This window comes from Anomaloglossus baeobatrachus, chromosome 4 (assembly GCF_048569485.1).
Source record: "Anomaloglossus baeobatrachus isolate aAnoBae1 chromosome 4, aAnoBae1.hap1, whole genome shotgun sequence".
NCBI lineage: Eukaryota > Metazoa > Chordata > Amphibia > Anura > Aromobatidae > Anomaloglossus > Anomaloglossus baeobatrachus.
In genome coordinates this window covers 322,473,277-322,545,365 of record NC_134356.1, presented here as the reverse complement: position 1 = coordinate 322,545,365, position 72,089 = coordinate 322,473,277, and positions in this window count along the sequence as shown.

The window sequence follows — 72,089 nt, the reverse complement described above, 5'->3', positions numbered from 1 at the left end:
TAGGTATGGAGCGACAGGCGGGGCACAGGCATAAAGAGGGGTGAATGGTGTGACTAACACCGCTCACATGTGTGCCTGCACCCCAGCCATACTAAATACCTATTTCTGGAAGAGAGAGCTTTGCGGCCTAAGACATTCAGGTTTTTTAAAGTGTGCCCCACTCGGGTGCCAACCCTGCCTACCCCTCGTCCCGGCCCTGACTCGACCTCTCATACTCAGCTGGAATTTCAAGCTTTTGTGAGGCTTGCGAGTCCTGACGCTATAGTCTTGTACGCACTTACGCATAACTCTCCCGGGCCTCATGAAATCCAGAAGTGACAGCTGCACTGGGATCAGAAGAGGCAGTGAGGGCAGGATGTGTGGTGGTGAGTAGTAGAGGTGTCACAGTGGTGATCAGGGAATAAGGTGAATATAAGATTTTTTTTATTACATATTATGTTTATTATGCCCTGGGGTCTGCATTTTTTTAACAAAAAATCTGTGTCCAAGCTAACCATTTGATCATGAATCAGGGTGTTCGGCTACGCCCAGTGCTCGAGGCTGTGTGAGCCACTTGTAGACTCTGAATGGCTCTCACTTGGGGTACAAATATTATTTGATGCTGCATGTAAAACAGTCCGTGTTCCAGTCCAAGCCCCGAACACCCAGTGTCTGGAACGAACCTCAAACTTTACAGTTCATGTTCGCTAATCCCTGATTATAAGTGCTACAGCACTTATAAATATAAATTGTTAAGTAAAAAAATTAACAAAAAATTATCAAGATCAATAAAGTTAGTTGTCTGCTTGTTTGATCCTTCTGCACAATTGAGAAACATGTGTACAAAAAAATAATGAGCAACGTGGCAAAAATCCACTATTATTTCTACAATAAGTAGATTCATATGATAGGGCAGTACTGATGATATATACTGTATATATTGCATTTGATGTGAGGACATATTATTTATTACTTTGAGAGCATTTTGACTCTTTTTTCATTTTGCATCACTGCATTCTGAAATCTACAACATTTTTATTTTTGTGGTTGACATAACCATACAAAATCTTGCTTTTTAATGGCATCATTAAAAGGTACATATAATGAAGTGAAAAATTGCTATTCATTTTTTTGGGAGGCTCACTTTTAGTTTAATCACTTTGTGCCATTAATTACATATTAATTTTCCATTACTTAACAACCACATCTTAATCAATTCAGGACATCATAGAAAATTAAAACAGTGTATACTGCAGTGGCACCATTCCAGTGATGTTGTTGCTGATGTTCCTCTGCAGTGTGATCTGGAGAGGAGATTGCCAGTCATGACATGTCTCACACTGGTAATGCTCCTTTCATTTCAAATAAGATCTTGAGGCAGACTCTCAGTGAGGTCTGTGTCCGGACCATAGATCTTAAAAGAACTCCTTTACCTATTAGGCCTCGTGCACATGTGTAGCCCCGTGCCCCGTTACCTTTAGGTCGCCTCAGGGTCTTCAGGGACTCCAAGTACTGGATAAATCTTCTGGTCACAGGTAGGTTAACTTCATTGGGGGATTCGTGATGCCACTCTCGGTAGTTGTGGTCAGAGCGACCGCCACTGCAGTTCCGGGGACGCCTGGGGCTGATGTTGAGTGCAGTTAGATGTGGTGGCCTCCCGAGAGTGAGGCTGGCCCCAGGGCCCAGTGTAGGTGTGTAGTACCACAGGTCGCAGAAGAACTCACACGTGAAGCAGTAATGTCTTTCAGGGTTTTTACTCACTTCAGATGGCAGAGGTGAGTTAACCCGGGCGATGCTGTGATGCTCCAAGAGGGGAACTAGGCTCCTTCAGACTGACTTAGGGGTGGCTACTGACTCGCCCTCCTAGCCCTCTTGTTTTTGTGGTTACCCAGACTTGAAGTCCTACGGGGTCACCCAGGGAAGTTGCTTCCACCTGTTCTACCCTTTTCGGCCCGTTTGCTTGCAGCCTGGACCAAGTAACTTCGGCTGCTTGCCTCTTGTCACTATGGGCCCTCTCGTTGCTGCTGTAGCTGCGGACTTGGTGTAGGTTGGTGAGGCGCATAAAGTGCCCTCACCAGCAGGTTTGGCAGGCGAACTGAATGGGCCCCTGCTCTGGGGACCTGTAACCCCGTGCAGGCCTGGTCCACCGGCAGTCCTTTTACTCAGCCACCTCTCTGAACTCCGGCCTTAGGTGGTTTTCAGGCAGCACTACACGGTAGCCGTTCTCCTCCGCCAGCAGCCCCTACAAGTGCAGTGTCGGTCTAGCTTCTCTGCACTCCACTTCCTTGCTCTCTCAGCTCCACTATCCGACTGGCTCACCACTACCTCCCCTCTGTGTCTGCCTCTGCACACTCCTCATCTCCAGTCTCACCACCCACCACTAGCTGGGAGGCGAGGGCCACGCCCCTTCCCTGAGTCTACTCAGGGGTCTCCTCTATCTGTGTGTGTGCTCCTGGTTACTGGTGTCTGTGTGTGTTCACACCCTAGTCAGCCTATGGGATTACCTGAGTTGTACTGACCCAGCATGGGTGCAGTACTCAGTGGTGCCTGACCAGGTCAGGGGCGCCACACACACGTTGAGTATTTGGTGAGTTTTTTTACCTCAGTATTTGTAGGCAAAACCAGCAGTGGGTGAAATTTGCAGCAGTGGTGCCCGTGTTTCTATTATACTGCTCTTCTGATTGTTTTACACCTGGTTTTGGCTACTAATACTGATGTAAATCTCATTAAATACTCAACGTGTGCTTATGGCTTTAATAAAAATGTGGATTTCCCAGGAATAACATAAGGATTGCAGATATCAAGGTATAATTTTATTTAACTTTCTATAACCTGCCTGCCCATATAGACATAGCTTAGGAGAGTTGATCCTACTGACAGATTCCCTTTAGTAGTGTCATTCAGCTGCTAGTCCAAATGGTGCTCTGCACAGTACCCTCAAATATAGCATTGGAGAAATATTTATGCTACTATATATTGATAGTCCTTTTGAAAATACTAGTTCCTCACAAACAGTAATTTGTACCTCATATAGTGTGTCAGACAAATTGGGTGTTAACCAAATCACTGGCAATAAAAGTGATACAGACATAACTTCCCTCAAATATATTTATGGAAAGCTCTGCTTTCCAAAAAGTGATTATGCCCACCCTACAGTGCAACCCCCACAAATCATGCTACCAGTATGTCCCATGGGGGAACCTTGTCATAATTGTAATGTCACCACTAGGGGGAGTCAACACACAGTGTGTGTAATAAGAATAGAGGGAGCCAGAGTACAAGGCATCCCAAGTAACTAAGTGGTTTCTAGGAGGAATCATGCTAGCCGGGTCAGAGCCGAGAGGGAGCGCAGTATAAGGGAAGAGGCAGAGTCAGAGTCAGGAACAAGACAGAAGTCGGTAACTGGGAGAGCAAGCCGAAGGAGGGGTCTCAGGGATGGGACAACAAACAGGGAGAAGGAGGGAACAATGGTAAAACAAGATGGAGGGGATTGGAGACAGAGAGGCCGGGCAGAACAGAAGTGAGTGAAGTCAGGCGGAACAGAAGTCAGGGAGATCAGGAAAGGTCAGGGGAGGTAGAAGACAGAATCTAGGGCACTTACAGGGACCTCAAGAGCATGCTGCAGAGCAGGACTATAACTAGCACTGTGATAAAGATAATAAGCTGCACACTAACTACTATAAAAATATTAACATGAAAAATGGTAAAGCATTACTGCTAAAGGAATACTATGAACAATGAAAAATACATTTAGCTATCTGGAAAAAATGAAATACATGAAAAATGGTATTGCAAAACTGCTATGAATATTTGAAAGTAGTAGAGATGCTTAGCAAATGTATTGATCAATGCAAATGAGCCCGAAAACCAACCACAAGGTAATTTCTAATTTTTTGGGAACCTAACCTTAATGCCTCTCTATGTGCTATTAAAAATCTGCAAGTAGGGGCAGACAGGCTCCTGGCTATATAGGATCATGAATAGAGTCTGGTAATAGGATGGGGTTCTGGGTTCTCAGTGAGAAGAAACTGATCCTATATAGCCAGGAGCTTATCTGCCCATACTCGCAGATTTTTAATGGCACATAGAGAGGTATTAAGGTTAGGTTCCCGAAAAATTACATTGTCATTGGTTTTCGGGATCATTTGCATTGATCAATACATCTCTACTACTTTCAAATATTCTTAGCAGTTTTGCAATACCATTTTTCATGTATTTCATTTTTACCAGATAGCTAACTGTATTTTTCATTGTTTATAGTATCCCTATAGCAGTAATGCTTTACCATTTTTCATGTGTATATTTTTATAGTGGTTAGTGTGCAGCTTATTATCCTTATTATAGTCGTGTATTTTTAAGCAAGCACCTAATTCACACATATAGGTGTTCCAGTCAGTCTTTTTTTCTGTATAACTAGCGCTGTGATGATGGAGGGAACTTCCTGATAACGTGGCATACTCCCGGGAACAAGGCATAGAAGAATAGGCTCCTCCCTCTGGGAAACTGTGGAATCAGGTGATCGATACAACTCTACGCAAATAGTCTTGTGACAATAATATTCCTTGGCTAGAATGCTATCATAGCAATAGTGCCCATAAGATTAGCTGTATCAGAGCTCCTCCAATAGTATTAGTGATTCCAATTGTGCTTCCAACTTTACCTCCAAAATACAAGGTACAGCAAAAACAAACCAATAAATCCTATACTAACCTTCCTGCCTTTAAATGTTGCTTCCAGTTGTCTGGTGCAAATCACAAATCACATGCAGTCTGACGTTTGAGCTGTCTGAGGCATAATTATATAATAATAATAATAATAAAAGAGTAGGCACAAATAAATCAATTCACTGCTCTGCATTATTGATCATTACAGATCCAATGTCTCATAGGCTACTAGTCACAATGTTACTTCTGACACAAGCATAATGTAACGCCAGGTGACCCATGCGAGCGGTGCAACACAGAGAAAACTAAGGAAACAATACAAGGTAAAGCCCTGGTGTTAGTGAGAGGGGGGTAGCGACGTCTCCTCCTAGAAATCACTTGAGGCTGATCCCTACACTCCCAAATGTCCCTAGACAGGTCCTTCACCCTGTGTGCTGTCTCAAGCCTAGGGCCTTTCTGACCCAGAACTCATTCTGACTAGCAAGACACTAATCTCGCCACTTCAATAACACAACACGAGGAAAGTAAGACAAAGAGGTGGAGTAACACACAACAAATTGTACTCCATGGATTCTCCAGAAGGAAACTTCACAACTGCAACTGAAACACCTCACCTTCTCCCGAGACAAACTCCTGCAAAGTGGACAGAATAGAATGAACTATAGCCGGCATAGGGAGGAGTAGATATTTATAGTAGAAAGGAGTAACTGCAGCTGAGATTATAACTACCTGTTAAATCACTACAGGATAGAAAGGAAACCTTAACCCCTTCAGCACCGAATTTACATAAATAAGCTAAAAACGCAGGGTAAATGATGAGCATGCACTAAAGAGGATCTGCAATCAACTATAAGCTGTGACCATCTGATCCGAGTTCCTCTAGATCACATCAGGCCGTGACACGCTCGTGACGCATAAAAATATCACTTGAGTCCACCAAGCAAATGTTCATGCTGATTCAATTTTTTTACAACAATAACACAGATACCTAGTGTAATTGTAAAAACTCATGACCCTGATACTGTAGTTCTAAAGCTAGTGAGCAAAACTTGCTGGACTATCTGTTATGTCTTTATCCTTGCAAATGTGATTTCGCTAGGGAGTTTATATTTCGAGTGCTTTGTAGCTTGCCATTGCTACTGGAATGAGACAAACAGCCTTCCCGCTGGTTTGCTCTTTTGATAAACTCATCATAAATATTGCATTTTTGTTATCCACTTTGAAAATTAGTATTAGGTTGAAACAAACCATGGGGTCCTCAGTAGATGCCCTGAAACCTGCTGATGTGTATTCCTCACAGCTTTTATCGGATTCATTAACGTGTACCTGGCATTTTCTTAGAACATTAAATAAAAGCTTGTGCTTCAAACTTTCATGCTATCGACTGTTTAAATGGTGATGCTGAGCCCATTGGACTGCTTACTGATATTCACTTGGCTTTTGAGGCCATTTACACGGTCTGGAAAGTCTTCCTTGGATTCTATACAAAATTATGCAATAATACAGGCAGAAAAAGGAGGTTCTGATGCAAAATAACTTAAAGAGTAACTAAACTTATAGTTTTTTTTATCATTTTTTCTGACATGGAAAGGTTTGAAACTTATTTGAGGATTTGTCTTCATTCCTGTTAAAAATACATTTCATGTAAGTGGAATTAAAACCTCTACTTGTCCCCAGTTTCTTTCACTGCCCTCATTTGAATTGATATCACAATGTATTCCAAGGAAGGAAGACCGTATTGATATGATGTGATATCACAATGTACCCATATGGAGTACACATAATGGTTACGAAAGGGTCGGTGCCGGTCACCTCCTCTGAGTGTCGTGCTAAGGTTGAAGCCACACTTGCGTGTGACTTGCAAGAGGATCACATTGTATTGCCTGTAACGTCCGACAGCTCTCCTGACAGGAGCATGTAAGCTGCAATGAAATACATGAAGATAACATGCGCCAGCTAGTCCGGGAGATACGATCCTGGTGCGAGTCACACACAATTGTGACTCCAGCCAAATTAGACCAATCTCTTACAGCAGAATTACTTGTCCTCAGAGTTAGTAAGATGCCGTCATTTGGACTCCAAATAATTATGTTTTGATACCAAAGCGCCCAAAGGCAGGCAAATAGGGGAAAAGCAAGAGTTTGACAGACACATACATGCATTCTTTTTTTTTTTTTTTTTTTTTTTTTTTTTACAGAAATGAAGACAAATTTGCTAATAAGTGATTATGAAAATTCCATAACTTTCCAAGCTGGACAAAATTATTAAGATAAAAATAAAAGTTTAGGTCCTGTTTAAACTTTGCATCTCATGGATAGTAAATGCTTAGAGGTTACGAGTTGTGGCACAGATGCTTGGTACTTGCAGTCTATGGTACGGATGCTTTGTGGTTACCATCCGCAACATCTCTAACCTGTTATGTAATAATGACATAAAGGAAGGCGGGATCTGTCTATTCAGTGACAAATACTAGGAGGCCCAAGTACTTTCTAGTGAACACTACTGCCAAAAATAGTGTTACTATGATACTCTGTGCTCTCTACTGTAGAAACTAATCTATGGGCTTGTTGGTAGGAACAGACACTGCTCACAGACAAATGGCAGAAGATGTAAACTGCCCAGGCCGAACAAAACTAACGCACTACCAGGATACAGCAAGACCTCCAATAAATGGAGACATCACAGGTGAAAAGGAGCTTTATGGTAAAATTGCACACTTGTTGCTTGCATAGGGCATTGTTCACACATGCAGGTTCACAGTATCTGGTAAGCAGCCTATTAGTTACGCCCATCTTAATAGGTGCAAGTGGGCTGCGCCAGTACTATATATGTGCTCCATGCAGGGACAGTGACTATAGTATGCAAGGCCTAACAAGAAGAGGCCTGGCTGCATCCTGTATTAAATATTCTGTGCAAAAGAATATATACTGTAAATATATGAGGCATTGGTAGGTAAAAAGGCCATAGTACGGAAGCCCACAATCCACAACACGGATCCTCATTTTTGTGGGTCTCTACACTAATATATAATATATGTATATGTATATATATATATATATATATATATATATATATACAACAAAAAAGAGGATTTAAATCCTCCGAAAGCTAAGCAAGTACACACAGACTAATGCACTACCAGGATATAGCAAGAACTCCAATAAATAATTTATTGGAGGTCTTGCTGCTTCCTGGTAGTGCATTAGTTTTTTTTGGCCTCGGCAGTTTACATCTTCTGCAATTTGTCTGTGAGTATTTGCTTCGCTTTTGGAGGATTTAAATCCTCTTTTTTGTTGTTGTTTTTATATATATATATATATATATATATATATATATATATAAATAAATAAATATATATATATATGTATTATATATTAGTGTAGGGACCCACAAAAATGAGGATCTGTGACATGGATTGTGGGCTTCACTACTATGGCCATATTACTTACCAATGCCTCATATATTTATATATTCTTTTGCATAAAATATTTTATACAGTATGCAGCGAGGCCTCTTTTTGTTAGGCCTTGTATCCTATAGTCACTGTCCCTCCTGCATCCTGGTAATGCATTAGTTTTTTTTTGCCTGGGCAGTTTACATCTTCTGCCATTTGTCTGTGAGCATTTGCAGGAGCAGACACTGACGGCTTGGGGCCCCTGTACAAGCTACATATTATACAGTATATACCATGTTTCACTGTTGGGATTGTATTGGGCAGGTGATGAGCAGTGCCTGGTTTTCTCGACACATATCGCTTAGAATTATCACCAAAAAGTTCAATCTTCATCTCATCAGATGAGAGAATCTTATTTCTCATAGTCTTGGAGTCCATCATGTGTTTTTTTGCAAACTCTATGCGGGCTTTCATATGTCTTGCACTGAGGAGAGGCTTCTGTCAGGCCACTCTGCCATAAAGAAACGACTGTTGAAGAGCTGCAGTGATAGTTGACTTTGTGGAACTTTCTCCCATCTCCCTACTGCATCTCTGGAGCTCAGCCACAGTGATCTTGGGGTTCTTCTTTACCTCTCACCAAGGCTCTTCTCCCACAATTGCTCAGTTTGGCTGGATGGCCAAGTCTAGGAAGAGTTCTGGTGGTCCCAAACTTCTTCCATTTAAGGATTATGTTATATTATCAAGTCCTATTAGTTTAATTAAAAACAGCTGGACTCCAATGAAGGAGTAGAACCATCTCAAGGAGGATCACAAAGAAATGGACACTATGTGGCTTAAATATGAGTGTCTGAGCAAAGGGGCTGAATATTTATGACCATGTTATATTTCAGCTTTTCTTGTTTAAAAAATTTGAAAAAATTTCTACATTTCTGTTTTTTTTCTGTCAAGATGGGGTGCAGAGTGTACATTAATGAGAAAAAAATTAACTTTTTAACTTTTTTGAATTTACCAAATGGCTGCAATGAAACAAACAGTGAAAAATTGAAAGGGGTCTGAATACTTTCCATACCCACTGTATGCACAGAACATGTCCGCACACTGTGGGCTTCAGGCAGAGAATGACTTAGCCACAGCGATGGGCCGTGAAATCACTCAAGTTACTTGCAGTCACAGCTGGAGGCTCCTACGGTCTTCCACCTGTAATCACAACTAACCTGAGTTACGTAACTGCGGCTAAGTCATTCTCTGCCAGAAGCTCAGAGAGCGTGTGGATATTTTCTGTGTCCGAACACTGTGCCATCAGCATGTATTTAGCAGACCTGGAATCATCATTGTACCTTGTGTGAATTATGGCAGAGCTGCAGAGGTCTTTTCAGGTTTAATAAAGGGGTGAAAGAGGTTGGGTTTTTTTGTATTTTACTTCAAATAAAGGATTTTTTGGGTGTACATGTTTATTTCTTGTCTCTTACAGATTAGTAATTGGGGGTCTCACAGATGCCTCCAATAACTAATCTAGGGCTTAATGGCAGCTGTGAGCTGTCATTAACCCCTTATGACCCCAATTGCCTTTGCACCAGGGCAATCGGGAAGAGCTGGGTAAAGTTCTGGAATTGTTGCATCTGATGCATGCAACAATCCTAGGTGGCTGCAGCCTGCTACTTTTAGTCTGGGGGCCAAAAACCATGGGCCTCCCCAGCCTGGGAATACCAGACCTCAGCTGTCAGCTTTATCATGACTGGGTATCAAAACTGGGGGGGACCATATGCCATTTTTTTAAATTATTTATTTAAATAATTTTTAAAAAGCCGCATGGGGTCCTGCTTATTTTAATGCACAGCGCAGATAAGCATACAGTTACATGAAAATGTTTGGGCACCCCTATTAATGTTAACCTTTTTTCTTTATAACAATTTGGGTTTTTGCAACAGCTATTTCAGTTTCATATATATAATAATTGATGGACTCAGTAATATTTCTGGATTGAAATGAGGTTTATTGTACTTACAGAAAATGTGCAATCCGCATTTAAACAAAATTTGACCAGTGCAAAAGTATGGGCACCTCAACATAAAAGGGACATTAATATTTTGTAGATCCTCCTTTTGCAAAAATAACAGCCTCTAGTCGCTTCCTGTAGCTTTTAATGAGTTCCTGGATCCTGGATGAAGGTATATTTGACCATTCCTGTTTACAAAACAATTCCAATTCAGTTAAGTTTGATGGTCGCCGTGCATGGACAGCATGCTTCAAATCATCCCACAGATGTTCAATGATATTCAGGTCTGGGGACTGGGATGGACATTCCAGAACATTGTAATTGTTCCTCTGCATGAATGACTGAGTAGATTTGGAGCGGTGTTTTGAATCATTGTCTTGCTGAAATATCCATCCCCTGCGTAACTTCAACTTCATCACTGATTCTTGCACATTATTGTCAAGAATCTGCTGATACTGAGTTCAATCCATGCGACCCTCAACTTTAACAAGATTCCCGGTGCCAGCATTGGCCACACAGCCCCAAAGCATGATGGAACCTCCAGCAAATTTTACTGTGGGTAGCAAGTGCTTTTCTTGGAATGCCGTGTTTTTTTGCCTCCATGCATAACGCCTTTTTGCATGACCAAACAACTCAATCTTTGTTTCATCAGTCCACAGGACCTTCTTCCAAAATGTAACTGGCTTGTCCAAATGTGCTTTTGCATACCTCAGGCGACTCTGTTTGTGGCATGCTTGCAGAAACGGCTTCTTTCGCATCTCACTCCCATACAGCTTCTCCTTGTGCAAAGTGCGCTGTATTGTTGACCGATGCACATTGACACCATCTGCAGCAAGATGATGCTGCAGGTCTTTGAAGGTGGTCTGTGGATTGTCCTTGACTGTTCTCACCATTCTTCTTCTCTGCCTTTCTGATATTTTTCTTGGCCTGCCACTTCTGGGCTTAACAAGAACTGTACCTGTGTTCTTCCATTTCCTTACTATGTTCCTCACAGTGGAAACTGACAGTTTAAATCTCTGAGACAACTTTTTGTATCCTTCCTCTGAACAACTATGTTGAATAATCTTTGTTTTCAGATCATTTGAGAGTTGTTTTGAGGAGCACATGATGCCACTCTTCATAGAAGATTCAAATAGGAGAACAATTTGCAAGTGGCCACCTTAAATACCTTTTCTCATGATTGGATACACCTGCCTATGAAGTTCAAAGCTCAATGAGGTTACAAAACCAATTTAGTGCTTTAGTAAGTCAGTAAAAAGTAGTTAGGAGTGTTCAAATCAAGAAATTGATAAGGGTGCCCATACTTTTGCACCAGTCAAATTTTGTTTAAATGCGGATTGCACATTTTCTGTTAGTACAATAAACCTCATTTCAATCCAGAAATATTACTGAGTCCATCAGTTATTAGATATATGAAACTGAAATAGCTGTTGCAAAAACCCAAATTGTTATAAAAAAAAAAGATTAACATTAATAGGGGTGCCCACACTTTTTCATATGACTGTATATCTGTGGACTTCAGTCTATAGCCATATGCTTTATCTGTGCTGGGTATCATCATATGTGGGGATCCTACACCTACAGATGCTGGTGGGTGAGCAAAGCAGTGCAAGAGCAGCTCCGTAAGTAGTGTGAGCGGCCCGGAAACAGTGTTACAGCTGTGCAGCAGACTCGGTAAGTATAACACGCCTGCTCTAATCCACCTACCCCTTTCTACCACCATTTTAAAGTGCATGATGATTCGGTTCCCCATTAACTTATATAGGAACCGACGTTTGGGCCGATATCCAGGATTAATTTTGGGCCCAAAGAAGTTGTTTTTTAAATCCGATTGCACCCTCTTATCCCAGGTATCTGTGGGTCCGCCTCTCACTAGGAATAACCTATCTCTGCCTTCTCTATGGGGAGTGTGGCTGCTGCTGACAGCAGCTCACTGCTCCAGCTGCAAGATTTCTGAATCTACACTGATATTCTAAAACATCATTGTAGAATAATATGTGGACCTGCCCCATGTTTTAAGTAATTGGGTGGTATGCAAGTAATTAATAATAATAATAATAATAATAATAATAATTATTATTATTATTAAACACCAAGTGATTAAACTAAAAGGTCTAAAATGACAAAAGATAAATTAGAGCAACATTTAAATTACAATTACACTACCAATTTATGAAAAACAAAGAAAGTTAAAAAACAATATTTTATATTATTGCAATTTATTTCAAAAGTAAGTTAGTTTATAATTGTTTTTCTAACAAATATATATTATTATTGTTTTTGTCTTGCAAATTTGCACACAAAGCTTCAGGAAGGCCAACAAGGTCCCACCTCTGGTGAACCAAGCATCCGAGCAGTGGGTCCAGCCTCAGTTTTGCACAGGCATTTTATGTGATGAACAACATCAATTTCAAAAAAGTTGTGATGTTTTGTAAAATATATTAAAAACAAGAAAACAATGATATGAAAATCACTTAAAGCCATATTTTATTCATAGAACACATAATAGAAGTAGAAAGTTAGACATGTTTTCCATTTCATTTGAAAAAACAAACTCATTCAGAAATTGATGGAAGCAACATATCTCACAAAGTTAGGATGGAGTTAATATAAGGCTGGGAAAATAAGGTATACTAATATTAAAAACAGCTGAAGGATCTGTACCGCCCCCGTGTCAGCGGCCGAGCCGCTCGGATCCGGAACCGCGGTGGCTCGAGGGGTCTCCGGACCCGGGAGAGGGTTGCCTGGACACTCGAAATTAAATGGGGGAATATGTACAGGGGATTTAGAAGTTCGTGACGCCACCCACGGTATGTGGTAAAATGGAGTTCCACCGCTTGGTGGAAGTGGTATGACAGCAAGGTGTTTAACCCCTCCGTGGCTAGGGGGTTGTGCCCCGCGGCCCGGTAATGGTAGCGAATCGAATCAAAATCCCTGAGCTACAGGACACCAGAGGTTTATTTTTGCTTTCACTGCTGAATGAAAAAGGAACATTTGAGACCAGGGATAGGTAGGGCCCCCAAGCCTGAGGGCTAGTCTAGGAAATCCTGTCCCCTGCATTCTCCGTAATCACCCTGACAATTGCTGTGTATATAAAGAGCATGTTAGAGAGGCAGAGTCTCTCAAAAGCAAAACTGCTCAGAGATTTACCAATCTGTGAATAACTGTCTCTAAAAAGTGTGGAACAATTTCGAAAAAAATGTTCCTTAATGTAAAATTGCAAAGACTTTAAGTAACCTACCATCTAAAGTATATAATATCATCAAAAGATTCAGAGATTTTGGAGAGATCCATGTACACAAGGACGTCAGTTATTATTGAATGCTCATGGCTCGCATGCAGCATTTCATTAAAAACAGGCATGACTCGATATTACAAATCACTGGTTGGGTTCAGAAATACTTCTAAATCAACCCTCAAAAAACTTGTCCGCTACCTGTCAATGGAGATATCACTGACTGTAACAGCGTGTCCCTTCCCCGCCTGTGCTCATGGTGTAATAGTCTGTCCCTCCTTTGTACAGATTCTGCTGGGAGATTGTTTGTTCTTCTCAGCATGGGACTTCTTGGTAAACCACAACTTGGTAAACAAGACAGAGCCAGGACATCTAAAGTCTATTCATGTATCAAATGTCCAGGGGAAGGTGGGCCCACCTTAGGGGCTGATCCCAGGAGAGAAGAACAATGAGACCCATGTTAGTTCAGTTAGTTGGATCTCGGCTGGAGAAGGACTAGAATTTATAGCTGAGGCTGGATCCTAGAGCCTGTGTATGGACTGTCACAGATTGGAGATCAGTGGCCACGTGGGATTGTGTTTTGTTGTTTACCCTGTTGGACTCAAGGAACTCATATAAGGACTATTGCCATATTTTCCCTGGCGTCGGAATACCGGGAGGTCCCCCTGGATCTTTTGTTTTGTCCCTTACTGCTCTGTCGCATACCCCGTCACACTGACGTTACACGCACCATAGGTTTCAAGTGTTGCCCCCATTCCACGACGGCTGTACTTCAAACACTGCCCCTGACCTCCCTTAACAATTGTAGTATAATATAAATAAATTTATAAAGGTATTTTTTATGTATACATATTTAAGGTAGATTTTGTGTAAAAATTGGATTTACTGCCTTGTATTTAACAATCCTGATTTTTTTTGAGTTCAGGAATACTTAAAGAAGACATTGTCTGTGAACACAGTTTACAATCTTATGCAAAGATGCAAATTAAAGCTCTTTCATGCAAAAAATTCTGATATGAAGACATGAGCTGCATTCACTGCAAACTGTAAATAATAATAATTACAGTCGAAATAGTCAGTATACATTTCTTCAGCTTCAAAAAATCATGGATGTCTTCCATTTTTTTATGGATAGGACAAAAATTTCCTATTTTTATCAACAGTCATGGAATGTCTAGACATTTGGCAACCCTGCATCTAGACAATTTCTATTTCAGAGAAAGCCTTCTATATTTCAGCATGTCAATGCTAAACCACACACTGTGTCCATCACAACATCCCTTTGAAGAAGAGTTCTGGTGATGAACTGGCCTGTCTGCAGTGCAGACCTTTCACCAGTAAAAAAAACCATTTAATGCATTATGAAAGGAAAAATTTGGCAAAGAAGATCCAGGACTGTTGAGCAGCTAGAATCCTACACCAGACAAGAATGGGATAACATTCATCTCTCAAAACTCCAGCAATTGGTCTCATCACTAACCATATGTTTACAGACTGTTTTAAAAAGCAAAAGAGGTGCCTCACAATGGAAGACATTGCCCTTTCCAACTTTTAGGCGGGCTTTACACGCTGCGACATCGCTAGCAATTGCTAGCGATGTCGAGCGCGATAGCACCCGCCCCCGTCGTACATGCGATATCTGGTGCTTGCTGCCGTAGCGAACATTATCGGTACGGCAGCGTCACACGCACATACCTGGTCGGCGACGTCGCTGTGACTGCCGAACAATCCCTCCTTCAAGGGGGAGGTGCGTTTAGCGTCACAGCGGCGTCACAGCGACGTCAATAAGCGGCCGGCCAATAGAAGCAGAGGGGCGGAGATGAGCGGGACATAACATCCCGCCCACCTCCTTCCTTCCGCATTGGCGGTGGATGCAGGTAAGGAGATGTTTGTCGTTCCTGCAGTTTCACACACAGCGATGTGTGGTGCTGCAGGAACGACAAACAACATTGTATCTGCAGCAGTAACGACATTAAGGAAATGAACGACGTGAGGTGCTGAACTGAAGTAAAGTGCTGAATTTAAGATAAGTGCATAGTTTCAACACAATTACATAGTGGTGATAACTGTAATTGTTGAATTTCATTAGGAAATTGTGTGTCTGTTTGTGATTCTGTGAAAAGGGAAAAAAAAAAAAAAAAAGTTAGTCTTGTGATTTAATTAGTAGGATTAGTCACACCTGTTTCTAGAAGCTTCTAGCAGCTTCTGATAGTCAATTGTACATCTATATAAACCACCCAGCACAAGTGAGGTGCTGAGCAAGTGAGGTGCTGAACTGAAGTAAAGTGCTGAATTTAAGATAAGTGCATAGTTTCAACACAATTACATAGTGGTGATAACTGTAATTGTTGAATTTCATTAGGGAATTGTGTGTCTGTTTGTGATTCTGTGAAAAGGGAAAAAAAAAAAAAAAAGGTTAGTCTTGTGATTTAATTAGTAGGATTAGTCACACCTGTTTCTAGAAGCTTCTAGCAGCTTCTGATAGTCAATTGTACATCTATATAAACCACCCAGCACAAGCGAGGTGCTGAGCGAGTGAGGTGCTGAACTGAAGTAAAGTGCTGAATTTAAGATAAGTGCATAGTTTCAACACAATTACATAGTTGTGATAACTGTAATTGTTGAATTTCATTAGGGAATTGTGTGTCTGTTTGTGATTCTGTGAAAAGGGAAAAAAAAAAAAAGTTAGTCTTGTGATTTAATTAGTAGGATTAGTCACACCTGTTTCTAGAAGCTTCTAGCAGCTTCTGATAGTCAATTGTACATCTATATAAACCACCCAGCACAAGTGAGGTGCTGAGCAAGTGAGGTGCTGAACTGAAGTAAAGTGCTGAATTTAAGATAAGTGCATAGTTTCAACACAATTACATAGTGGTGATAACTGTAATTGTTGAATTTCATTAGGGAATTGTGTGTCTGTTTGTGATTCTGTGAAAAGGGAAAAAAAAAAAAAAAAGGTTAGTCTTGTGATTTAATTAGTAGGATTAGTCACACCTGTTTCTAGAAGCTTCTAGCAGCTTCTGATAGTCAATTGTACATCTATATAAACCACCCAGCACAAGCGAGGTGCTGAGCGAGTGAGGTGCTGAACTGAAGTAAAGTGCTGAATTTAAGATAAGTGCATAGTTTCAACACAATTACATAGTTGTGATAACTGTAATTGTTGAATTTCATTAGGGAATTGTGTGTCTGTTTGTGATTCTGTGAAAAGGGAAAAAAAAAAAAAGTTAGTCTTGTGATTTAATTAGTAGGATTAGTCACACCTGTTTCTAGAAGCTTCTAGCAGCTTCTGATAGTCAATTGTACATCTATATAAACCACCCAGCACAAGCGAGGTGCTGAGCGAGTGAGGTGCTGAACTGAAGTAAAGTGCTGAATTTAAGATAAGTGCATAGTTTCAACACAATTACATAGTTTGACACAAGAACATAGTTTGAATTTATCCTTATACGTTTCCCATTGGGTTTTTTTCGTTTTTTTTCTCTTTGTTTTTCTACTTTACTGTTTATCCCCATTTGATAGGTGCTCCATGGACAATGCTACCAGGTGTGTATCTTGTCAGATGTATGCATGCCTTGAGCAGCCGTTCGAGGGTGACTATGTCTGCACTCGATGCAAGCATGTTGCGTATTTGGAAGCCAAGGTAACTGATCTAAATAAGCAGCTTGCAACACTAAGGGGCATTGCAAACCTGGAGAGGAGTTTAGAGCTCACTGAGCTTTCTCTGGCTGGGGCCAGTGATATGGAGGAGGGTGGAAGTGGGGAAGATCAGGACCCAGAGGTAGGTAGCTGGGTAACAGTTAGAAGAAGAGGTAGGGGGAAAAGTGTCAGGGAGCCTAGTCCTGACCTGGCACAACCTAGTAAATATGCCTGTTTGGCTGATATTAGGAATGAAGGGCCTGGACTAGGGTCACTACAGCAGGATGTTGCTCCTAGCAACCAGGAAAACAACTGCTGTAGGAAGGAGGGAAATAGGAGTGCAGCAAAGCCCAGACAGATGTTGGTGGTAGGGGACTCTATAATTAGGCGGACAGACAGGGTCATCTGTCGCCGAGACCGTGAATGCCGAACAGTGTGTTGTCTGCCGGGTGCTCGGGTTCGGCATATTGTGGATCGGATAGACAGATTGCTGGGTGGGGCTGGGGAAAACCCAGCGGTCATGGTGCACATTGGTACTAATGACAAAGTTAGAGGCAGGTGGAAGGTCCTTAAAAATGATTACAGGGAACTAGGAGAGAAGCTGAAGTCCAGGACCTCCAAGGTGGTGTTTTCAGAAATACTACCGGTGCCACGAGCGTCACTAGAAAAACAGCGGGAGCTTAGGGAGATAAATATGTGGCGTAGAAATTGGTGCAGGAAGGAAGGGTTCGGGTTCATGGAGAACTGGGCCGACTTCTCAGTCGGCTACAGGCTCTACGGTAGGGACGGGCTGCACCTCAATGGGGAAGGTGCAGCTGTGCTGGGGGAGAAAATGGTCAGACGGATGGAGGAGCTTTTAAACTAGGATCGGGGGGAGGGAGGGTAGTGGAGCAAATAAGGGGATAGATAGAGCAGATAGAGACAGGGAGACGGTAGGGGTCAATGAAGGATTAGGGGGGGATGGGACATACAAGGAACATAGGGAGGCTAGGAGTAATTAAGGTGTTAATAGGATTAAATGTCTACTGGCAAATGCAAGAAGTCTTGCAAACAAAATGAATGAATTGGAGACTCTTATGTCAACCATGGATTATGATGTGGTGGGCATTACGGAAACCTGGCTGGATGAAAGCCATGACTGGGTGACAAACATACAGGGTTATAGTACATTTAGGAAGGACAGGAAAGGCCAAAAAGGTGGTGGGGTGTGTATATTTATTAAATCTAACCTAAAACCTGTGTTGTATGATGACATTGAGGGGAACAGCAACAATGTAGAGTCAGTATGGGTAAATGTACATGGGGAGGGGAATAATGGAAAAATGCTAATTGGAGTTTGCTATAAGCCTCCTAACATACCTGAACAAATAGAGGGTGAAATGCTGGAACAAATTGAAAAGGCAGCTAATAATAATAATCGGGTTCTTATTATGGGGGATTTCAACTATCCAGACATTCAGTGGGACATAGAATCTTCTGGTTCTGCTAAAAGCTGTAAGTTCTTATCTACCATTCAAGACCATTTCCTCTCTCAGATGGTAGGTGAACCGACCAGGGGAGATAATTTGCTAGATCTGGTCCTGTCAAATAGACCGGATACAATTTCAGATCTACAGGTTCGGGAGCACTTGGGCACCAGCGATCATAATATGGTAAGCTTCAACATAATATTCAATAGAACATTTCAAAGGGGGAATGCTAAAACCTGGAATTTTAGGAAAGCTGATTTCAACAAATTAAGGGAAGAGCTTAAATGTGTAGATTGGGACAAAGTCATGGTAACTGGGGATACCGAACATAAATGGGGTAAGTTTAAGGATATACTACTAGAGTCCTGTAAAAAACGTATACCCTCTGGTAATAAAATGTCCAGGAATAAAAAGAAACCACTATGGATAAATAAGACTGTACAAAGTATAATAAAACAAAAACAAAGGGCATTTAAAATCTTAAAGGCTGAGAATACAGAAATAGCATTGCAGGAGTATAAAGATATCAATAGGAAATGTAAAAAAGAAATCAAACAAGCAAAATTAGCTGCTGAAACAAAAATCGCCAATGACATTAAAATAAATCCCAAAATCTTTTATAAATACATTAATGCCAAAAGGAAAACAAAGGATAGTATCGGCCCCTTAAAATATAATAACAAGTTAGTTATAGAGGACAAACAAAAGACTGAGATATTAAATAGGCATTTCTCATCTGTATTCACCAAGGAACTGACTGTACCAGGGATCATTCAACAAGTGAAAAATCAAAGTCCACCACCCAATATAATTAATTTAACACAAGATGAAGTACGCCTACGTCTGAGTAAATTAAACATTGACAAATCCCCAGGGCCAGATGGCATTCATCCACGAATATTGAGGGAATTGAGCTCCGTAATTGACAGACCGCTGTATCTCATCTTTTTAGACTCACTTGTAACAGGGTTGGTGCCTCAGGATTGGAGGATTGCTGATGTGGTACCCATATTTAAGAAAGGTAAGAGGGTAGATCCAGGCAACTACCGTCCAGTAAGCCTGACATCAGTAGTATGCAAAGTTTTTGAGGGCATTTTAAGGGATGACATGCAAAAATATATTGCAGAAAATAATATGATAACTGACAAACAGCATGGATTCATGAAAGATAAGTCGTGTCTAACCAACCTGTTGGGGTTCTATGAGGGGGTAAGTTCAAACCTGGATATTGGTAATGCAGCTGATGTGATTTATTTGGACTTTGCAAAGGCATTTGATACTGTACCACATAATAGCCTTATACTAAAGCTCCAGAAGCAAGGACTAGGGGAAACTATATGCAACTGGGTAAGGAATTGGCTAAAAGATAGGAAACAAAGAGTAGTCATAAATGGTACATTCTCTAAATGGGCTATAGTCAGCAGTGGGGTGCCGCAGGGATCTGTGCTTGGACCGATTCTTTTTACTCTCTTTATTAATGACCTTGTGGATGGGATTGATAGTACAGTGTCAGTCTTTGCCGATGACACCAAACTATGTAGGATATTAAAAACTGACCTGGATAGTACAATATTACAAAAAGATCTGGATAAAATGTCAGAATGGGCAGATACTTGGCAAATGAGATTTAATGTTGATAAATGTAAAGTAATGCACCTAGGACGGAGCAATCCTATAGCTGAGTATACATTAAATGGAAGTAAACTCGGGACTACAGAACAGGAGAAGGACTTGGGTATTCTAATTACAAATAAGCTGAGCAGCAGCACTCAATGTCAAGCAGCAGCTGCTAAAGCAAACAAGATTTTAGGGTGTATAAAAAGAGAGATTAGATCCCGTGATGCCAACGTATTGTTACCCTTCTATAAATCACTTGTAAGGCCACATCTGGAATACGGGATCCAGTTTTGGGCTCCACATTTTAAAAAGGACATTCAGAAGTTAGAGTCAGTTCAAAGGCGGGCAACTAGACTATTACAAGGAATGGAAGGCCTCCCATATGATGACAGGTTGAAAAAGTTAGATATGTTTAGCTTAGAAAAAAGACGTCTCAGAGGAGATCTCATTTATATGTATAAATACATGTGTGGTCAATATAAAGGACTGGCACATGACTTATTTCTTCCAAAGACAGTACTAAGGACCAGGGGGCACTCACTGCGAGTGGAAGAAAAGCGATTCCGACACCTAAATAGGAAAGGGTTCTTTACAGTTAGAGCGGTCAGAATGTGGAATACACTACCACAAGAGGTAGTAATGGCAGATACTATAACAGCTTTTAAAAAAGGGCTGGATGATTTCCTCAGTACACACAACATTGTTGGTTATAAATGACTTAGTGACTAAATGTAGAGCTGGTGGAGGAAGGTTGAACTAGATGGACCTAGGTCTTTTTTCAACCTAAGTAACTATGTAACTATGTAACACAGATCAGCGATTCTTTTATGCTTTTGCGCTCGTTCATAACTCGTTCTAACTTTCAACTTTTGATGTGTTCTGTTGTGAATAAAATATTGCTTTACACAGCATCTATCATTGGTATAATGGCTGCATAAATTGCACTAGTGATATGTCTTCCAGTCGTACAGTATATATTTTCTATTATATATAGTATATACTGTTGTACAATAGTGTATATTGAAGTATATAGTGAAAATCATATAAATAAAACCATATGCTGTAAACTCCTGGTTTATCGTAGAAATACACCGAACACTAAATTGTTAACAGAAAGATCATTGCTGCCCAGAAATGCACCTTAAATGAATATGCAACAATAATCTCACACTCCAAGTGTATTCAGCTTAGCAGAATAAACCTCAGAGAACCAGAAGAGGCATGTAAGTGTGTATTTCAGTTAATGGACTTGATACCGAATACATCGAGATCAATATAATACAAGCGAGTATATGATACTTTGTCAAATATCTTATTAGGAACTGTATTAGCAGTATGATGGTGACTAAATCCATATTTACACCCATTGCATTGCAATATGATAACTAAAAAGCTCATATACCATACATGTAGTAGTTGCTGTCACAGCCCTGACTTGCGGTGTGGCTCCTGCACCTCTGACTTCTCCGTTCCCATCTGGCTCCTCTGACTACTCTTCTGCCTGCCCCTTGTGTTTATATTTACTCTCCTGGTACCCGACCTACGGCTTGTCTGAAGACTCCTCTCCTGTCTGCTCCCTGTGTTTCTTCATGCCTCTCGGTTCTGTCCCTGGCCTGCCTGACTTCCCTCAGCCTCTAGGTATCCCCAGTGCCACCTAGTGTACAGCCTTATTACTGCATCTCCCACTCCTCTGTGAGCATGACGTTATAGTTATATCACTACATGATTTTCGTCATAAAGAGTATGTAAATTCATTTATATTGCATTCAAGCACATTTAATTGATCACCAGAGAATTAGTATGGTATCTTTTTACCCAGTAGAGAGAATTTATTCTTAATCAGTATAGCACATAGTTCTAATCTTATTAAATGTTCAGTGCATTGATAAAGTAAAAATGTAAAATATGAATTGCATATATTATTCAACTATTTTTTTTCATTCTAACTTGTCATTAAAATTCTGGGAAAAAAAAAAATAAATAAAATACTTGAGCGCTAAAAAAGGGAGAAACAAACTTTTTGCAGAGAACGTAAAAACATAAGCTACAATAAATCAAACAACAAGCATAACTTAGGTGGTAGTAATTAAAAGATAAAATGCAGGAATATTAGGTTATAAAATCATAGATATGAACTTATTAAGCAACCACTATGGAATGATTATAATTTGCAAGCAGGTATCAACTTTAATATTAATGGAAATGTAAAGTAGGAAGGGATTAAAATACAGGAAAGTATACAGTACACTCCAGGGATCCATAAGAATAATGAATTTAATTTTATTGGTCTCTCCACAGTGTGTTATATTCTTACAAGAGGATGAAAAGAAATGAGAGAACTCTCATGCATTAAATTGTATAGGAATCTACATCAGATAGACATTTATTGGGAAAGATAATGTTGTAAAGTTCCTGACTTTAAAGTTGGCCACACACATGAGATATCTGTAAGCTAAATGTTCATTTGATAGAGAACTAGCTCTCTTAACCTCTTTCCCCCTATCCCCCCCCATACTCATGAGTCCCTCAGTCAAGAGTTCAAATATTTACAACAGGTATCGAGGAGGAAGCCGCCGCCAAACACCTCTGACAGTGATTTACCAGACCAGTAAACTAAGGGGTAATGTTTCTCCTCGTGGAAAATGACATGCCTGCCATGCCTGTGTGAGGAGGCTTATATGCAACTAGAAGGTGGCCCGATTCTAACGTATCGGGTAGTCTAGAATGTGTATGTAGGTTAGCAGATTGAATAATAAGGTAATGAATGGACTGGATGGGTTAGGTTTAATTTAGTATTCTTATAATTGTTTATTGGTTTTAAAATGACAAACAACAGAAGGAACAGGTTTAATAGATGAGTCTAATGTTTAATGATGTCTATGGCTTGTAATGAAAGAAGGCCATGAACAGTTTAAAGTTAAGTAAAAATATGCTGATGCTGGTATGTGCCCCCATCGTGGTGCAGCCACCATCCTGACATGTGCCCCCATCCTGCGGGGTAAGGACGCTTTCACACTTGCGTTCAGCGCAATCCGCCACTATGGAGAATAGCGCAGTCCGTTAACGCACTGCGCTATTCTCCATAGACTTGTATTGACAACGCACTGTAACGCACTGTAACGCAAGTGCCTGCATTGCATCAACTGGACGATGCTGAGTCATTATTTTGACGCAGCATCGGGCGGAGGGAACGCTACATGCAGCGTTTTTTTGGTCGATAAAATAACACACATTGACAGATTCCGTTGGAATCCACCAAGGTGTCTAATGATTGTCTATGGTGGCGGATTCCGCCGCTATTTGCTAAGCGGTGGAATTCGCTGACAAATTCCATCACGTTCTACTGAGCATGCTCAGCATGTCCAGCAGAATTATCTAAATCGTTTAAAATCACTCCTGGTCTCTCTCCCCCCTCTCCTCCCCTCTCTCATACTCACCGATCACGGGCGTGGCGCTGCACGGCTGTCACAAAGCTCCGGCAGCTTTTCCTCTTTTGAAAATGCTGGCCGCTCATTATTCAATCTCGTATTCCCTGCTTCCCCAGCCCACCTGACTAGTTGCAGTCAGACCCGCCACCCCACGCTGAGTGACAGTGTCTCACAGCAACCAATCACAGCCGCCGGTGGGCGGGTCTATATCGTGCAGTAAAATAAATAAATAATAAAAAAAAAACCGACGTGCGGTCCCCCCCAATTTTAATACCAGCCAAGATAAAGACTCAAGGCTGAAGGCTGGTATTCTCAGGAAGGGGATCCCCAAGTTATGGGGAGCCCCCCAGCCTAAAAATATCAGCCAGCAGCCACCCGGAATTGCCGCATCCATTAGATGCGACAGTCCTGGGACTCTACCCGGCTCATCCCGAATTGCCCTGGTGCGGTGGCAATCCAGGTAATAAGGAGTTAATTGCAGCAGCCCATAGCTGCAACTAAGTCCTAAGTTAATTATGGCAAGCGTCTGCCCTAGATACCTTGCATGATTAACCTCTAAGTTAAAGAAAATAAACACGTACACCCAAAAAAATCCTTTATTTGGAATAAAAGACAAAAAAAACCTCTCCAGGTCCGACGTAATCCACAGAGGTCCCACGACGCTTTCAGCTCTGCTACATGAAGCTGACAGGAGCGGCAGTAGAACACAACCATTCTCTATCAGTTCCATGCAGCAACTGAAGTGAGCCGCGCGATCAGCTGTGCCCTCATTCAGGTGACCCGTGGACACAGCTCTCGGGTAGAGGACTGCAGCTGTGGCCATGGGTCACCTGAATAATGGCACAGCTGATCGCGCGGCTCACTGCGGTCACTCAGGGAATTTGCAGTTACCTCTCTCTCTCTCTCCTCCCGACCGCAAATCTCCTTTTCCCGGCGAAATATTAAGGAAAAAAAACAAAAAACGCAAAACGTTCTTTCACAGGAATCGATTACTTTATTAGCTCACTATTTGCCTCACAAGGCAAATGTGAAAGCAGCCTAATGTATGCGGGGGGCGGAGTGCGGGGTGGGTGGAGCCGAGAGGGCCCATGGTGTTGAGGACGTCAGTGCCGGGGACTGCATGGCTGGGGACAGGTGACTATCCAGGTGTGTGTGTGTTCAGTGTATACATGCGGAGTGCGGGGGGCGGAGCCGAACGATGAAGTGTCGGGCGTCGTCCTATCGGCCCGTAGTTCAGCCTCTTCAGTTAGGCTCCCTGCACACGTAGCCAGGGTAAATATCGGGTAACTAAGCAAAGCGCTTTGCTTGGTTACCCAATATTTACCTTGGTTACCAGCGTACACCGCTTAGCGCAGGCTCCTTGCACACGTAGCCAGGGTAAATATCGGGTAACTAAGCAAAGAGCTTTGCTTAGTAACCCGATGTGTACCCTGGTTACGTGTGCAGGGAGCCTTAGCTGAGCCGTTGGTCGCAGGATCTTTAGCGCATGCGCTGTGGCGATGGTTGTCACTGTAATGACGTCATTTTGAAGCAAGACAGACAGACAGAATAAGGCTATATATATATATATATATATATATATATATATAGCTGCTCTTCAGGGAAATTAAAAATGCAAAGTGACTTATTTGCATATTAAAACAGTAAAGAAAGTTATTGATTGTGGAAATTACAATCATATGTTTCTCTCACCCAATAGATGATCTAAATTTACAACACTACTGAGCCCCATAATTATCTGCAGGTTTAGCAGTGATTATCTGTGTGTTGTGTAGTGGCGATGTCATCAAAGATTGGCACCAGTGGTGAAGCAGTATAGGACCTGGGGATGGTGAGTATAAACTGTGTTTCTTTAAGCAGAACACTATATTTATTAATCCCCTGCAGCACCCAACTAATTGTATTTATACATTTATACAATACAAACTTGTCTAATTCCTTACAATTATTTTTTTATATTTATATATAGCTTACGCTATACAGATTAGAGTAGGACCCGAGAGTACTTATCGAGTCTCCCGAGTGGCTGTAACACTACTTCCAAGTCCACTCATTAATCCTCATACATGTTCACTGCTGACCCCGCCCACTGGCAGTCCAAGAATTTTTGATTGATTGCAGTTAGACCGCACCCCCACCCTGAGTGACAATTTCTGTGATTGGTTGAAATGCTATCACTACTAATCACTAATAACCATACTATGCTATTATTACTTTCATAAGGACGTCTCACATATTCCTTAGTGGGATGTATTGACGGCTGTCAATCCTTTTTAAATATTTTTTATGAGTGTTTATTTCATTTGGTCAATTGGTCCCATTTCTATGTGAGCCATTTCTTGTGGTTTTCTGTCCTGACCACTGCCATAGAGCACTATTGTGCTTAACTTCTATCCCACTGTTCCTGTGTAGTACTAAATATAGCTAAACCACAAGACGGACTGTGACACTGGAGAGTCAATTATTGATATCCAGACACAATCTGAGTAGTGATGGGTGAACCTGAACTGTAAAGTTCTGGTCCATACCTGATAACTAGTGTCCGAGTACAGACCCCGAACAAGGATTTCTCAGGGAAATCTGTGTAACTGTTCGGGTTCAGCCACCAGGATTGTAGAAATATTTTGTAAAAAGGGAAAAAGAAAGAAAATAAGGAATAAAGCAGGACCATTATACTTACTGACAGTTGTAAGACTACACCGTGTGCAGAATTATTAGGCAAATGGGTATTTTGATCACATGATACTTTTTATACATGTTGTCCTACTCCAAGCTGTATAGGCTTGAGAGCCAACTACCAATTAAGTAAATCAGGTGATGTGCATCTCTGTAATGAGGAAGAGTGTGGTGTAATGTCATCAACACCCTATACAAAGTGTGCTTAATTATTAGGTAACTTCCTTTCCTTTAACAAAAGGGGTCAGAAGAGAGATTTGACGGGCTCTGAAAAGTCTAAAATTGTGAGATGTCTTGCAGAGGGATGCAGCAGTCTTGGATTTGTCAAGTTTTTGAAGCGTGATCACCCAGCAATCAGGCGTTTCATGGCTTATAGCAAACAGGGACACAAGAAGCGTGTTGGGCAAAAAAGGTGCAAAATAATTACCCATCAATTTAGGAAAATCAAGCGTGAAGCTGCCAAGAAGCCATTTGCCATCAGTTTTGCCATATTTCAGAGCTGCAACGTTACTTGAGTATCAAAAAGCACAAGGTATGTGTTACGGGGGGGACCGGCAGATTAGGACCAGGGGGTATATATCCCAATCGCCAGTTGGGGTCCACCGTTCTCCAGATGGCAATGGAGCTGCTTGCACCCTGTGGGTTAGGCGGAGACTATGGAGCTGGACGGCTCTGAGATAACCCAGGGAACCGGTCACGTGTGTAGGGACACGTCAGACCGGACGACAACCCAGTTAGCGTTTCAGTGGAGCGGACGCTACTCCGACCACGTGTGTAGGGAACACGTCAGGCCGGATGGTAACCAGTTAGCGTTGACCGAGAAGACCGCTGTGACAGCGCCCTGTCGGCCACGTGTATAAGACATGTGAGGCCGAGCGGTCCTCCGATTAGCGTTTCTGGCCAACACTCGACTGACCACGTGTGTAAAGGACACGTCAGACCAGGTAGTCACACCAGTAGCATTTGACTGGGAAGCCGAGGAGGATAATAGGGTTCACACACCCAATCCAGGAACACCCTGTTAACTTCACAGGGGTTCTGGGGTGCGCTGTCCGTGCGTCTAGAGAGCACAACCGGACAGGTGGCGCAGCAGGTACACTGTCCGTGTGCATAGAGGGCACTCTCGGACAGGTGACGCAACAGGTATTCTGTCCGTGTGTGTAGGAGGCACAACTGAACAGGTGACGCAGCAACCGCAGCCTAGTTAACGCCACTGGACTGCTCTAGCACAACAGGAACAGTAGCAAGAAAGCACGGCGCCTGACCCTCATGTGCTGAGCCATGAATCTTGATGTGACAGGCACCGTTCGCCTAGCCCTACATACCGCTTCCAACAAGGCTTATGCCACCAAGAACTCTAAATGAAGACTGCGCACCTCCATGTTGTCTCCAGCCCCTTTTATAACCTGGGTCCACCCCAAACCCAGGGTGGAACCACCAAGGTCCAATAGCAGAGTGCCATGTCATCAGTGACGTCACATTCGACCTATCCGGAACCGCCACATCATTGATGACTTCATGGCAGCCACGCCCCAAACACTTCACCAGTCATCGTCTGACGACCAATGGTGAGGTGCCAGATCATAGGGGCGGGCCTCTGCGAACCAGTCCGGAGTTGCCACGTCATCAGGACACCTGACACCCTCTGCCCTATCAGGGACTGCCACCTCACAGACATGCTCAGTGAGGTCCTTACCGGACCTAGCCTCTGATGCATCAAGTGCCTGAGCATGCTCAGTAGCCTGAGCAACAGGCTCAGAAAGCAGACTATCAGTTTGAGCATGCTCAGTAGGCACATCCCAGAACTTAGACACAGCACGAAGTCCAAGTACCTGGGCAAAGAGGCTGTTAGGGTTAATTGTGGGAGCATGCTCAGTAGCCTGAACTGAGGACTTAGTCTCAGACATAACACAATCAGGCTGAGCATGCTCACTAGGCAAAACACCGGGTTTAGACTCTGGCTGGGGTAAATCGGCGCACGCATGCGCACTAGCCGCCTCTCCACACTTAGACGTGGTGGAAGGAGCAGCCAACTGGACGACCCAAGGCACGGCCAAGAACGGCAGCCGGCGCCTGGGCGCAATAGGAACCGCAGCAGGCTGCTTGCGGCTATGGCGGCGCCGGTTCGTAACAGTACCCCCCCCTAGCGGCCCTCCCACTCAAATGGTCTACAGTCGCCACAGATACTACTGAGCGACGGGTGGAAGATGGAGACATGCAGTGGGAGCTACAACACTCGCTCCACAGCGTAATCACCCCAGACGACCATTCGATATGTGGGGAATGCCGCTTCAACCAAGGAATACCCAGCAGAATATCATCTGCACCCTTAGGGAGAACCAGAAATGAAATAATCTCCCTATGCCCAGATGACATGGCAAGGGTAATGGGCACTGTCCGCTGGTGAATTACCTTGGGCAACAAGGACCCATCCACCACACGGACTCTTACTGGCCTTGGCATTTGTACCAGCGGGATGGCATGCCGCCGGGCAAAAGAGGAGGAGATGAAACTATCCCTAGCACCTGTGTCCACACTTGCCCTTGTGGACCATGTTGACCCCTTAAAGGAAATGGACGTGGGAAACGTCACCCTAATGGATGACGCAGAGTCCAGTCTACCTCCAGCTATGGTTACCAATCATGGTCGCTTACCCTGACGCTTTGGGCATCGGTTGGCATAATGACCATACTGCCTACAAGCGAAACAGGAAATGCCCTTGCGACTCGAAGACCTAGCAACACCAACCCGAGCGATGTCCATAGGGACAGAGATGTCCTCTAAGGGAGGTGCAGTAGGAGAGACCACTACAGTGGCTGAACGACCCTCTGACCTGCGCTCCAGCTGACGTTCGGAGGTCCGCAGGTCAATGCGGGTAGCCAGAGTCATGAGGCCCTCAAGGGTAGTTGGTACTTCACGCGACACTAATGCGTCCTTCACGTGCAAGGCTAATCCCATCCAGAACAGTGGAATGAGAGTCCTCTCTGACCACCCCAGTTCTGCAGCAAGTGTCCTGAAACTCACAGCATATTGACTTGAGGAGGTACGCCCCTGCTCCAAAGTCAGTAGCTGTAGGGCCGAGTCGTGAGTGACCTGAGGCCCCAGGAACACTTGTCGCAAGGACTCCAAAAACTCCTTAGAGTCCTGTACTACGGGATCATTCCTCTCCCACAATGGTGTAGCCCACTCCAGTGCTCTATCAGAGAGCAAGGAGATGATAAACCCCACCTTCGACCTCTTTGTAGGAAACCGTGCAGTCAACAGCTCTAGATGGACTGAGCACTGGTTCACGAATCCCCTACATGCCTTGCTGTTCCCCGTAAACTTGTTGGGCAGCAAGAGGTGAGGGAGGGTTGGAGTAGGCTTGGTGACGGACACCATTGCAGCCGCTTGAGCCACCACATCATCTATATCAGCAGCAAGAGCAGACTTCTCCAGAGACCTCACTCTAGCATCAAGCTGCAGTATGAACTGATGTAGCTGCTCCATCTCCGCTATGCCAGCCAGATCCTGGCGCAGTCTTACTGTTACGGGGGAATCGGAAGATTAGGACCAGGAGGTATATATCCCAATCGCCAGTCGGGGCCCACCGTGCTCCAGATGGCAATGGAGCTGCTGGCACCCTGTGGGTTAGGCGGAGACTATGGAGCTGGATGGCTCTGTGATAACCCAGGGAACTGGTCATGTGTGTAGGGACACGTCAGACCGGACGACAACCCAGTTAGCGTTTCAGTGGGGTGGACGCTACACCGACCACGTGTGTAGGGAACACGTCAGGCCAGATGGTAACCAGTTAGCGTTGACCGAGAAGACCGCTGTGACAGCGCCCTGTCGGCCATGTGTGTAAGACACGTCAGGCCGAGCGGTCCTCCAATTAGCGTTTATGGCCACCTCTCGACTGGCCACGTGTGTAAGGGACACGTCAGACCAGGTAGTCACACCAGTAGCATTTGACTGGGAAGCCGAGGAGGATAATAGGGTTCACACACCCAATCCAGGAACACCCTGTTAACTTCACAGGGGTTCTGGGGTGCGCTGTCCGTGTGTGTAGAGGGCACAACCGGACAGGTGACGCAACAGGTATTTTGTCCTTGTGCGTAGGAGGCACAACTGAACAGGTGACGCAGCAACCGCAACCCAGTTAACGCCACTGGACTGCTCTAGCACAACAGGAACGGTAGCAAGGTAGCACGGCGCCTGACCCTCATGTGCTGAGCCACGAATCTTGGCGTGACAGGCACCGTTCGCCTAGCCCTACCTACCGCTTCCAGCAAGGCTTATGCCACCAAGAACTCTAAATGAAGACTGCGCACCTCCATGTTGTCTCCAGCCCCTTTTATAACCTGGGTCCGCCCCAAACCCAGGGTGGAACCACCAAGGTCCAATAGCAGAGTGCTATGTCATCAGTGACGTCACATGCGACCTATCCGGAACCGCCACATCATTGATGACCTCATGGCAGCCACGCCCCAAACACTTCACCAGTCATCGTCTGACGACCAATGGTGAGGTGCCAGATCATAGGGGCGGGCCTCTGCGAGCCAGTCCGGAGTTGCCACGTCATCAGGACACCTGACACCCTCTGCCCTATCAGGGCCTGCCACCTCACGGACATGCTCAGTGAGGTCCTTACCGGACCTAGCCTCTGATGCACTAAGTGCCTGAGCATGCTCAGTAGCCTGAGCAACAGGCTCAGAAAGCAGACTATCAGTTTGAGCATGCTCAGTAGGCACATCCCAGAACTTAGACACAGCACGAAGTCCAAGTACCTGTGCAAAGAGGCTGTTAGGGTTAATTGTGGGAGCATGCTCAGTAGCCTGAACTGAGGACTTAGGGCGGCTTTGCACACTACGACATCGCAGGTGTGATGTCGGTGGGGTCAAATTGAAAGTGACGCACATCCGGCATCGCATGCGACATCGTACTGTGTAAAGCCTAGATGATACGATTAACGAGCGCAAAATCGTCGTAATTGTATCATCGGTGCAGCGTCGGCGTAATCCATAATTACGCTGACGCGATGGTCCGATGTTGTTCCTCGTTCCTGCGGCAGCACACATCGCTGTGTGTGAAGCCGCAGGAGCGAGGAACATCTCCTACCGGCGTCACTGCGGCTTCCGTATTATATGCGGAAGGAAGGAGGTGGGCGGGTTGTTTACATCCTGCTCATCTCCGCCCCTCCGCCGCTATTGGCCGCCTGCCGTGTGACGGTCGCAGGGCAGGTGAGTGCGTGTGAAGCTGGCGTAGCGATAATTTTCGCTACGCCAGCTATCACACGATATCGTACCTGCGACGGGGGCGGGGACAATCGCATGCGACATCGCAGCATCGGCTTGCGATGTCGCAACGTGCAAAGCCCGCCTTAGTCTCAGACATAACACAATCAGGCTGAGCATGCTCACTAGGCAAAACACCGGGTTTAGACTCTGGCTGGGGTAAATCAGCGCACGCATGCGCACTAGCCGCCTCTCCACACTTAGACGTGGTGGAAGGAGCAGCCAACTGGACGACCCAAGGCACGGCCAAGAACGGCAGCCGGCACCTGGGCGCAACAGGAACCGCAGCAGGCTGCTTGCGGCTATGGCGGCACCGGTTCGTAACAGTATGCCATATACTAAGGGACATGGCCAAGATAAGGAAGTCTGAAAAACAACCACCTTTGAACAAGAAACGTAAAATAAAATGTCAAGACTGATTTTTCAAAGGTTTTATGGACTAATGAAATGAGAGTGACTCTTGATGGGTCAGATGGATGGGCCAGAGGCTGGATCAGTAAAGGGCAGAGAGCCCCACTCTGACTCAGACCCCAGCAAAGGGGAGATGGGGTACTGGAAGGGGCTGGTATCATCAAAGAAGAACTTGTGGGACCTTTTCGGGTTGAGGATGGAGTGAAGCTCAACTCCCAGACCTACTGCCAGTTTCTGGAAGACAACTTCTTCAAGCAGTGGTACAGGAACAAGTCGGTATCGATGATTTTCATGCAGGACAATGCTCCATCACATGCATCCAACTACTCTGCAGCGTGGCTGGCCAGTGAAGGTCTAAAAGATGAAAAAATAATAACATGGCCCCCCTTGTTCACCTGATCTGAACCCCATAGAGAACCTGTTGGCTCTCATAAAATATGAGATCTACAGGGAGGGAAATTCCTCCATCAGAATTTCATAGTTGTGAATTTGGGAGTTATATGATGTCTGCCCGGTTCACAACTTGGATGGAGCAATAGGAGAGCCAAGGAGGCTGACTAGCTTTTTCTCCATGATATATGAAATTCTGAGGAATACTAAGCCCGCCGTGTGGTGAGATCACTCCATTGCTATAGTAGTCATTTATGATATAAGAAGAAATGACATATGTATAAATAAGTGGCAGTGTTTTTCACTTGTTTTTCCTCATATGAATAATAAATCTCTGAGACAGATTGTTGAGGGCGGTTCCCTGGAATAACTGTCTGTTGAGAATAATAAGGTACATTGGCTAATTGCCGGACCAGAGTGAGGAAGTGCTTTGTGCGTTGTACCTGATTGATCGGTCCTTTGATCTTGGTGACCTAAAATCAGGGATCACATTTTATATTCACGTTTTTATTGATTATAGATCATTTTAATAATCACTATTAAAAGTTATATTTTAGGAATTTGTTTTCATGCTGTTACATGAAGGATCCACTCTAGCTATAGTGAACTATTGACCTTTTGGAGGGATAATAAAAAAAATTTTCTCAGTATCGTGCTATTTTGGATCATCAGAAAGAAAGGTGGCTATATTGGTCACTAATTTTTGGGGGGTTTATTTTTGCATGTCAGAAATGTTTATTTCTAAATTTTGTGCAGCTATATTGGTTTACCTGGTGAAAATAAACAAGTGAGATGGGAATATATTTGTTTTTTATTAAGTTGCCTAATAATTCTGCACAGTAATAGTTACCTGCACAAACAGATATCCTCCTAAGATAGTCAAATCTAAAAAGAAACCCAATCCAACTTCCAAAAATATTAAGCTTTGATATTTATGAGTCTTTTGGGTTGATTGAGAACATAGTTGTTGATCAATAAAAAAAATCCTCTAAAATCCAACTTGCCTAATAATTCTGCACATGGTGTATTCTCATGCATAGTCCCCGCCTCCCTGCCTACTATCAGTCCCTTCATCTGTGATTGTTTGCAGTAAGATCATTCGTCCCACACTGTGACAGCATCTGTGATTAGATGGACTCACACAAACTGTCTGTGTACCTATAGTGTAAAAATAAATAAAAAAAATTGGCGTAGGGTCCCCTATGTTGTGATACCAAGTGAAGATAAAGCATACAGCTACAGGCTGCAGACCCCAGCCATGTGCTTATCTTGGCTGTGTATTAATATAAGAAGGACCGTATTCGACTTTTTTAAAAAATATTTAAATAAGTAATTTTACAAAATGGCATGCAGTCCCCCCCAACTTTGATATCCAGTCAAGATAAACTCGGCAGCTGGGGGCTGGTATTCTCTGACTGGGAGGCTGGTGATTATTGTCCCCCAGCCTAAAAATAGTAGCCTGCCACCTACAATTGTCGCATTCATTAGATGTTACAATCCCCTCACCTTACCTGGGGCATCTTGATTGCCCTGGTGCGGTGGCAATCAGCGCCATATAAGGGGTTAATGACAGCTCACAGTTGCCACTAAGCCCTAGATTAGTAAGGAGGGGAGGGTACATGAGAGCCCCCCTTCCCCAATTACTAATTTTGTAAGTGAAAAGAAAAAAACAAAGACTCAGAAAAAATCTTTTATTTGAAATAAAATACAAAAAACCCCCACCCTTTTATTCCAATTTATTAACCTACCAAACAACCAGATCCAACATAATCCACATGAGGTCCCATGGCAATCCCATTTCTGCTACCACCCGCTGCTCCAGGCTGACACTGACTGAGCCGCAACTGAGATTGGTGAGAGCACTAAGTTTATCTGCAGTCACAGCTGGAGGCTCCCATGGTACCTTACCTGTGACCACAGGTAAACTCACTTAAGTTGAGCTGATTGAACTCTGTGACCTCACCTCAGATAAACTGAGTTCAATCATACCTGCATCTCCCAGAAGAAAACCACGCTTTTTTGCCAAAAGTTGCAGGTTTGGTGCTTAAATTTATACACTAAATTCCTGCACCAAATCTGCTTCTTCTGGCAAAAAAATGTATCAAAACGCAATGCAGTGTTATGTCATAGTGATGCGATTTTTTACCACGAGATGCAGATTTGGTGCAGGAATTTGGTATATAAAGCCCCGCACCAAATCTGCACCTCTTGGCAAAAAAATGCATAAAACCGGTTTTGACACTGTTTAAAACCCGCAACACACATCCGTTTAATTTGTATGTGTGCGGTACGTATTTGCACGTACCGGAGACACGTACACACGGAGACCCATGTTATTCAATGGTAGATGGCACACACACGTAAAATCACACGGCACGTGTGACCGTGTGGTAAGTACGTGTGTGCGCTTTTCTACACGGACGACATGTCCGATTTTGGCCGGCAGCACGCAGGCACGGACCCGCTTTAGTCTATGGGTCTGTGCCTGCACGTACCGCACACGGAGCATGTCCATGTTCAGCACGTTTCGTGCGTGTGCATTTTTACACTAGCGATCTTATTTTTTGGTTTTTTTAAATTAAATTCAGTATACTTACCTTTTTTCCTGCTGTTCTCAGTCATACTTACATTGGTGCTCGGTTTTTTTCTTCCCCCGGCTCATACCGCTCCCCGATCACCAGCGCGGCGAGGAACAGCTGTGCAGAGAATACGCGGCAACAATTACTTTGAATATGCCGGCCGCTCATTAATCAATCTCGTATTCCCTGCTTTCCCCACCCACAGATGCCTGTGATTGGTTGCAGTCAGACACGCCCCCCACACTGAGTGACAGCTGTCTCACTGCACCCAATTACAGCAGCCGGTGGGCATGTCTATACTGTGCAGTAAAATAAATAAATAAATAATTTTAAAAAACGGCGTGCGGTCCCACGTTATGGGGAGCCCCCCTGCCTAACAATATCAGTCAGCAGCCACCCAGAATTGCTGCATACATTATATGCGACAGTTCTGGGACTGTACCCGGCTCTTCCCGATTTGCCCTGGTGCATTGGCAAATCGGGGTAATAAGGAGTTATTGGAAGCCCATAGCTGCCAATAAGTCCTAGATTAATCATGTCAGGCGTCTCCCCGAGATACCTTCCATGATTAATCTGTAAATTACAGTAAATAAACACACACACCTGAACAATTGTTTATTAGAAAAAAAAAACACAATCATATACCCTGGTTCACCACTTTAATAAACCCGAAAAAGCCCTCCATGTCCGTCTCATGTTAATGAGCGGCCGGCATATTCAATGTAATTGTTGCCACGTATTCTCTGCACAGCTGTTCCTCGTCGCGCTGGTGATCAGGGAGCGGTAAGTATGAGAGAGGGCTGCTCACTTCAGTCACTCGGGGGATTAGCGGTCACTGGTGAATCCTTCACAGGTGACCGCTAACCAGTACGCGGCACACAGACAGAGCCGCGGCATGAAAATGAAGTCGGGTGAAGTTCACCCGAGTTCATTCTCATCGCGCTACTCTGTCTGCTGTCAGCCGACATGTATCAACGACATTGTGCAACACACAAACGGACATTCCACATGGACATTCCACGTACACATACATGGGCATTTTAGACACAAACACGGACATTTTACACGTACACACGGCTCGCATACGCCATCACACAGATGCCATACGTACCGGTGAAACGTCCCAAAAATACGGAACATGGACCCAAAAAACGGACCGTGTCATACGGGCGTTTTTTTTGCGGAAGTGTGTTTTAGACCTAAATGTGTTTCTCTGCCAGGAGGTGTAAATTTGAAGCTGCAATATCTGCATCAGATTTCTGCCTCAAAATTGCATCTCCTGTCAGAAAACTGCACTGAAACAGAGTCAAAACCATTTCTGAGCATTTTTTTACCAAGAGATGCAGATTTGTTGATGAATTTTGTACCAAATTCTGCATCAAATCTGCATTTGGCAAAAAATTGCATCAATACCGCATCAAAAAAACGCATCGCTTTTTGATGCAATTTTTTTTCCAGAAGATGCAGATCTGGTGTAGGAATGTGATGTATATATTTCAGCACCAAATCTGCATCTCTTGGCAAAAAAAACATGGTTTTGTGCCAGGAGATGCAAGCCTGATTGAACAGAGTTCCCCTGAGGTGATGTCACTGAGTTCAATCAGTTCACCTAAGGTAAGTTTACCTTTAGTCACTGTTTACCTTTAGTCACAGGTGGGGTATCATGTGTACCTCAAGTGGTGACCGCAGCTAAACTTGGTGACCTCAACGCCTACAGCTGCTGCTTAGTCAGTGTCTGCCTGAAGCCACAGCGGACGGTCACATTCTGTAACATGCCCATGCGCTGCGACTTCAGATGTAGCAAAGCCGGGATCGTGGTGGGACATTGTGGGAATTACGTCGGACCGACTTGGGTGTTTGGTGGATTAATAAATTGGAGGAAAAGGCTGATTTTTTTGTATTTTATTTCAAATAAAGGATTGTTTCGGTGTTTGCGTTTATCCATTTTCACTTACAAGATTAGTAATGGGGGGCCTCCTAGACTCTCCCTTTTACCAAACTAGAGCTTAGTGGCAGCTGTGAGCTGTCATTAACCCCTTATATTACCTCAGTTGCCACCACACCAAGGAAATTGGGATGAGCTGGGTAAAGTGCCGGGATTGTAGCATCTAATTTATGCAACAAATATGAGCAGCTGCACTCTACTTTTTTAGGCTGGTTGCCCAATAACCATGGGCTTCCCCAGCCTGAGAATACCAGCCCCCAGCTGTTAGCTTTCAAAATTCGAGGGAACCGCACTCAATTTTTTTTTTAGCAAATGATCTATTTTAAAATACTTAGTAAAAGTTATATTTTAGTCACTCACTAATTGATGTTTTCATATCCTTGGGAAGAGTTGCATAATATCTTTGAGTACTAGCCACAGATCTTATCTGCATGTAATAATAATAATAATTCTTAATTCTTATTTATATACTGCCAACATATTCCGCAGCACTTTACAGTTCAAAGAGGACATATTCAGATAATATCAGACATTACAGAATAAAACAATTCAACAGACACAAAGAGAAGTGAGGGCCCTGCTCGCAACCTTACAATCTATGAGCAAATAGGGGAAGCACAAAAGGTGCCATATATCATTTGCTAAAAAAATTACGTGCGGTCCCCCCGAATTTTGATACCCAGCCAAGATAAAGCTGACAGCTGGAGGCTAGTATTCTCAGGCTGAAGAGGTTAATGGTTAAATGCAACCAGCCTAAAAAAGCAGAGTGCAGATACTCAGAATTGTTGCATCAATTAGATGCGACAATGCTGGCACTATACCTAGCTCATTCCAATTTCATGGGTGCGGTGGCAATCAAGGTAGCATAAGGGGTTAATGACAGTTCACATCTGCCACTAAGCTCTACATTAGTAATGGAGAGATTCTATGAGACCCCCATTACTAATCCTGTAAGTGAAAAGGAATAAACACAAACATATAAAAAATCCTTTATTTGAAATAAAATACAAAAATCCCACGCTCTTCCTTCAATTTATTAATCCACCAAACACCCAGGTCAGTCTGACATAATCACACAAGATCCCACAACGATCCCGGCTCTGCTACATCTGAAGTCGCATCATATGTTCATGTTACAGAACATGACCGCCCGCTCTGGATTCAGGCAGACACTGACTGAGCCACCGCTGTCAGCGGTGACGTCACTAAGTTTATCTGCAGTGTTCAAGGATACAGTCTGGATCACTGTTTAAAGGCTGGTGCCACCAAGGAAAATCAACAGTATTGCAAAAAATAACTTCGGCACACAAAAAAACGTAGAAAAAGAAGACGAAAGAAAAACATAGAATTCAATCTGCTTGTCTTTATTGGTGCAAAGGTCAAGTCTATTAGTGCACAAATCTAACGTTTCGGCCCTAACATTGGGCCTTCGTCAGAAAACAAAGATCTGTATGGTACAAACATAGAGAAAAATTGTTTATAATGTGTGGAAGATGTAACATAGTATCATAATATGCATATCGTATACAATTATTGTACATATCTTTCATATTCACAAAAGCAGACAGATGAATCATTGAAATTTAAAGATTTAAAGAAAACAATACGTTCTCAATTTATTAGAACTCAGTGTAACGGTGAATATTATTAGTGGAGGGAACAACCCCCTAACAAATGAACTTACTAGATCTATTAGTACCTATCTATGTGATGATAATAATAGTAATCTGTGTTCACTTGTGCAAAAATTCTGAACTGAATGGTTCAGCACCTAAAGGGCAGACAATAAGGCCATGTGCGCACGTAACGTTTTTTCTTGCGTTTCCGCAGCGTTTTGAACTGCAGCGTTTTAATGCAAAAATGCATGCGTTTTGATTTCCAGGCAAAGTCTATGGAAAATAGGGCTTTCTTGTGCGCACAATGCTTTTAAAAACTTAGCGTTTTAGGTGCCTAAAATTTGTCAAAATCTCTGCGTTTGAAGAAGCAACATGTCAATTGTTTTTGCCATTTTGGCAGCGTTTTTGTAACATTGAAGTCAATGAGAAATCTCAAAACGCATCCTAAATCAAATTCCTAGCGTTTTACATGCAATTTTGATACAAAACGCATGCTTTTTTGACAAAATAAACGCATGCGTTTTTGGCATTATAGTAAGGTCATGATGTTTCCTTTTGCCCTCACATCCAGGCCGACTTCAATAAAAGAGTCAAAAAATAATTTATCGTTAATTTATACATAAATATTAAATCACAATAATCTTTAAATTAAAATTAGCTATTTTGTGTATGATTTAAAGCATGATTTTTTTTCATTTTTTTTCCTTTTTTTTATTGTGTTTGAATGTGTAAACTTTATTTAGTTTTGTATTTGTATTGAAAACGCATCTTACTTTAAGCACAGAAAATGCATGTTAAACGCGGACAAAACGTGGCACAAACGTTAGAAAAACGCAAGCGTATTTCCGACATTATTGTGGTCAAAACCAAATTTGACATTGACAAATTCTTCCAGAGAATGCGTTGATTTCTGCAAGTAACTGAACGCAACGTGCGCACATGGCCTAAGAGTCAAATATCTAACCTCAGCGATGATTCGGTCTTTATGAGAATGAAAAACTGAACAAAAGAAAGGAAAGGAGAAAAAGGAAGGAGGAAAAAAAAGGGGAGAGAGAGGAGAAAAGGGAACAAAAAGAAAAAGAAAGTAAAAGGGGAAAATAGTAATTATAAATATAGCAGTATGAACTGTTGTTACATGCAAATAGACCATGAATGAATACCTTTGCTATTCACTACTGTCATATCTTATCACGAAAGGTAGTCGTCAGGAATGTTCTAAGAAGACTGCCTGGATCCGTATAAGGACTATCCTTGTGGTACTACTATGATATAGATGTCATATAGAATAATTACTAGTGATGAGCAAGTATGCTTGTTACTACTCAGTACTCGCACGAGTATCACTGTACTCGGGCTACTCGGCGGGGACCGAGTAATCTCGCGATACTCGTGCTGTACTCGTGGTCTTCATCCCTGCATGTTGGCGCTCTTTTGAGAGCCAGCCCTCATGCAGGGATTGGCTGGCAGACCACTGCAATGCCACAGCCCTGTTAGTTGTGGAATTGCAGTGATTGGCCGGCCTGCACAGCGTGACCGAGCCTTTATACCGGCGGGCGCGCTGTGCTCTGCACACAGCCATCCAGACAGTCAGTGCAGGGAGAGTGTTGTTGCTTCAGGGAAAGGTTTGCGGCCCTTTATAGTTATTTCCGTAGCAGGGCTGCAAACAGTGTGACCAGAAGTCCTTCTCAGGACTATTCTAGTTGTATACAGGCAGGCAGGGTATAGCCAGGTCGGAGTACAGTAGCAGAGTCCTTCTCAGGACTATTGTTGCTGTATACAGGCAGGGTATAGCCAGGTCGGAATACAGGCTAGTGACCAGAAGAGTCCTTGTCAGGACTATTGTAGCAGTATACAGGCAGGCAGGCAGGCAAGCAGGGTATATAGCCATTCCTAGTCATATCTGGGGCTGGTGTACACAGTCTAAAACAGTCCTGATAGTGTCAGACTTCTCAGCAATTGCCGCTCCAAAAAACCTGTTAGGTTCTTAGTGCGTCCGTGCTTGCATTTAAAAACCGCACGTGTGTGCCTGTCAGTGGCAGCGTACAGGTGCACGTTTTGCACAAACTATTATATAACGCACAAGTCTAGTGAATAATACACGTCAGTCAGCAGTGTCTGATAGTGTCAGACTTCTCAGTAATTGTCGCTCCTAAAAACCTGTTAGGTTCTTAGTGCGTCCGTACTTGCATTTAAAAACCGCACGTGTGTGCCTGTCGGTGGCAGCGTACAGGTGCACTTGTGTGCGTTTTGCACAAACTTGGATATAACGCACAAGTCTAGTGAATACACGTCAGCACAGCATTGCAAAATGCGCAAGGGCGTTGGCAACGAACAAGGAAGTGGACATGATGGTGGTGCAGGCAGAGGCCGAGGTCGTGGGCAAGCTCTAATTTCGCCACAACAAAGAGCCACATCTAGTCGCTCGCACGTCCTGTCCCAAATTCTTGGGGACCGCAGCAGTACACCAATCTTGAACCAAGACCAGTGTCAACAGGTTGTTAGTTGGATAGCGGATAATGCTTCCAGTCAGATTGGCACCACCACAAACACTCTGTCTTCCACATGGTCAAGTGTCAATAGCCGTGATACTGCACCGCACATTTCAGAACCTGATCCTCCTTCCTACCACAAGGCTGAGTACACGTCCTCGGACATTACTGATCCCACACTTGGACACTCGGAAGAGCTGTTCACGTTTCCATTCGCACATTCTGGCCTCTCGCCAGCTCATGTTGAAGTGGGTCATGAGGAGATCGTATGTACAGATGCCCAAATATTTGAGCAGCCACGTTCTCACGAAGTTGGCAACGTGTCTCAACAAGGGGTGGACGATGATGAGACACAATTGTCAGGAAGTCAGGAGGAGGAGCAGGGTGCGGAAGAGGAAGACGACGTGGTGGATGATCCAGTAACTGACCCAACCTGGCAGGAGGATATGCAGAGTGAGGACAGCAGTGTATTTACAACCAAAAAAAAAAATTTATACAAGGAGTGTTCGTGAAGAAAAACCATAAAGAAAAATACTCCTAAAAACAATATTTATTAGGGTAAAATATTAAAAATGCTCGGAGATACAGAGCATAATAACTCTTATATTATAGAAAGTCTTTTATTGGTCACGTGAGGTGAGTGGGAGGACAAGAAGTGTACAAACCAGCTAGTGAGGAAGGGGCTATTGTAATCTCAGCGTTTATAGGTTAGCCCTAGGTTGCATGGCTCCAGATCTTTCTAAAAATAAATTGATAGCCTATTATCCTTAGGGATATATCGGATTGGTCTCTCCCTCCCTTTTAGCTACCTACCAGCGGAGGTGCACCTTAAGGTATTGGGTACCCCCCGCTCCTCGTCGGCTTTCCCTAAGCTGTCCCTTTGACCCGCAAGTCGCATAAGACCCACCACCAAGAATAAAGGTGCACAGTAGTCAATAGGTCATTGTCACAAATTGGTCACCAAGAAGAATTGGTAACCATGATACAACTTATCCTTAAATAAGGAAAGAAAAGGCAATGCGAACTACTATATAGTATGTTATTGCCTCAAAAAATGGGAATCCATACACAGTTTTTTCCTATGCTCTTAAATGCTATAATAGCCAATTTTCACTGTACATATATACATTTTCAAGCACAGTCAGACAAGATAATGTTGAGATACCAACGTACCAGTGATGTATAAAGATAACCACATATAAACCCAGCAGGGAATTAATCTGCTGGGGTAACTGGTAGCAATCAAAAAATCCCAAAAGGATGATATTAAGATACCAATGTACCAATGATGCATAGAAATACAACATATAATCCCAGCAGGGAACTTATCTGCTGAGGTCACTGGTAACAATCCAAAATCCCGACGCGTTTCCCCCCTAAAAATCTTATCTTAGGGGTTCATCAGGGGAAGAAGAACCAAGGATTTCATGATATCCATAAGTTTTTGTATCTAGACAGAAAAAGAGATTGATTTCCCACAAATAAGGACATACAATAACATCCAAGAAATAAAAAACGAAAAAACATGCATTCTCAGTCGAACAATAAATACAAAAATATATTATTTTAAATACCTTAGTAAATTTGGCTTTCGTAATATAAACAGACCGACATCAGTGGCCAAAGATGAAAGGCAAGTCGTCTGGCAGGTATTCCCAGTTCATCCTCCAGGTACAGTGACCCAGGTGTACTGAGACGCAAAGCAGTACAGCCATCTCTATAGTGTCTATTTATGTGTGGTGGCCAGCTGCCACTTCAGAGGTACTTCCTGTCCTCGTGGCAGATTACAAAGACCACGTGGTCAGACCGGAAGTGAAAAACAAAGGCGTGTGACGTCACTTCCGCTCCCGCGCAGGGAGGTAAAAACAGACTGATGCCAATAATAGCGCGGTCAATCCCGCTATCTAACCTGTAATAAGCGGACCGCGCGGCCACACAGGAAGTGACGTTATCGCTATCGGACGTCACTTCCGCTCCTGCGCGGAAAAACATCAGCCAAAACGGAAGCGGCATGAGAGTCATCAGACGCCACTTCCGTTTCTGCGCGAAAAGCATCAGCCAGACCGGAAGTGACGTCGGAACTTCCAGACGTCACTTCCGCTCCTGTATGGAGAGGAGGAAACCGATCCTGCTGTTTACGCGGTAAATACCGCTAACTATACCATAGTAAGCAGGACCAAAGATCGCAAAGGCAAGCCAATGATTTAGCCTGCCAACATGCAAATGGTTCTCCATGGCTAGAAAACCCCCAAAACTGGCCTAAAGCGAACAAAGTATTATAGACACATTATCATTGATTATGAATAATAATAGACAGGGAATACCTAAAAAGGTGTCTCACACCACCATAGAAATAATATTAGAATATGGGGCTTAAAAAGAAGGGCGGATAATAACGAAAGCCTAATTAACGCCATAGTCGCCATGAATGATAGAAAAGTAGTCGAATAAAGATGAGAATGCATGTTTGACTATATGTGAACACAAGGAATAAGCTTAATAGAGTAAATGCTCCAAAAGCGCTAAACTAGAACCTGGCTATAAGGTAATAAAACCTCTCAGGAATATAGCAGAGGCTGAAGTAACTTGAAAAACCCAAATAAAGAAACCTAAGAAAACCTAAAGGGGAGGAAGTGTGGAGGAAAAATGGAAATGGCAAAATACGACCAAACAGAAGGACTGGCCAAATGTCCTAGATAAAACTAGTATAGCTCAAAACCTCATTGAGGCCTTTCGGATGCACCGTGTCAAGAAGAAAGGTCCATCGGGCCTCCCTCTGAAGTATTTTGTTGTCCCAATTGCCCCTCCTGATTGGCATCGGAACGGCCTCAATTCCCTGAAAACGAATGCTTTTAGGATCCCCCTGATGACAGTTGTTTACGTGTCTAGCTACAGGTGTATCACGTTTATGGGCAATATCGCCCAAATGCTCCCCGATACGGACGCGAAATTGGCGTCTAGTCTTCCCGATGTAACTAAGTGGGCATTTGCATGTACACCTATAAACTAGACCCTCCGTTCGGCAATTTACAAAGTCCCTGATATAGAACACCCTTCCTGATTCCAAGTTAGTAAATGTTTTGCTTTGATCGATAAATGCGCAAAATTTGCAAGAACCACATTTAAAGGTGCCACATGGTTTCCTGTCAAGCCATGTGCCAGATGATTTTTCTGGCACAAAGAGGCTGTGTACCAGATGGTCTTTGATCGTCTTACCTCTCCTGTAAGTGACACTGGGGTAGGAGGTAATAAAATCACTCAGGTCAGGGTCAGATGTTAATATTCCCCAGTGTTTTCTAAGAATGTGCATGATTTTAGTATTTTGATCATCATATGACCCAATCAACCTGGTGATTTGTTCCTGTTCTCGTTTAGGCTTTGTGACTAACAGTGTAGCTCTCCTTTGATCCCGAGCAGACTCATATGCCGATCTAATAACGGAGTCAGGGTATCCTCTATCCCGAAAGTTGTTCCCTAGGCTCCCAGATTTTTTGTGGAAGTCCTGAAGTGATGAGCAGTTTCTCCTAAGACGGAGGAACTGCCCTTTCGGGATACCTCTCCGTAGGGCAGCAGGGTGGTAGCTCTCCCACCTTAGCAGGCTGTTAGTCGCTGTCGGCTTGCGATAGATCGTAGTGCCCAAAGTACCATCCCTATTTTTCGTAAGGAGGATATCGAGGAAGGGCAATCTATCACCCCCCACCTCGCATGTGAACCTAAGTCCAAGGTTATTGTCATTGAGGTGTGCCACAAAATCAAGGAAAGAGTCTGCTCCCCCTCTCCATAGGACGAGGATGTCATCTATGTAACGCCCCCAGAACAATATCTGGGGGTTCCAGATGACATCCTCGTCCCAAAAAACCACTGCATCCTCCCACCAGCCCAGGTACATGTTCGCATAGGTGGGAGCACAGGGGCTCCCCATTGCAGTGCCCCTGAGCTGGTGGTAGAATTTGTTATGGAAGATGAAATAGTTATGAGTAAGTATATACATGAGGAGTTTAAGGATAAAAGAGTTGTGCTCCCTATATTGTATCCCCCTTGTCTCCAAGTAATAACTTACAGCACCTTACTCCCACTCACCTCACGTGACCAATAAAAGACTTTCTATAATATATGAGTTATTATGCTCTGTATCTCCGAGCATTTTTAATATTTTACCCTAATAAATATTGTTTTTAGGAGTATTTTTCTTTATGGTTTTTCTTGAGGATAGCAGTGCACAGGGGGAGGGAGGCGTAGCATCCCAACAGGCAGTAAGAAGCAGGGTGGTGCCTCCAGGCAGAAGTCAGGCAACCGTTCCCCGGAACAACAACACGACACAAGGTGCCTGTACAAATGTTAGGTCTTCCCGAGTCTGGCAGTTTTTTAAGTTGGCTCCAGATGATTCTAAAAAGGCCATTTGCAACACCTGCCATGCCAGCATCAGCAGGGGTACCAAAACTAGCAGCCTGACCACCACCAGCATGATCAGGCACATGTCAGCCAAGCACCCGACTTTGTGGGAAGTACAACAGAGTCGAGGAGCAGTGCTTGCTGATGTCACTGCTACGTCTTCGCTTGTTGTGCATGCGAGCCAATCCCGTGTCCATGCTGCCTGCGAACAAGCCTCCTCCGGTCCTGCACCTGCAGTTGCCTACGCAGAAATAACACCATCATCAAGCACGTCCTTGTCCCAGCGCAGCGTTCAGTTATCCATTCAGCAAACCTTTGAACGCAGGCGCAAATACACTGCCAACGCCCCACGTGCCACAGTTCTAAATGCTAAAATTTCGCGACTGCTTGCGCTGGAAATGTTGCCTTTTAGGCTGGTGGAGACAGAAGCATTCCGCGACCTGATGGCGGCAGCTGTCCCACGTTACTCGGTCCCCAGCCGCCACTATTTCTCCTGGTGTGCCGTCCCCGCATTGCATAACCACGTGTCACAAAACATCACACGTGCCCTGAACAACGCTGTTTCACCCAAAGTCCACCTAACCACAGACACGTGGACAAGTGCTTGTGGGCAAGGCCGCTACATCTCGTTGACGGCACACTGGGATAATATTGTGGAAGCTGGAACCCAGTCTGAGCGAGGGACGGAACACGTCCTTCCCACACCAAGGTTTGCAGGCCCTACCTCAGTCAGGGTTTCACCCACACTCTACAGCTCCAGAATGTCATGCTCTTCAGCCTCCTCCTCCTCCTGCGCATCCTCATCCACTTTACCCTCCACACCAGTCCCAAGCTGGAAGCACTGCAGCACTGCCTCGGCGAAGCGGCAACAGGCTGTGCTGAAGCTAATCTGCATAGGTGACAAACCCCACAATGCAGAAGAGGTGTGGACAGCTCTGAAACAGCAGGCAGATCACTGGCTCACACCTCTGAACCTAAAGCCAGGAAAGGTCATGTGTGACAATGGCCGGAACCTGGTGGCGGCTTTGAGGCGAGGCCAGCTGACACATGTTCCATGCGTGGCCCATGTGCTCAACCTCGTGGTTCAGCGGTTTCTAAAGTCATACCCAGAGCTGTCTGATCTGCTGGTAAAAGTTCGCCGCCTGTCTGCACATTTTCGAAAGTCACCTACTGCTTCAGCCGGCCTTGCCGGCTTTCAGCGCTGTTTGCATCTTCCGGCTCACAGACTGGTGTGTGATGTCCCCACGCGTTGGAATTCAACTCTGCACATGTTGGTCAGGATATGTGAGCAGAAGAGGGCAGTTGTTGAGTACCTGCATCACCTAAGCCGTCGGGAAATGGGTCAAACTCCACACATAACACCTGAGGAGTGGAGATGGATGTCCGACCTATGTACCATCCTCCAAAACTTTGAGGACTCCACCAAGATGGTGAGTGGTGATGACGCCATTATTAGCGTCACCATACCGCTTCTCTGCCTTCTAAAACGGTCTCTGCTCAAAAACAAACATGATGCATTGCAGGCGGAGCGCGATGAGTTGGAGCAAGAAACAGTAGTGGGTGTGGGTAATAACACACAGCCCAGCCTCGTCTCATCACAACGTGCAGTGCAGGACTATGACGAGGAGGAGGATGAAGACATGGAGCAACTCTCCGGCCAAATTGAGGATATGACATGCACACCAGTCATATCCTCGGTTCAGCATGGCTGGCCAGAAGACAGGGTAGATGAGGAGGAGGAGGAGGAGGAGGAAGAGGAGGAGGACAGCATGTTCAGTCATCGTGTTGGTCAGGATACTGAAGTACTGGCTGTTAAGAGTCTGGCGCACATGGCTGACTTTATGGTAAGCTGCCTGTCTGGTGACCCTCGCGTTAAGAACATCTTGGCCGACAATCATTACTGGTTGGTAACACTGTTAGACCCACGCTACAAGGAGAACTTTATGTCTCTTATTCCCGAGGCGGAGAGGTCAGCCAAAATGCAGCAGTTCCGGAAGGCCATAGTCACGGAAGTAGGCAAAGCATTCCCCTCACAAAACGCTAGCGGCATAGGTCAGGAATCAGTGGACAACCAAGGCGTACAGCCGAGAGGGGCACAAGTCCAATCCGCCAGAGGTAGGGGAACAGTCTTTAAGATGTGGGACAGTTTTCTCAGCCCCTCACATACCACAGCCCCTGAGGTGCGGGGTAGTGCCACAAGAAATCCTAAGTTTGCCCAGATGCTCAAGGAGTACCTTGCAGATCGAACAACTGTACTCCGACATTCCTCTGTGCCTTACAATTATTGGGTATCCAAGGTGGACACGTGGCATGAATTGGCTCTCTACGCCTTGGAAGTCCTGGCCTGCCCTGACGCTAGTGTTTTGTCAGAGCGTGTTTTTAGTGCCGCAGGTGGAATCATTACAGATAAACGCACCCACCTGTCAACTGAAAATGCTGACAGGCTGACTCTGATCAAGATGAACAAGGGTTGGATTGGGCCAGACTTCACCACACCACCAACAAATGAGAGCGGAATTTAAAGTTTGTAACGGGAATTTGCCATGTACCTCCACTCACCCATGGGTACACACTTTTGGACTTTGGATAATCGCTGGACTGCTCCTCCTTCTCCTCATGCGCCACCATGATGACCGTTACAATAGTGTCCGACCACGTGGTGCTTAGTGCACCACGTGAGGCGGATCAAGCCTCCCTCTCGTGATCGCTATCCGGAAGTGCGGTACACGCCGGGGCGTAATGGTTTTTGGAATACATGCCAATGCCCGGGACACGTGGAAAGCCGCTGTCATGGCGATAACTATTAACCAGATGGTGAGTTATTACATTACTCATGGGTTGCACCTGTTTAGGAGTTGCTGGGATTGGCTGTGCGGGCCCCTAACTATACATTTATAGATGACTAATGAGGGGGTTGACGGTTGGCAGCATTTGGTGTTTGGACTTTGCAGGTCACACACCTTTCTTTGACCCACTACATGATCTTTCATGCTTGGACCCCTGAGGAGTCACAGAAAGTGACGAAACGCGTCGGGAGGCGGGAGGCATGTGGGACTACCATTTTCAAGGATATAGGTTCAGATGTGGACCGTCCTTGTAAGGACGGGAGACAAGGGGGTTTAGGGCAAGACATACCCAGCCTGGACCACAGGCCCCTTTGTGACCCTTCCTAAAGACGGACTGCCGTACCAAACGTTTGAAGATCCTCCAAATGGGTGAGATCGTTCTTAATTTTATATCTTAGTATGTGTAAGCGATCCCTGTATTAGGGGATAGTATATACCTTACTGCTTATGAGGAGATAGTTTCCTAAATTTAGCTTTAAGCTAACGGAACTTCTGTGCAAAAAATCCTCATAATGCGGTATGTATGACAGTAATTGATACCAGCATTACACATAATTGTTTTTCCCCCTATCGGTGTTTTCCAAGGGTTGTTCATTGCAGCATGGTAACATGCACCTTGGTTACCTGCAGGGTGATCCTAAGTGTATTTTATAAGTGTTTGTTCAAAATGAATTTTAAATAGCTCTAATAAAAGCTAAGTTTTAGTAATCTATCCTCACTGGTGCTAAGTTATCCTTTTGTTTCAAGTATACCCCCAGTGGTACATTTTTTGGCCCATTCTTTCAGAATGGACATTACAACGATAGGAGACCCGCTCCTTTGCAATGGGAACAATGTTTTGAGGCCCTCCTGCACGTCTATATCCAGGGACAATGTGGAGCCTCCCAATTTTTGGCTGCCCTGCCTAAGGGCTATACTACAATAGACCCACTTCCTGACAATGGACACTTCAGGTTTACAGGCCCTCATGCACGTCTCTATCCAGGGACAATGTGGAGCCTCCCAATTTTTGGCTGCCCTGCCTAAGGGCTATACTACAATAGACCCACTTCCTGACAATGGACACTTCAAGTTTACAGGCCCTCATGCACGTCTCTATCCAGGGACAATGTGGAGCCTCCCAATTTTTGGCTGCCCTGCCTAAGGGCTATACTACAATAGACCCACTTCCTGACAATGGACACTTCAGGTTTACAGGCCCTCATGCACGTCTCTATCCAGGGACAATGTGGAGCCTCCCAATTTTTGGCTGCCCTGCCTAAGGGCTATACTACAATAGACCCACTTCCTGACAATGGGCACTTCAGGTTTACAGGCCCTCATGCACGTCTCTATCCAGGGACAACGTGGAGCCTCCCAAATTTTGGCTGCCCTGCCAAAGGGCTATACTACAATAGACCCACTTCCTTACAATGGGCACTTCAGGGATACAGGCCCTCATGCACGTCTCTATCTAGGGACAATGTGGAGCCTCCCAATTTTTGGCTGACCTGCCAAAGGGCTATACTACAATAGACCCACTTCCTCAAAATGGGCACATTAGACTCAAGAGTAGAGATGAGCGAACTGGTCCCGGTTCGGCTCGAGGTCGGTGCGCCGAACGGGGTCCCGTTCGAGTTCGGCTCGTCGAACGTTCGACGAACCGAACTCGAACTGCATAGGAAACAATGGCAGGCAATCACAAACACATAAAAACACCTAGAAAACACCCTCAAAGGTGTTCAAAAGGTCACAAACAACTCACAACACAACACAAACACATGGGAAAGTGACAAGGACATATACTTATGCAAAAACAAAAGAGCTGGACAAGGAAAAAGAGGAGGAGACACAGATATAGGCATGGCACGCCCTTCTAAAGTCATGTAAAACACCGCAAGGTGACTCCAAGCGGAGTCTCCCTTTTTTTCCAAAAATTGTGCCCCACACACACCCACCCATTCAGTGGCAGCACTTGTGCCCTACTTGTACACTTTACAGCTAGATTTGCATCAAGCACATTCAAAAATACGCCATAATTAACCATCCCCAGGATGACACCAGGGTAGGTAGCAAAGTCTTTCCTGATCCCAGCTCTGTTCATCTTGGCTTCTTTTAAAAACACAGCAAGCAAGGGTTACTCCAAGCGGAGTCTCCCTTTTTTCCAAAAATTGGGCCACACAGACACCCACCCCATCAGTGGCAGCACTTGGGCCCTAGTTGCAAACAGGATGTTTAGATTTGCATCAAGCACATTCAAAAATACGCCATAATTAACCGTCCCCAGCATGACACCGGGGTAGGTAGATAAAGTCTTTGCTGAACCATGACTTGTTCATCTTGGCTTCTTTTAAAAACAATGTAAGCAAGGGTTACTCCAAGCGGAGTCTCCCTTTTTTTCCAAAAATTGGGCCCCACACACACCCACCCCTTCAGTGGCAGCAGTTGTGCCCCAGTTGTACAATTCACAGCTAGATTTGCATCAAGCACATTCAAAAATACGCCATAATTAACCGTCCCCAGGATGACACCGGGGTAGGTAGCAAAGTCTTTCCTGATCCCAGCTCTGTTCATCTTGGCTTCTTTTAAAAACACAGCAAGCAAGGGTTACTCCAAGCGAAGTCTCCCTTTTTTCCAAAAATTGGGCCACACAGACACCCACCCCATCAGTGGCAGCACTTGGGCCCTAGTTGCAAACAGGATGTTTAGATTTGCATCAAGCACATTCAAAAATACGCCATAATTAACCGTCCCCAGCATGACACCGGGGTAGGTAGATAAAGTCTTTGCTGAACCATGACTTGTTCATCTTGGCTTCTTTTAAAAACAATGTAAGCAAGGGTTACTCCAAGCGGAGTCTCCCTTTTTTTCCAAAAATTGTGCCCCACACACACCCACCCATTCAGTGGCAGCACTTGTGCCCTAGTTGTACACTTCACAGCTAGATTTGCATCAAGCACATTCCAAATCCACAAGCATTTACTCTCCCCAGGATGACACAGGGGTTGTAAATTCCTTCTGGATCCATGACTTGTTCATTTTGATGAACGTCAGTCTGTCCACATTGTCACTGGACAGACGCGTGCGCTTATCTGTCAGCACACACCCAGCAGCACTGAAGACACGTTCAGAGACAACGCTGGCAGCTGGACACGACAAAATCTCCAAGGCGTAAGTTGAGAGCTCTGGCAATTTTTCGAGGTTTGAAGCCCAAAAGGAGCAAGGCTCCATTTGCAAAGTCATGGCATCGATGTTCATTTGGAGATACTCCTGTATCATCCTCTCCAGCCGTTGACTATGTGTCAGACTTGTTGTCTCTGGTGGCCTTGCAAAGGAGGGTCTAAAAAAATTATGAAAAGATTCCATAAAATTGCTGTTACCAGCACCAGATACGATCCTACTGGTACGTGTAGACTGTTGAAGATGACGAGACCGTCCCATGTTTGTCAAGTTACAACTGGGAGATTCACTCCCTGCACCTGCACGGTTGTTTGGTGGAAAAGCGGATCTAAGATCGAGTAACAGCTTCTGCTGATACTCTTGCATACGTGCGTCCCTTTCTATGGCTGGAATTATGTCACAAAATTTGGACTTGTACCGGGGATCTAATAGTGTGGCAAGCCAGTAGTCATCATCACTTCTAATTTTTACAATACGAGAGTCATGTTGGAGGTAGTGCAACAAGAAGGCACTCATGTGTCTTGCGCAGCCATGCGGACCAAGTCCACGCTGTGTTTGTGGCATAGAGGTGCTAACCGTTCTTTCTTCCTCTGACATCTCCCCCCAACCTCTTTCAACTGAAATTTGACCAAGGTCTCCCTCATCTGCTGAGTCTTCCATGTCCATGGACAGTTCGTCCTCCATTTCTTCATGTCCTCCTGCACCTTCCTCAACATCTCGCCTGCTACCATGCGCCCTTGTTGATTCCTGTCCCCCATGCTGCCATGCCTGGCGCCTTGGTGATGATGAACGTCTGGACCTTGGTGATGTTGTTGTGTCTTGCGCATATGAATCCTTCTGTAGTTCATCCCCTTCCTGTTGTCCCACCCCCTGACTCCGAATAGTGTTTAGCGTGTGTTCCAGCATGTAAATGACTGGAATCGTCATGCTGATAATGGCATTGTCAGCGCTAAACATATTCGTCGCCATGTCGAAACTGTGCAGAAGGGTGCATAGGTCCTTGATCTGAGACCATTCCATCAGGGTGATCTGCCCCACCTCTGCATCTCGTTGGCCCAGGCTATACGTCATGACATATTGCACCAGGGCACGGCGGTGCTGCCACAGTCGCTGTAACATGTGGAGAGTTGAATTCCAGCGTGTTGCCACATCGCATTTCAGGCGATGAACCGGCAGGCCGAAAGACTTCTGGAGCGATGCAAGTCGCTCAGCTGCGGCGCTTGAACGGCGGAAGTGAGCAGACAGTTTTCGTGCCCTGTTCAGAAGGCCATCTAGGCCGGGATACTGTGTTAAAAATTGCTGCACGACAAGGTTCAACACGTGAGCCATACAAGGTACGTGTGTCACCTTGCCCAGGCGAAGGGCCGCACCCAAGTTTGCAGCATTGTCGCACACGGCCTTACCAGGCTGCAGGTTGAGTGGAGACAACCATTTATTAAACTCAGACCGCAGAGCTGACCACAACTCCTCAGCTGTGTGACTCTTATTCCCAAGACATGTCAAGCTAAAGACCGCCTGATGCCGTTGCGCTCTGCTGCCAGCATAGTAATGAGGGGTGCGTGATTCCTTCTGCGCAGTGAGAACGCTGGTGGCCTGACCAGGCAGGCTTGGGGCGGAGGTGGAGGACCCAGATGAGGTGGAGGATGCTGAAGCAGTGGCGGAACTTGGACAGACAAAGGATTGACTAGAGATGAGCGAACCGGTCCCGGTTCGGCTCGAGGTCGGTTCGCCGAACGGAGGTCCCGTTCGAGTTCGGCTCGTCGAACGTTCGACGAACCGAACTCGAACTGCATAGGAAACAATGGCAGGCAATCACAAACACAGAAAAACACCTAGAAAACACCCTCAAAGGTGTCCAAAAGGTGACAAACAACTCACAACACATGGGAAAGTGACAAGGACATATACTCATGTGAAAACAAAAGAGCTGGACAAGGAAAAAGAGGAGGACACACAGATATATGAGTATATGCAAGGAAACATCGATTCCATCATTGTGCAACTTGAGCCCTGCTCATTTTAGGCTTCCAATCTTGATAAATTGCCTGAGCTCGCCACGTACGCCTTGGGGATCTTGTCGTGTCCTGCAGCCAGCGTTCTCTCGGAACCTGTCTTCAGTGCTGCTGGGGATCTGCTGGCAGATAAGCACACATGTCTGTCCACTGACAATGTGGACATGGCTCTCAGAGGACTTTTCTTCCCCTGGGTCAGCCAGGGGACGGAAAAGGCACGCGTATTTTTGAGAGTGCTTCATGCCAAGCATCTTTTTCTTTTTCAAAAGGGGGCTCAACCGATGCCAGTCAAGTGGGGTGTGTGTGGCCCAGTTAGTGGAAACGAGGGAGACTGTGGTTGGAGTCCCCTCGCTGTGTCTCTAAAAGAACCAAGATGAACAAGTCATGGCTCTCAGAGGACTTTTCTTCCCCTGGGTCAGCCAGGGGACGGGAAAGGCACGCGTATTTTTGAGAGTGCTTCATGCAAAGCATCTTTTTCTTTTTCAAAAGGGGGCTCAACCGATGCCAGTCAAGTGGGGTGTGTGTGGCCCAGTTAGTGGAAACGAGGGAGACTGTGGTTGGAGTCCCCTCGCTGTGTCTCTAAAAGAACCAAGATGAACAAGTCATGGCTCTCAGAGGACTTTTCTTCCCCTGGGTCAGCCAGGGGACGGGAAAGGCACGCGTATTTTTGAGAGTGCTTCATGCCAAGCATCTTTTTCTTTTTCAAAAGGGGGCTCAACCGATGCCAGTCAAGTGGGGTGTGTGTGGCCCAGTTAGTGGAAACGAGGGAGACTGTGGTTGGAGTCCCCTCGCTGTGTCTCTAAAAGAACCAAGATGAACAAGTCATGGCTCTCAGAGGACTTTTCTTCCCCTGGGTCAGCCAGGGGACGGGAAAGGCACGCGTATTTTTGAGAGTGCTTCATGCAAAGCATCTTTTTCTTTTTCAAAAGGGGGCTCAACCGATGCCAGTCAAGTGGGGTGTGTGTGGCCCAGTTAGTGGAAACGAGGGAGACTGTGGTTGGAGTCCCCTCGCTGTGTCTCTAAAAGAACCAAGATGAACAAGTCATGGCTCTCAGAGGACTTTTCTTCCCCTGGGTCAGCCAGGGGACGGGAAAGGCACGCGTATTTTTGAGAGTGCTTCATGCAAAGCATCTTTTTCTTTTTCAAAAGGGGGCTCAACCGATGCCAGTCAAGTGGGGTGTGTGTGGCCCAGTTAGTGGAAACGAGGGAGACTGTGGTTGGAGTCCCCTCGCTGTGTCTCTAAAAGAACCAAGATGAACAAGTCATGGCTCTCAGAGGACTTTTCTTCCCCTGGGTCAGCCAGGGGACGGGAAAGGCACGCGTATTTTTGAGAGTGCTTCATGCCAAGCATCTTTTTCTTTTTCAAAAGGGGGCTCAACCGATGCCAGTCAAGTGGGGTGTGTGTGGCCCAGTTAGTGGAAACGAGGGAGACTGTGGTTGGAGTCCCCTCGCTGTGTCTCTAAAAGAACCAAGATGAACAAGTCATGGCTCTCAGAGGACTTTTCTTCCCCTGGGTCAGCCAGGGGACGGGAAAGGCACGCGTATTTTTGAGAGTGCTTCATACAAAGCATCTTTTTCTTTTTCAAAAGGGGGCTCAACCGATGCCAGTCAAGTGGGGTGTGTGTGGCCCAGTTAGTGGAAATGAGGGAGACTGTGGTTGGAGTCCCCTCGCTGTGTCTCTAAAAGAACCAAGATGAACAAGTCATGGCTCTCAGAGGACTTTTCTTCCCCTGGGTCAGCCAGGGGACGGGAAAGGCACGCGTATTTTTGAGAGTGCTTCATGCAAAGCATCTTTTTCTTTTTCAAAAGGGGGCTCAACCGATGCCAGTCAAGTGGGGTGTGTGTGGCCCAGTTAGTGGAAATGAGGGAGACTGTGGTTGGAGTCCCCTCGCTGTGTCTCTAAAAGAACCAAGATGAACAAGTCATGGCTCTCAGAGGACTTTTCTTCCCCTGGGTCAGCCAGGGGACGGGAAAGGCACGCGTATTTTTGAGAGTGCTTCATGCCAAGCATCTTTTTCTTTTTCAAAAGGGGGCTCAACCGATGCCAGTCAAGTGGGGTGTGTGTGGCCCAGTTAGTGGAAACGAGGGAGACTGTGGTTGGAGTCCCTTCGCTGTGTCTCTAAAAGAACCAAGATGAACAAGTCATGGCTCTCAGAGGACTTTTCTTCCCCAGGGTCAGCCAGGGGACGGGAAAGGCACGCGTATTTTTGAGAGTGCTTCATGCAAAGCATCTTTTTCTTTTTCAAAAGGGGGCTCAACCGATGCCAGTCAAGTGGGGTGTGTGTGGCCCAGTTAGTGGAAACGAGGGAGACTGTGGTTGGAGTCCCCTCGCTGTGTTTTACATGCTTTTAGAAGGTCATGACATGGCTTGGAGGTTGACTTTCATCATCTGCAAACTGTTGGCTACCAAAATGCTGCCTTTCCAACAACTGTGGTTATAGACAATGAGGAACATACTGATGAAGATGAGACGCAGATACCCGATTGGCATGACAACTTAAATATTCGGTCAGGGCAAGAAGAGGCTCGGTCTGAGGGGGAGGGGAGTGCAAACACAACAATTGATGATGAAGTTCTAGATCCCACCTACTGTCAACCCACAGTCAGACACTCGAGGAGGTCAACAGAGGCGGTGGAGGAGGATGCAACCGACTTCGAAGTAACCTTGCGCCTTCCTGGACACAGTCGGAGCACTGGTAGCACGTCTACAACTGCATCCTCAGCCACCACTCTGCCTCTGAGCATTATTCGGGGTGGATCAACAGGTCGCATGGCCTCTAAGCCTTGCCTAGCCTGGTCCTTTTTTGACATAAAAAAAGATCGCCCAAATTATGTGATCTGTAACATTTGGCATGGTTATCTTACTAGAGGTCAAAACCTCAGCAGTTTGACAACTTCTTCCATGAATCGTCACATGAATAAATATCATATGGCCCGGTGGGAAGCTCACCGTGCTGCAATGCGGCCTAGCGGAGCCAACCATCCACCGCCTGCCCCTTCCAGTGCATCCGCGCGCTCGTCATCTTCTAGGACTGTGGGGACAGCTGTCACACCTGTTTTTCCACCCACAACTTCCACCACTGTAACCGCAACAGGCAGTTTGCTTGGTAGGTCGTCAGTTGGTTTGGAAGGGGAAACAAGTGATTGTGTACAGCTCTCTCAAACATCGATAGCACTAACGTTGGATGAAGGCAACATCATGTCTCCGCCTGCACTTTCCTCACAAACCTGCATTTTTCAAGCGACACCCTACTCAACACCGTCTACACACAGCAGCCAGATCTCTGTCCCTCAGATGTGGTCAAATAAAAGGCCACTTCCTGCGACCCATGACAAAGCTAAGAGGTTGACTCTATCCCTCTGTAAGCTGTTGGCTACCGAAATGCTGCCTTTCCGCCTAGTCGACACACAGGATTTTAGAGACCTTATGTCTGTCGCTGTGCCCCAGTACCAGATGCCTAGTCGCCACTACTTCTCTAAGAAAGGTGTGCCCGCGCTACACCAGCATGTCACACACAACATCACCGCTTCCTTGAGAAACTCTGTGTGTGAACGGGTGCATTTCACCACCGATACTTGGACCAGTAAGCATGGACAGGGACGTTACATGTCGCTGACTGGCCACTGGGTAACTATGGTGATTGATGGTGAAGGGTCTGCTGCACAAGTCTTGCCGTCCCCACGACTTGTGTGTCAATCCTCTGTCTGTCCAAGTTCTGCCACTGCTTCTGCATCCTCCACCTCATCTGGGTCCTCCACCTCCGCCCCAAGCCTGCGTGGTCAGGCCACCAGCGTTCTCACTGCGCAGAAGGAATCACGCACCCCTCATTTCTATGCTGGCAGCAGAGCGCAACAGCATCAGGCGGTCTTTAGCTTGACATGTCTTGGGAATAAGAGTCACACAGCTGAGGAGTTGTGGTCAGCTCTGCGGTCCGAGTTTAATAAATGGTTGTCTCCACTCAACCTGCAGCCTGGTAAGGCCGTGTGCGACAATGCTGCAAACCTGGGTGCGGCCCTTCGCCTGGGCAAGGTGACACACGTACCTTGTATGGCTCACGTGTTGAACCTTGTCGTCCAGCAATTTTTAACACACTATCCCGGCCTAGATGGCCTTCTGAACAGGGCACGAAAACTGTCTGCTCACTTCCGCCGTTCAAGCGCCGCAGGTGAGCGACTTGCATCGCTCCAGAAGTCTTTCGGCCTGCCGGTTCATCGCCTGAAATGCGATGTGGCGACACGCTGGAATTCAACTCTCCACATGTTACAGCGACTGTGGCAGCACCGCAGAGCCCTGGTGCAATACGTCATGACGTATAGCCTGGGCCAACGAGATGCAGAGGTGGGGCAGATCACCCTGATGGAGTGGTCTCAGATCAAGGACCTATGCACCCTTCTGCACAGTTTCGACATGGCGACGAATATGTTTAGCGCTGACAATGCCATTATCAGCATGACGATTCCAGTCATTTACATGCTGGAGCACACGCTAAACACTATTCGGAGTCAGGGGGTGGGACAACAGGAAGGGGAGGAACTACAGGAGGATTCATATGCGCAAGACACAACAACATCACCAAGGTCCAGACGTTCATCATCACCAACGCGACAGGCATGGGACCATGGGGGACAGGGATCAACAAGGGCGCATGGTAGCAGGCGAGATGTTGAGGAAGGTGCAGGAGGACATGAAGATATGGAGGACGAACTGTCCATGGACATTGAAGACTCAGCAGCTGAGGGGGACCTTGGTCAAATTTCAGTTGAAAGAGGTTGGGGGGAGATGTTAGAGGAAGAAAGAACGATTAGCACCTCTATGCCACAAACACAGCGTGGACTTGGTCCGCATGGCTGCGCAAGACACATGAGTGCCTTCTTGTTGCACTACCTCCAACATGACCCTCGTATTGTCAAAATTAGAAGTGATGATGACTACTGGCTTGCCACACTATTAGATCCCCGGTACAAGTCCAAATTTTGTGACATAATTCCAGCCATAGAAAGGTACGCACTTATGCAGGAGTATCAGCAGAAGCTGTTACTCGATCTTAGATCGGCTTTTCCACCAAACAACCGTGCAGGTGCAGGGAGGGAATCTCCCAGTTGTAACTTGACAAACATGGGACGGTCTCGTCATCTTCAACAGTCTACACGTACCAGTAGGACCGTATCTGGTGCTGGTAACAGCAATTTAATGGAATCTTTTCATAATTTTTTTAGACCCTCCTTTGCAAGGCCACCAGAGACAACAAGTCTGACACATAGTCAACGGCTGGAGAGGATGATACAGGAGTATCTACAAATGAACATCGATGCCATGACTTTGCAAATAGAGCCTTGCTGATTTTGGGCTTCAAATCTAGAAAAATGGCCAGAGCTATCCAGTTACGCCTTGGAGATTTTGTCGTGTACAGCTGCCAGCGTTGTCTCTGAACGTGTCTTCAGTGCTGCTGGGTGTGTGCTGACAGATAAGCGCACGCGTCTGTCCAGTGACAATGTGGACAGACTGACGTTCATCCAAATTAACAAGTCATGGATCCAGAAGGAATTTACAACCCCTGTGTCATCCTGGGGAGAGTAAATGCTTGTGGATTTGGAATGTGCTTGATGCAAATCTAGCTGTGAAGTGTACAACTATGGCACAACTGCTGCCACTGAATGGGTGGGTGTGTGTGGGGCCCAATTTTTGGAAAAAAGGGAGGCTCCGCTTTGAGTAACCCTTGCTTACATTGTTTTTAAAAGGAGCCAAGATGACCAAGTCATGGTTCAGCAAAGACTTTATCTACCTACCCCGGTGTCATGCTGGGGACGGTTAATTATGGCGTATTTTTGAATGTGCTTGATGCAAATCAAAACATCCTGTTTGCAACTAGGGCACAAGTGCTGCCACTGATGGGGTGTCTGTGTGCCCAATTTTTGGAAAAAAGGTAGACTCCGCTTGGAGTAACCCTTGCTTGCTGTGTTTTTCAAAAATGATACAAGATGAACAGATCTGAAGGCAAGATGAAGGCAACATCATGTCTCCGCCTGCACTTTCCTCACAAACCTGCATTTTTCCAGGGACACCCTACTCAACACCGTCTACAGACAGCAGCCAGATCTCTGTCCCTCAGATGTGGTCAAATAAAAGGCCACTTACTGCGACCCATGACAAAGCTAAGTGGTTGACTCTATCCCTCTGTAAGCTGTTGGCTACCGAAATGCTGCCTTTACGCCTAGTGGACACACAGGATTTTACAGACCTTATGTCTGTCGCTGTGCCCCAGTACCAGATGCCCAATCACCACTGCTTCTCCAAGAAAAGCATGCCCGCGCTACACCAGCATGTCGCACACAACATCACCACTTCCTTGAGAAAATCTGTGTGCGACAGGGTGCATTTCAACACAGATACTTGGACCAGTAAGCATAGACAGGGTCATTACATGTCACTGACTGGGCACTGGCAAACTATGGTGAGAGATGGAGAAGGGTCTGCTGTACAAGTCTTGCCGTCCCCACGAGTTGTTTCAATCCTTCTTCTGTATGTAGAAGTTAATACACTGCTTCTGCCTCTTCAACCTCGTGTGGGTCCTCCACCTTGGCGCAAACCCTGTGTGGTCAGGCCACCCTTCCTTGCAACTGCGCACAAGGACTACCACACACCTCCTTACTATGCTGGCAGCAGAGCTCAATGCCATCAGGCGGTCAAAGTTTTACTTTGAAATGTATGGGAAATGTGAGTCACACCGCTATTCCAGAGAATAGTAGTCAGGCAGGGTCAAAACATTAATTGAGGAACAGGAACACAATGGGACGGCCAGGACTTAATCAGAAAACAAGCAGAGGTGAAATGCGGATCGGCCAACAAGGTACATAAACAGCAAGCAGGAAAAGTAGTCAGGTAACAAGCACACAAAATCCTAAAACTGAACTGGGGGTAAAATTAACCAGAGGTTCATAGCTATGTCTGGCAGTGGTCTGCAGACAGGATGGGCATAAAAAAGGGTGTGGTGTCTTCCCATTGGTTGTAGCTGAATGATGGTATTTCATCTGTGAGATACCCACCAGCTACATTCAGCCAGAGATTCTGCATCTGTCAAGGTAATGCAGCCCAGTGGGTGAGCATAACCTGCGTCCACCTGCGCCGCTGGCATCGACTACTCTCCCATCATCAGCACTATTCATGAAAGGAACACGTTGTCACCTGGCGACCGGAGTACAAATTGACGGAGCGGACTCCGTTGGTGACTTAACAGCCGTGTGCGGCAATGATGCAAACCTGGCTGCGGGCCATCCTCAGGGCAATGTGACACACGTGCCTTGTATGGCTCACGTGTTGAACCGAATTCTCCAGCAATTTTTAAAACACCATCACGGCCTACATGGCCTTGTGCAGCGGGCACGCTCGCTATGTGCTCACTTCCATCGTGCGCACACAGCAGCTCAACAACTTTCATCACTCCGGAAGTCTTAGGGTCTGGCAGTTAAACGCCGGAAATGCGATGTTCCGACACGCAGGAATTGGAATCTGCACATGTTGCAGCGTGTGTGGCAGCACCGCAGAGCCCTGCTGAAATACGGTATGACATATATCCTGGGATAACTTGATCAAGAGGTGGTGCAGATCACGCTGCTGGAGTGGTGTCAGATCAAGGACCTATGCACCCTGCTACACAGTTCACAAATGTCGACGAAGATGTTTTGCACTGGCAATGTCATTCTCAGCGTGACAATTCTGGTCATCTACATGATGGAGCACACTGTAATTATTATTCGGAGTCAGGTGTTGGGACAAGAGGAAGGGGAGGAAGTACAGGAGGAGTCATATGCGGAAGGGATAACAAGATCTACGAGGTCCAGATGGTCAGCGGCACCTATGCGGCAGTCATGGTGAGGGAGAGGGATTAACAAGGGCGCATAGTATCAGCAAAAAGTGTTGATGAAAGTGCAGGAGCCCATGAAGAAATGGAGGAAGAACTGGCGATGGGCATGGAAGACTCAGCAGATGAGTGAGAGCTTGCTCACATTTCGGTTGTGCGAGGTTGTGGGGAGAGGGCAGAGGAAGGATGCACGATTCTCACCTCTCTGCCACCAACACACCAAGGACTTGGTCCTCCTGGATGCACAAGACACATGAGCGCCTTCTTGCTGCACTACCTACATGACCCTCGGATTGTATGAATTTGAAGTAATCCTGAATACTGGGTTGCCACACTGTTAGATCCCTGGTACAAGACAAAATTTGGTGAACTAATTCCTGCCATAGAAATGGACGCACGTATACAGGAGTATCTGCAGAATGTGGTACGCAATCTTAGATCTACTTTTCCACTAAACACCAGTGCTGCACAGAGTGAATCTCAACGCTTTGTCATGGATAGGAGGAAATGGTCTTTTACTTGTCCACATCGGAGGGACCGAGGGATGGCTGCTGTGCTGAGATGGCGTTGAGTACGGTGTCCCTGCACAGTTGCACTTTTGCTCATATCCCAAAATGAGTTTAAAAAGGACAGATGCTGTTGGAAAGGGGAACAGGTGTGTTGGAAAGGGGAAAAAAGTTTTGGTCCGTGGATTTGGTGGTTAAGCAACTGTAACATTTGCTGAAGAAACACCATCTGTTACAGTGGGACTGGCAGATTTGGATAAAGTGGTATATAATCTGTGACCGCTATATAACGAAAATTAATAAGAAAAGAAAGAGAAAGGTATATATCCCCATCAGCAGTCAGTGTCCACCGTGCTCCCAGTTGGAAAAGGAGAGGTTGGCAACTGGAAGGTTTGGTGGAGGATACAGAGCTGTGTGGCTATGAAACTAATAGTAGCCTGAACCGAGTTAGACGCCATTCGGATCTGGAGACTGTGAGCCCTGTTAGCGTCACAGGGTCCACATGCCCACCCAGCCCAGGAACTCCCTGTTAACAACACAGGGGCCATTGAGTACGCTGACCGTGTGCGTAGGGGCCACACCTGTGGACAGCAGGCGCATCAGCAGCAGCAGGCCTGTTAATGCCACTGGGCTGCACAAGCAGGACTGGTAGGACAGGAGCTGGTCTTAACCGTTCTGCGTTACCAACTGTGGTGGTGGCCTGCATCCACCACCCTATCCCTGCCTACCTCTGGCCTAAAGCCGCAATGGGTTCAACACATGGAGGTGTGCTCTTTCGGAGCATAATAGAAGACTGCGCACCTCCTTGTTGGCTCCAGCCCCTTTTATAACCTGGGTCCGCCCCAAACCAGGGTGAACCACAATGCACCTCCTGGAGACAAAAGTAGAGTGACACGTCATGAGTGGCATAACTAGCGTCCTATTTGGAAACGCAACTTCAATGATGACCTCATGGCTGCCATGACCCAAACACCTCACCAGTCATCGTCTGACCATCAATAATGCGGTGACAAGTCATAGGTGTGGGCCTCTGCAAGCCATTTGGGAGGACACCTGATGCCCTGTGGTCTATATGGGACCCCCACATCAGGGCCAGGGCCAAAGAGTTCATTACCGGACCTAGTCTCTGATGCAGGAAGTGCCTGAGCATGCTCAGTAGCATGAAATACAGTCTCTGAAAAAAGACTATCAGCTTTAGCATGGTGTCTAGGCACAAAACAGGACTTAGACCCGGCACGGAATGCAAGCACCTGTGCAAAGAGGCTTTTCACACTTAGTGTGGGAGCATGCGCTGTATCCCGAAAAGAAGACTTAGCGTCAGGAATAACACAGTCAGGCTGAGCATACTCACTACGCGAAACACTGTAATTATGCTGCAGCTGGGGTACATCGGCACACGCATGCGCACTAGCTGCCTCTCCACACTTAGACGTGGAGGGGAAATTGCTCTTGGAGATGCTGTCTATGAACAGAAGGAAAAGCTAAAGGAAGCCTGACTTTCTATCCCTCCGAATTATGAAATGCAGCAATGAATTCCATGAGTTTGCTATAACATTAGCGTAGCAAAATGTGCATGAGGGTGTGATGTAGAGGTGCTAGAAATAGCTTGTCACCAGTGGGGCACTAATGGAATACAACAGCCAGTTCTATGATGCCACTAAATGGCAGTATTTTGTGCTATCATTATAGCTTATTAAAAACAGAGCAGGAGGTTGTCATGCAGAGGTGCTGCACATAGATTTGCAGTAGTGTGAATAGACAAAAGTCCAATAGCCACGTTTAGGATGCCACTAGGTACACTGAGTGTTTGCTAGTATAATGGCTGAGTTTAAAAAAGTTTGAGTGTGCAATGCAGGCAGACGTGCTGCAAATATCGTTCCAATAGTGTGAATAGACAAAAGTACAATAGCCACGTTTAGGATGCCAGTAGGTACACTGAGTGTTTGCTAGTATAATGGCTGAATTTAAAAAAGTTTGAGTGTGCAATGCAGGCAGACGTGCTGCAAATATCGTTCCAATAGTGTGAATAGACAAAAGTACAATAGCCACGTTTAGGATGCCACTAGGTACACTGAGTGTTTGCTAGTATAATGGCTGAGTTTAAAAAAGTTTGAGTGTGCAATGCAGGCAGACGTGCTGCAAATATGTTTACAATAGTGTGAATAGACAAAAGTCCAATAGCCACGTTTAGGATGCCACTAGGTACACAGAGTGTTTGCTAGTAAAATGGCTTAGTTTAAAAAAGTTGGAGTGTGCAATGCAGGCAGACGTGCTATGCAAATGTCTTTGCACTAGTGGGACTATAGCAAAGTCCAATAGCCACGTTTAGGATGCCACTAGGTACACTGAGTGTTTGCTAGTATAATGGCTTAGTTTAAAAAAGTTTGAGTGTGCAATGCAGGCAGACGTGCTCTGCAAATGTCTTTGCACTAGTGGGACTATAGCAAAGTCCAATAGCCACGTTTAGGATGCCACTAGGTACACTGACTGTTTGCTAGTATAATGGCTTAGTTAAAAAGAGTTGGAGTCTTCAATGCAGGCAGACGTGCTCTGCAAATGTCTTTGCACTAGTGGGACTATAGCAAAGTCCAATAGCCACGTTTAGGATGCCACTAGGTACACTGAGTGTTTGCTAGTATAATGGCTTAGTTTAAAAAAGTTGGAGTGTGCAATGCAGGCAGACGTGCTCTGCAAATGTCTTTGCACTAGTGGGACTATAGCAAAGTCCAATAGCCACGTTTAGGATGCCACTAGGTACACTGAGTGTTTGCTAGTATAATGGCTTAGTTTAAAAAAGTTGGAGTGTGCAATGCAGGCAGACGTGCTCTGCAAATGTCTTTGCACTAGTGGGACTATAGCAAAGTCCAATAGCCACGTATAGGATGCCACTAGGTACACTGAGTGTTTGCTAGTATAATGGCTTAGTTATAATGAGTTGGAGTGTGCAGAGGACAAGAGGGTACAGTGGCAGGATTGTGGTGCTCTGAGTAGAGGAATGGAAGCCTGCCTTTCTATTCCCTCCTAATGGTGAAATGCAGGGAGGAAATCCCTGACCTTGGCTACACAGACGCTGGCGCTGTTTTCAGGACCTGTCACCTATGGCTCTCTGACCCTGCCGGTTTGAGCCTTTAAAAGGACTTCTATAAAGTGCTCTCCCTAAGCTGTCTAACGCTGTGTATGCAGCGCATACAGCTGTATCGGCGATAGGACTCAGGAGGACGGAGCTGCGACAGTGATGTCTGACACCAAAGACGCAGAAGGCAGATAATGGCGTCTTGAAGAAAATGTCCGGTTTTATAATGCAGGGACATGTGACATGGACATCCTATCACACATGCCGTTACTTCTCTGGCTCAAAGTCCACTTAGCTGCGTGTGTGTCTGGGATTGGCTGACATGCTGGCCCGCCCCACAAGACGCGCGCGCTTAGGGAAGGAAGACAAGAAAAAAAAACAGCCATTATAGAAACAGCAGTGATCTGAAGGCGCTGTTCACGCACACTATACACTGAAATGTCATAATAGTGTGATTCACAGAGTGACTTACACTATTACAACAGAAACCAAGCTAGGATTTAGCTGGTTTTTTGCTGCTAGAACCGTTCTCGAACGTTTCTAGAACTATCGAGCTTTTGCAAAAAGCTCGAGTTCTAGTTCGATCTAGAACATGCCCCAAAATCACTCGAGCCTAGAACTGGAGAACCACGAACCACGAACCGCGCTCAACTCTAGGATTGACACACAAGTCGTGGGGACGGCAAGACTTGTGCAGCAGACCCTTCACCATCTATCACCATAGTTACCCAGTGCCCAGTGAGCGACATGTAACGTCCCTGTCCATGCTTACTGGTCCAAGTATCGGTGGTGAAATGCACCCGTTCACACACAGAGTTTCTCAATGAAGCAGTGATGTTGTGTGCGACATGCTGGTGTAGCGCGGGCACACCTTTCTTAGAAAAGTAGTGGCGACTAGGCATCTGGTACTGGGGCACAGCGACAGACATAAGGTCTCTAAAATCCTGTGTGTCCACTAGGCGGAAAGGCAGCATTTCTGTAGCCAACAGCTTACAGAGGGATAGAGTCAACCTCTTAGCTTTGTCATGGGTCGCAGGAAATGGCCTTTTATTTGTCCACATCTGAGGGACAGAGATCTGGCTGCTGTGTGTAGATGGTGTTGAGTAGGGTGTCCCTGGAAAAATGCAGGTTTGTGAGGAAAGTGCAGGCGGAGACATGATGTTGCCTTCATCCAAAGTTGGTGCTATCGATGTCTGAGAGAGCTGTACACACTCACTTGTTTCCCCTTCCAAAACAACTGACGACCTACCAAGCAAACTGCCTGTTGCGGTTACAGTGGTGGAAGTTGTGGGTTGAAAAACAGGTGTGACAGCTGTCCCCACAGTCCTAGAAGATGAAGAGCGCGCGGATGCACTGGAAGGGGCAGGCGGTGGATGGTTTGCTCCGCTAGGCCGCATTGCAGCACGGTGAGCTTCCCACCGGGACCTATGATATTTATTCATGTGACGATTCATGGAAGAGGTTGTCAAACTGCTGAGGTTTTGACCTCTACTAAGAGAATCATGACAAAGTTTACAGATCACATAATTTGGGCGATCTTTTTCTATGTCAAAAAAGGACCAGGCTAGGCAAGGCTTAGAGGCCATGCGACCTGTTGATCCACCCCGAATAATGCTCATAGGCAGAGTGGTGGCTGAGGATGCAGTTGTAGACGTGCTACCAGTGCTCCGACTCTGTCCAGGAAGGCGCAAGGTAACTTCGTCGTCGGTTGCATCCTCCTCCACCGCCTCTGTTGACCTCCTCGAGTGCCTGACTGGGGGTTGACAGTAGGTGGGATCTAGAACTTCATCATCAATTGTTGTGTTTGCACTCCCCTCCCCCTCAGACCGAGCCTCTTCTTGCCCTGACCGAATATTTAAGTTGTCATCCCAATCGGGTATCTGCGTCTCATCTTCATCAGTATGTTCCTCATTGTCTATAACCACAGGTGTTACAGTTTGTGACAAAGGGTCAACATTATGCTCAGAAACTTGGTCCTCACGGCCTGAATCAGAGTCACAAAGGTTCTGGGCATCACTGCAGACCATTTCCTGTTCTGTACTCACTGTAGCTTGGGAGCAGACCTCTGATTCCCAGGCTATAGTGTGACTGAACAGCTCTGCAGACTCAGCCATCTCAGTTCCACCATACTGTGCAGGGCTGATGGAGACTTCAGAGCTGGGAGAAAGCAAGTTTGATTGGGATGACAACTCAGAGGACTGGTGTTTTTTGGATGCGGTACTTGAAGTGGCTGAGAGGGCACTTGTTGGACCACTTGAGATCGATTCAAGCATTTTCCTTTTTTGCCCATCATCTACCTTTGTTCCTGTTGTTCGTGTCCGTAAAAAAGGAAGCACATCGGATTGTCCACGGTAAGTAGTAGACATCTTACTTTTGCTGGTAGATGGTCTATCTTCAGCAGATGATAATGGAGCTTTGCCACCTTCCCCACGGACAAAACCTTTTTTGCCTTTTCCACCACGCCTCTTCCCCTTTCCACCAGCATCTGTCATTTTGCCACTCATGTTGATTGCGACAAGATTGTGGACTGAAAATGTGGTAGTAAAAATTGAGGGGTGGTGTAGATTGCAGTGGTGGTCTAGCTTTATTAACAGCAGAATAATAAAGAATAAATATCCCTGACAATGCAACTACGGCCCTTAAACTGGCAGCAAAAATTGCTAGTATAATGGCTTAGTTATAATGAGTTGGAGTGTGCAATGCAGGTAGAGGTGCTGCAAATGTCTTTGCACTAGTGGGACTATAGCAAAGTCCAATAACCACGTATAGGATGCCACTAGGTACACTGAGTGTTTGCTAGTATAATGGCTTAGTTATAATGAGTTGGAGTGTGCAATGCAGGCAGACGCGCTCTGCAAATGTCTTTGCACTAGTGTGACTATAGCAAAGTCCAATAGCCACGTATAGGATGCCACTAGGTACACTGAGTGTTTGCTAGTATAATGGCTTAGTTATAATGAGTTGGAGTGTGCAATGCAGGCAGACGCGCTCTGCAAATGTCTTTGCACTAGTGTGACTATAGCAAAGTCCAATAGCCACGTATAGGATGCCACTAGGTACACTGAGTGTTTGCTAGTATAATGGCTTAGTTATAATGAGTTGGAGTGTGCAATGCAGGCAGACGCGCTCTGCAAATGTCTTTGCACTAGTGTGACTATAGCAAAGTCCAATAGCCACGTATAGGATGCCACTAGGTACACTGAGTGTTTGCTAGTATAATGGCTTAGTTATAATGAGTTGGAGTGTGCAATGCAGGTAGAGGTGCTGCAAATGTCTTTGCACTAGTGGGACTATAGCAAAGTCCAATAGCCACGTATAGGATGCCACTAGGTACACTGAGTGTTTGCTAGTATAATGGCTTAGTTATAATGAGTTGGAGTGTGCAATGCAGGCAGACGTGCTGCAAATATCTTTGCACTAGTGGGACTATAGCAAAGTCCAATAGCCACGTTTAGGATGCCACTAGGTACACTGAGTGTTTGCTAGTATAATGGCTTAGTTATAATGAGTTGGAGTGTGCAATGCAGGCAGACGCGCTCTGCAAATGTCTTTGCACTAGTGTGACTATAGCAAAGTCCAATAGCCACGTTTAGGATGCCACTAGGTACACTGAGTGTTTGCTAGTATAATGGCTTAGTTATAATGAGTTGGAGTGTGCAATGCAGGCAGACGTGCTCTGCAAATGTCTTTGCACTAGTGTGACTATAGCAAAGTCCAATAGCCACGTATAGGATGCCACTAGGTACACTGAGTGTTTGCTAGTATAATGGCTTAGTTATAATGAGTTGGAGTGTGCAATGCAGGCAGACGCGCTCTGCAAATGTCTTTGCACTAGTGTGACTATAGCAAAGTCCAATAGCCACGTTTAGGATGCCACTAGGTACACTGAGTGTTTGCTAGTATAATGGCTTAGTTATAATGAGTTGGAGTGTGCAATGCAGGCAGACGCGCTCTGCAAATGTCTTTGCACTAGTGTGACTATAGCAAAGTCCAATAGACACGTATAGGATGCCACTAGGTACACTGAGTGTTTGCTAGTATAATGGCTTAGTTATAATGAGTTGGAGTGTGCAATGCAGGCAGACGCGCTCTGCAAATGTCTTTGCACTAGTGTGACTATAGCAAAGTCCAATAGCCACGTATAGGATGCCACTAGGTACACTGAGTGTTTGCTAGTATAATGGCTTAGTTATAATGAGTTGGAGAGTGCAATGCAGGTAGAGGTGCTGCAAATTTCTTTGCACTAGTGGGACTATAGCAAAGTCCAATAGCCACGTATAGGATGCCACTAGGTACACTGAGTGTTTGCTAGTATAATGGCTTAGTTATAATGAGTTGGAGTGTGCAATGCAGGCAGACGCGCTCTACAAATGTCTTTGCACTAGTGTGACTATAGCAAAGTCCAATAGCCACGTTTAGGATGCCACTAGGTACACTGAGTGTTTGCTAGTATAATGGCTTAGTTATAATGAGTTGGAGTGTGCAATGCAGGCAGACGCGCTCTGCAAATGTCTTTGCACTAGTGTGACTATAGCAAAGTCCAATAGCCACGTATAGGATGCCACTAGGTACACTGAGTGTTTGCTAGTATAATGGCTTAGTTATAATGAGTTGGAGTGTGCAATGCAGGTAGAGGTGCTGCAAATGTCTTTGCACTAGTGGGACTATAGCAAAGTCCAATAGCCACGTATAGGATGCCACTAGGTACACTGAGTGTTTGCTTGTATAATGGCTTAGTTATAATGAGTTGGAGTGTGCAATGCAGGCAGACGCGCTCTGCAAATGTCTTTGCACTAGTGTGACTATAGCAAAGTCCAATAGCCACGTTTAGGATGCCACTAGGTACACTGAGTGTTTGCTAGTATAATGGCTTAGTTATAATGAGTTGGAGTGTGCAATGCAGGCAGACGCGCTCTGCAAATGTCTTTGCACTAGTGTGACTATAGCAAAGTCCAATAGCCACGTATAGGATGCCACTAGGTACACTGAGTGTTTGCTAGTATAATGGCTTAGTTATAATGAGTTGGAGTGTGCAATGCAGGCAGACGCGCTCTGCAAATGTCTTTGCACTAGTGTGACTATAGCAAAGTCCAATAGCCACGTATAGGATGCCACTAGGTACACTGAGTGTTTGCTAGTATAATGGCTTAGTTATAATGAGTTGGAGTGTGCAATGTAGGCAGACGCGCTCTGCAAATGTCTTTGCACTAGTGTGACTATAGCAAAGTCCAATAGCCACGTTTAGGATGCCACTAGGTACACTGAGTGTTTGCTAGTATAATGGCTTAGTTATAATGAGTTGGAGTGTGCAATGCAGGTAGAGGTGCTGCAAATGTCTTTGCACTAGTGGGACTGTAGCAAAGTCCAATAGCCACGTATAGGATGCCACTAGGTACACTGAGTGTTTGCTAGTATAATGGCTTAGTTATAATGAGTTGGAGTGTGCAATGCAGGCAGACGCGCTCTGCAAATGTCTTTGCACTAGTGTGACTATAGCAAAGTCCAATAGCCACGTATAGGATGCCACTAGGTACACTGAGTGTTTGCTAGTATAATGGCTTAGTTATAATGAGTTGGAGTGTGCAATGCAGGCAGACGCGCTCTGCAAATGTCTTTGCACTAGTGTGACTATAGCAAAGTCCAATAGCCACGTATAGGATGCCACTAGGTACACTGAGTGTTTGCTAGTATAATGGCTTAGTTATAATGAGTTGGAGTGTGCAATGCAGGCAGACGCGCTCTGCAAATGTCTTTGCACTAGTGTGACTATAGCAAAGTCCAATAGCCACGTTTAGGATGCCACTAGGTACACTGAGTGTTTGCTAGTATAATGGCTTAGTTATAATGAGTTGGAGTGTGCAATGCAGGCAGAGGTGCTGCAAATGTCTTTGCACTAGTGGGACTATAGCAAAGTCCAATAGCCACGTTTAGGATGCCACTAGGTACACTGAGTGTTTGCTAGTATAATGGCTTAGTTATAATGAGTTGGAGTGTGCAGAGGACAGGAGGGTACAGTGCCAGGATTGTGGGGTCTGGGTAGAGGAATGGAAGCCTGCCTTTCTATTCCCTCCTAATAGGGAAATGCAGGGAGGAAATCCCTGACCTTGGCTACACAGACGCTGTCGCTGTTTTCAGGACCTGTCACCTTAACTCTGACCCTGCCGGTTTGAGCCCTTAAAAGGACTGCTAGAAAGTGCTCTCCCTAAGCTGTCCAGCGCTGTGTATGGAGCGCATACAGCTGTATCAGCGATAGGACAAAGGACGGAGCTGCGACAGTGATGTCTGACACCAAAGACGCAGAAGAGATAATGGCGTCCTGGAGGAAAATGTCCGGTTTTATAATGCAGGGACATGTGACATGGACATCCTATCACACATGCCGTTGCTTCTCTGGCTAAAAGTCGACTTAGCTGTGTGTTTGTCTGGGATTGGCTGACATGCTGGCCCGCCCCACTACACGCGCGCGCTTAGGGAAGGAAGACAAGGAAAAAAAAAAAAAATGGCGATCGCCATTATAGAAACAGCAGTGATCTGAAGGCGCTGTTCACGCACACTATACACTGAAATGTCATAATAGTGTGATTCACAGAGTGACTTACACTATTACAGCGGAAACCAAGCTAGGATTTAGCTTGTTTTTTGCTGCTAGAACCGTTCTCTTTTGAAAAAAGCTCGAGTTCTAGTTCGATCTAGAACAGCCCCCAAAATCACTCGAGCCCCGAACTGGAGAACCTCGAACCGCGAACCGCGCTCAACTCTACTCAAGAGGCCTTCATGTACGTCTCTTCTCAGGGACATCAAAGTGCCACACAATGTTTTTACGTAAAATCTTTCATGTAATCTCCAAAAGTAACATGCACCAGCTCTATCTCACTATTGGGTATGTGCCCTTAACATTTCCGCCATGAAAATTCATTTTGGTGTCATTTTGGAAGGTTTTCTGGTGAGTCCGTAAAAATGTCGTAAAACGCGGACAAAATTGTTCACAGCTGTGACTTTTGAGTGATAAATGCTTCAAGGGGTCTTACCCATGCTGTTGCCATGTCATGTGAGCACTCTTCTGAGACTTTTGTGACATTTTTAGGGTTTCTACATGCTGCCGGGGGTCATTTCATAAAAATACTCGGGTCTCCCATAGGATAACATTGGGCTCGGTGCTCGGGCCGAGTACACGAGTATCTTGGGATGCTCGGCCCGAGCCTCGAGCACCCGAGCTTTTTAGTACTCGCTCATCACTAATAATTAACAAATGAAATAGCTGAAGGAGATGTATCATTCTGTGATCCTAATGAAATATAGCATAAATGAGAAGAATATAATTTAAATGTAACGTACCATGAATATATAGATAATATTCCAAAATGGAATAGGACTCTTATCCCTTGAATCTGAAGTGGAGATATGCCTGGTAAGCCTCTTGAATATGAGTATATATATCT